At 44.1% G+C, this 72089-nt stretch overlaps 2 protein-coding genes across 2 annotated transcripts; both read left to right on the forward strand.

Moving 5' to 3' along the window:
• Positions 1-22523: 22523 nt before the first annotated feature.
• On the forward strand, positions 22524-23480 carry LOC143997974 (olfactory receptor 6C4-like). Its single transcript, XM_077493775.1, has one exon. The coding sequence runs from the start codon at positions 22524-22526 to the stop codon at positions 23478-23480; it is 957 nt and encodes a 318-aa protein (XP_077349901.1).
• Positions 23481-44670: 21190 nt separating this feature from the next.
• LOC143998179 (olfactory receptor 6C4-like) lies at positions 44671-48152 on the forward strand. The gene has a single exon (XM_077493909.1). The coding sequence runs from the start codon at positions 44671-44673 to the stop codon at positions 45622-45624; it is 954 nt and encodes a 317-aa protein (XP_077350035.1). The 3' UTR covers positions 45625-48152.
• The last annotated feature ends 23937 nt before the right edge of the window (positions 48153-72089 follow it).

Here is a 72089-nt window from a genome sequence, read left to right on the forward strand (position 1 = left end):
TAATTTTTTTTTCCCTCAGTTTAGGCCGATACGTATTCTTCTACATATTTTTGGTACAAAAAATAAATAAATCGCAATAAGCGTTTATTGATTGATTCGCGCAAAAGTTATAGCGTCTACAGCAGTGTTTCTCAACTCCAGTCCTCAAGGCGCACCAACAGGTCATGGTTTCAGGCTTTCTATTATTTAGCAGAGGCGATTTGATCAGTTTCACTGCCTTGGTAATTACCACAGCCATTTCACCTGAGAGAAATCCTGAAAACATGACCTGTTGGGGCGCCTTGAGGACTGGAGTTGAGAAACCCTGGTCTATAAAATAGGGGATAGTTTTATGGCATTTTTATTATTCATTTTATTTTTACTAGTAATGGCGGCGATGAGCGATTTTTATTGGGACTGCGACATTATCGCGGACACATCGGACACTTTTGGTGCGATTTTGGGACCATTCACATTAATACAGGGATCAGTGCAATTAAAAATGCATTGATTACTGTGTATATGTGACTGGCAGTAAAGGGGTTAACCACTAGGTGGAGCTGTAGAGGTTAAGTTTGTCCTAGGGAGTGATTATAACTGTGGGGGGGCTGTGCGTGACACGTCACTGATCTCTGTTCCCGATCACAGGGAGAGCTGATCAGTGACAGTGTCATTAGGCAGAACAGGGAGGCGCTTGTTTACGTCAGCATTTCCCCATTCTTCCTCTCCGTGAGACGATCGCTGGTTATCCCCACGGACATCAAGTCCATGGGACCCGCGGTCACGCTCACAGAGATCCTGGCAAGCTGCCTCTTAAAGGGCAATGTACAGGTACGCTAATCTGCCTGCACGTGCCCTTCTGCCGCGGTATATCTGCGTGAGGCGGTCGGGAAGCGGTTAATAAATGAAACCATCATTTAAAAACTGCATTTTGTATTATCTTTGTTGTAATAATAAAAATAGTTTTATGATCATGAGTCATTTAAGGGGACATGATATCACTTCTGGTTTACCTGGCGGTCATCGGTGGCGTTTTTCAAAAATTGAGAAAGTATTCAAAAATTCAGATCTTGGCGCTTTCAATGCTTTTGGATTTAGGGTCTTTTTGGCCCCAGATCCCTCCATAAAGAGTCACATGCCTATTACTGTCACAAGGATGTTAAAAAAATAAAATAAAATTAAAGCAACAGCGTAAAAATAAATCAAATCAAATAAATTATTAATTAAAAAAAAAATAAGGACAGGTGTTATCGGACAGTTTCCAGAAACAGATAAAATGTCTCCAAATCCCTGAATAGGGATGAGCTTTGAGTTCGAGTCGAACTCATGTTCTACTCGAACATTGCCTGTTCGCCTGTTCAGCGAACAGTGAACAATTTGGGCTGTTCGCAGCAAATTCGAAAAGCCGGAACACCCTATACAAGTCTATGGGAGAAATCTAAAGTGCTCATTTTAAAGGGTAATATGCAGGTTACTGTCCTAAAAAGGGTTTGGGGACCCGGGTCCTGCCCCAGGGGACATGGATCAATGCAAAAAAAAGTTTTAAAAACGGCCGTTTTTTCAGGAGCAGTGATTTTAATAATGATTAAAGTGAAACAATAAAAGTGTAATATTCCTTTAAATTTCGTAGCTGGGGGTATCTATAGTATGCCTGTGAAGGGGCGCATGTTTCTGGTGCTTAGAACTGTCCCTGCACAAAGTGTCATTTGCGCAGGACAAAAAGTCTTTTAAAATCACTTGCGGCTAAATTGTCGGCTCCCCGTAATACAGAGAACACTCAATGAGTGTTCTCTCTATTAGCCGACAATTCATTCATTCATTGATAAAAAAAAAAAGCGTGGGGGTTCCCCTAAATTCAATTACCAGGCCCTTCAGGTCTGACATGGATATTAAGGGGAACCCCGTCTCAAATTAAAAAAAAAAATTACGTAGGGGTCCCCCTAAATATCCATACCAGACCCTTCAGGTCTGATATGGATATTAAGGGGAACCCCGCATCAAATTAAAAAAAAAAATTGACGTGTGGGTCCCCCTAAAAATCCATACCAGACCCTTTATCCGAGCACGCAACCTGGCAGGCCGCAGGAAAAGAGGGGGGGACGAGAGAGCTGCCCCGTCTCCCTCCTGAACCGTACCAGGCCACATACCCTCAACATTGGGAGGATGCTTTGGGGGTCTGTGACCCCCTCAAAGCACCTTGTCCCCATGTTGATGAGGACAAGGGCCTCATCCTCACAACCCTGGGCGTTGGTTGTGAGGGTCTGCGGGCGGGGGGCTTATCAGAATCTGGAAGCCCCCTTTATTATTTCAACCGCATTTGAAATGATTTCAACATGATTCGATATTATTTCAACCGCATTCGAATTGATTTCAACATGATTCGAAATTATTTCAACCGCATTCGAAAATATTTTGTGACCCGACTTTAGGGCCATGTATCTCGGGGTCACTTGGTGCTAGAAACTCCAAATTTACCAAGGTAAACACGCAGATAGTAAAGTTACGTTTAAGAAAGTATTACATTTATTATCGCATAATAGCATAAAACATTAGGCTTGTGCAATTCGTTTCGTAACGAATTGAAATTCGCCCGAATTTTGCATCTTTCAGACATTTGGATGCATCCGAATGTCAGAATAAAAAAATAACGAATAACAACAAATACGAAAGAAATATAACGAATGAATTTGAATGAATTCGGTAATTCTTTAAAGATCTAATGAAACAAAAGGTCAGCTCAAAGTAAATCTTATGCCGCATACACACGACCAGACTTAGGTCCGACAGACTTTCGACGGAGTTCTGACGGAGTTCTGACAGAGTTCTGACAGAGTTCTGACGGACTTTCCGAATGAACGGACTTGGCCACACACAATCACACCAAAGTCCGACGGATTCGAATGTGATGACGTACGACCGGACTAGAACAAGGAAGTTCATAGCCAGTAGCCAATAGCTGCCCTCGCATCGGTTTTTGTCCGTCGGACTAGCACACACACGACCGGATTTCTCGGTAGGAACTGGGTCCGGCGGAGTTCTGGTGGAAAAATTTGAAACATGTTCCATTTCTAAAGTCTGTCAGACTTTTGCAAATCAAAAGTCCGCTGCAGCCCACACACGATCGAATAGTCTGCCGGAATCATTCCGTCAGACTTTTGATGTTGAAAAGTCCGGTCGTGTGTACGCGGCATTATAGTCCAATAGATATAGGCAATATGTCAAGTACTTTTCTGCAGCAGAGAATGACATTTTGCGACCTGACTTTGGGGCCACATATCTCAGGGTCACTTATAGCTAGAAACCCCAAATTTAGTATACAAACACAATAGTACTAGCACTACAACATATCCACATTTGGAGTTTCTAGCACCAAGTGATCCCGAGATATGTGGCCCCAAATTCGGGTCACAAAATGTCAAGCACTTTTCTGCAGCAGAGAATGACATTTTGCGACCCGAATTTGGGGCCACATATCTGGGGGTCACTTATAGCTAGAAACCCCACATTTGGTATGCAAACACAATAGCACTACAACATATCAAAATTTGGAGTTTCTAGCACCAAGTGACCCCGAGATACATGGCCCTAAAGTCGACTCACAAAATATTTTCGAATGCGGTTGAAATAATTTCGAATCATGTTGAAATCATTTCGAATGCGGTTGAAATAATATCGAATCATGTTGAAATAATTTTGAATGTGGTTGAAATAATATCGAATCATGTTGAAATCATTATGAATGAGGTTGAAATAATATCGAATCATGTTGAAATCATTTTGAATGTGGTTGAAATAATATCGAATCATGTTGAAATCATTATGAATGAGGTTGAAATAATATCGAATCATGTTGAAATCATTTTGAATGTGGTTGAAATAATATCGAATCATGTTGAAATCATTATGAATGAGGTTGAAATAATATCGAATCATGTTGAAATCATTTCGAATGCGGTTGAAATCATTTCGAATGCGGTTGAAATAATATCGAATCATGTTGAAATCATTATGAATGAGGTTGAAATAATATCGAATCATGTTGAAATCATTATGAATGTGGTTGAAATAATATCGAATCATGTTGAAATCATTTTGAATGTGGTTGAAATAATATCGAATCATGTTGAAATCATTATGAATGAGGTTGAAATAATATCGAATCATGTTGAAATCATTATGAATGTGGTTGAAATAATATCGAATCATGTTGAAATCATTTCGAATGCGGTTGAAATCATTTCGAATGCGGTTGAAATAATATCGAATCATGTTGAAATCATTATGAATGCGGTTGAAATAATATCGAATCATGTTGAAATCATTTCGAATGCGGTTGAAATCATTTTGAATGCGGTTGAAATAATATCGAATCATGTTGAAATCATTTTGAATGCGTTTGAAATAATTTCGAATCATGTTGAAATCATTTCGAATGCGGTTGAAATAATATCGAATCATGTTGAAATAATTTTGAATGCGGTTGAAATAATATCGAATCATGTTGAAATCATTTCGAATGCGGTTGAAATCATTTTGAATGCGGTTGAAATAATATCGAATCATGTTGAAATCATTTTGAATGCGTTTGAAATAATTTCGAATCATGTTGAAATCATTTCGAATGCGGTTGAAATAATATCGAATCATGTTGAAATAATTTTGAATGCGGTTGAAATAATTTTGAATCATGTTGAAATCATTTCAAATGCGGTTGAAATAATATCGAATCCGGTTAAAATCATTTCGAATGCGGTTGAAATAATTTCGAATTGCGTTGAAATAATTTCGAATGCGGTTGAAATAATTTCGAATCATGTTGAAATAATTTCGAATGCGGTTGAAATAATTTCGAATCATGTTGAAATCATTTCGTAATGCGGTTGAAATCATTTTGAATCATGTTGAAATCATTTCGAATCCGGTAGAAATATTTTCGAATTTGGTTGAAATATTTTCGAATGGGGCCGATTTTTCGAATTCGGTAGAAAACTAAAAGAAATCCAAAAACGAATTTAAGGAAGTTAATGAATATAACGAAATGAAATTAATGAATTAACGAATTAAAACGAAACGAAACTAAACAAATTTTTTCCTTTTGCACATGTCTATAAAACATCACCTAATCATCATTGTATGTAGACCATAAGTGATACTTGATACAAGAAACAACGACAAGATGCTTAGATATGCAGAAGGGCCGACGTGTTTTCGCAGATTCCTGCTTCTTCATGCGGTGCCTTTGACAGACGTTAATGTCTCTGTTAAAGATTCCATTTTCTTAGAGGAAGCATGGTCTCCCTCCTATTCTTGTTTAATTGAAAAAAAAAAATGTACTCGTCCCCCCGTGCTAGTGCAAACGCGTGCGTCGGTTCCACTCGCATGTAAACAGCGATCGTCCCAAACATGTGGGGTGTCACCACGAATGTCGGGTCATGGGCAGTAATTCTAGCACTAGACCTCCTCTGTAGATATAAAGAGCTAACCTGTAACGGCTTTTAAAGCATCGCCTACGGATAGTAAAATCGAACTTGTTTGTTGCGGTTGCGTGGGCGCGCGCAATTTTGAAGCGTGACGTGTTAGGTATGTATTTACTTAGCGTGACACCATCTTTTATATTTTACAAATAATCGGTTATGTATTGTGGATAGGAAAAGTTTTGTATTGCAGCAAAAAATACAAAAGTAAATTTAGGAAAATATAGATTTATTAGAAAAATTCATAACATATAAAAACATTGATTATGTTAAAACATGATAGGTGGGTTATGTTTTGTGGTTTTTTTTTTGCATTAAATTTTTTAAAAAAGTGTATTTTTTTTAAAAAAAATTACTTTTGAAAAACCGCTGCGCAAATACTGTGTGAAATAAAAAAATTGAAAAAAATCTGACAATTTATTCTCTAGTGCCTCTGCTTTAAAACAAATATATCGTGTTTGGGGGTTCTAAGTAATTTCATAGCAAAAAAAAAAAGAAGAGGCTCACACATAGGTAGCACAGTGGTGTAGTGGTTAGCACTCTCACTTGGCAGTAAAAAGGGTCGCTGGTTCAAATCCCAACCATGACACTACCTGCCTGGAGTTTGCATGTTCTTCCTGTGCCTGTGTGGGTTTCCTTCGGGTACTCTGGTTTCCTCCCACACTCCAAAGACAAGCTTGTAGGTTAATTGTTTTCTGTCCAAAAATGGCCCTGGTATATGAATGGGGACCTTGGATTGTAGGCTCCTTGAGGGACCGATGTGAGTGTGCAATGTACAGGGATAGGGACAATTGTAGACACTCACTCAGGTTGAACTGGAGGGACTGGTGTCTTTATGTAACTATGTATACAAAAATTGTCTGAAAATGCCTGGTCTTCAAGGGGTTAAATACATCTAAAGGGATGCAGACCCTGCAGCTTTTCTCATCAGAAGACAGAGAGTGCACCAGGTGATTATAATGACCCACAGCTACATGCTGTTTACCTTACAGCAGTAAAGTAATCATTTATTTCAGCCACGGGTGTCAGTGACACTAAGTGCTCATGCACACGGACGTTTTAAAAAACTGGCTGCAAAGCTAGCTCCGACGCTTGGAAAAATCAGCGTTAAAAACGCGATTTTTACCGCGTTTTGCATTGGCGTTTTTGCGCGTTTTTTAGCGTTAAGTAGCGTTTTTAAAGAAACACATCTCTTGGCTATAGCACTCAGAAAACAAAGAAAATATGTTGCGCGTTTGTGCGCGTTTGTGCGCGTTTTCCCGCGATTTGCGTTTTTACAGCTCTAGCTCCACGCCAGGGAACGCACTGGTCCTGGGTTTTTTTTACAGCTTAAAAACGCCTATGCCATTTGCAGCTCAAAAACGCCTAGGTGGGCATGAAGCCATAGACTAACATGGACAGGCCTTTTTAAGCTGCAAAAAACGCTCAAAAAAGCGGCTGTAAAAACGTCCGTGTGCATGAGGCCTTAAGATTCATATCTTAGCACTTAAAGGCACAGTAACACTGAATGTCAGTATAGCAGCACACAGTGTTCCTGTGAAACACTTCCACATCTGCACTACTGTTGCACACTGGACCAAGAAATATACATCCAATATTGCACTAAGAGACTTGATACACTCAGTTTGCTAAAAGAATTTTATTTGTTTATTTATATTTTTTCTGTGTATATACATATATATTTTCCTGACAGACTCCATGGCAGCAACGTGTGGGTTAAGTCCCGCCTCCACTACCCTATAGGACACTACTCCCATAAATCTTTGCTTCCTGCCCATGGCCATGTTCTTTTTTTGTCCTCCTCCGTAGTACCCATTACGGTCTTTCTACCTGAAGATTGCTCCCACACGGTTCCATCGTTGGTTTGGCCGAATAGCGACTGTGGATGGAATTGTCGCATGACTCCGCTAAGCCCTAGCTATTAGTAGGGTATGGAGTGGGCATTGGATATGAGCGCTGGAGGAAGCCAGCAACCTAGCCATTGGCAGGCAGGCTGCGCATTTGGTCGGATAGCCCAGCTAAATAGCAGGTGACCTATTGCCCCGAGAAGTCCGGGGTGTATTATTCTTACCTTCGGCCTGGAGACGATCGTGTGGGAGCGGTAAGATTGTTCCTCTTTTTCATGGCAGCAGTTTGTGTTTGTTCATTGCTTTACCTTTCTTTCTGTTCGTTTTTCTGTGTCTATGTATGTGGTTACAGGCATGGCGGCCGGGTTAGCCTGCGTTCCAGCCGCCGCTTACTTCCTGGTTTTTCATTCGTGCGTTCGTTCTGCGCATGCGCGAGTGCGGCACAGGAACGAGGCCTGGTTCGCGCATGCGCAATAGCGGCAAAATGATGCTATTCGCACATGCGCAGTAGCGACGCGGTGATGAGGTCACTAAGGCACCCTATTTAAACATGGGAAATAGCCTGCAGGCTTTGGGAATGCTTGCAGGCTATTACGTGACTTCCCCTTGTCCAGGATTTCTTCTGTGGAGGTAGGTGGCCTTCTGGGAAGAGGGGGGTGGACGTGTGTGTGTGTGTATGCTGCTCTCAGCCTTACTTATATATCTTTGCAGCAATTATAGAAACCCCTAGAGATATGGACTCTCCTCCGCCTGTATGTGGCCAGCCCTCTCATAATAGGTACTGTCTGGGGGGGGGGGAAGTGGGGGGGGTCCGGTACTAGTCAGTCTGTTATCTTTCCTTATCTGTATGTCTCTTCTATCTCTGTCTTAGCCCATCTAGATCAGAACAGTAACGCAGCTCAACGCATAGAGGAAGCGATTCTTCTAAGTCTTACCACCGGCATTCGTATTCTAAATCTAAACATCATGGCTCACCCTCAAGATCTGGGCGCCGTAGCGAGGATCGATCTTGCTCCTCCAAGGCTCATTCCAGCCATTCAGTTATCAGTACCTGCTGGGGATGCAGGTCGCAAGTTCCTACTGGGAATTCCCTGTGTGACCTCTGCTTTTCCAAACCCTGAGAGTGGGTACGGACCAGCAACTAAGATCCCTTGTGGAAAAGGTGGTGAAAGAATCCCTCAGAGGGATCGGGGCCAATCAGGCTCCTGTGCCTCAGTCAGAGTCACCTCAATCACCAGTCAGGGAGTCGCATGCTCAAGAGATCTGGGAGTCCTCTCTAACAAGCCACCCTTCAGCTGCTGCATCAGACAGTGAATCTGAGGAAGATAGTCCCTGTGTGGGGTTTGACTTTGCCTTACTCTCCCCCTTGGTGAAGGCTATCAGAGAGGCTTTGAACTGGGAAGATGAGGTGGCTAATCCTTCCAAACAAAGTAAGTATTTTAAGCAACTTAAAAGGGAGCGTCTTAACTTTCCATTCCTGTCTGAACTTGGTGAGGTCATTACGGATGAATGGAGTAAAGTTGAGAAAAAGAATAGTATGCTTTCAAAAGTCCTAAAGTTATATCCCTTTAAGGAGCATGAGGTCAAGTATCTAGAATCAGCTCCACTAGTGGATGCAGCGGTGATGAGACTAGTAAAACATGTGACCCTTCCATTGGAAGATACAGTTTCATTCAAGGATGCCTTAGATAGGCGGATTGATTCAGATTTAAAGAGAGTCTACCTCACTGCTGGTATGGCATGCAAGCCAGCGTTGGCTTTAGCGGCAATGTCCAAGGCCATGGAAGTTTGGACGGACGGTGTGGATGATACCCTCAGAAACATTTCGGATGAAGTCGCAAAAAACTCTCCTATCCAGGAGTTATGGCTTGCATCGGCTTTTCTGGGGGAGGCTTCGATTGACATCATCCGCTTAGTGTCTCGGGTTATGCTTTCAGCTGTCACCACCAAACGGGCTCTTTGGCTCCGTCCCTGGCTGGCTGATCCAGCGTCAAAACAGGTGTGGTGCCGTATCCCTTTTGAGGGTTCTTCCCTTTTTGGGAATAAATTGGATAATGCCATAACCCGGGCCACTGGCGGGAAGTCGGGGTTTCTTCCTCAGGATAGACGTTTAAAAAGCCAGAGGAGATTTTTTCCTAAAAAGCAATATGAAGAGCAGGCCAGGGAGGCCCGTAGCTATAGACCTGTTCAGGAATATACCAGGTCATGGAAGTCAAGGCAGTCTTCCTTTAAGAAATCCGCCAAGAGCAGTGCGACAGGAGATAGGGAACCAGCTAAATCTTTTTGAGATTGGGCCCGCTAAGATAGGCCAGGTGGGGGCTCGTCTTCTACGTTTTCGGCATGTCTGGGCGGCCTCAATCCAGGACTTCTGGACCGTCAGAACGGTCTCTTCAGGCCATTCTTGGACCTTCAGCAGGTCCTCAAAACTAAAGTATGTTCCCACCTCCCTTCCGGCCTCAGGAGAAAAAAGGCAGATCCTGTTGGCCTACGTGAAATCTTTATTGGCTCAAGGCGCTGCTGTTCCCGTGCCAGACGATCAACGAGGGAGAGGAATTTATTCTCCTCTTTTTATGGTCCAAAAGAAAAACGGATCTTGGAGGCCAGTCATAGACCTTACACATCTGAATCGTTTTATCAAAAAGGAAAGGTTCAAGATGGAAACCTTGTCAACAATACAACAGTCAGTCCAGTCAGGCGATTGGATGATTTCAATAGATCTAAAGGATGCTTACTTTCATGTCCCTGTGGCAGAAGATTTTCAGCAGTTTCTGCGATTTTCAGTAGGAAAACTACATCTTCAGTTCGTATGTCTCCCGTTCGGGCTTTCAACGCCCCCCCCCCCCCGAGTTTTCTCAAAGGTGTTGTTAGCCGTAGTGGCTCTATTGAGAACCAAAGGAATTCGTCTTTACCACTATTTGGACGATCTTCTGCTGCTAGCCCATGACAGAGACCGTCTGTTATTACACAAGGGTCAGGTTATCTCCACTCTTCAAGAATTCGGTTGGATCCTGAATCTAGAAAAGAGTCAGTTAATCCCTTCTCAGTCTCTTGTATTCTTAGGAGCACTCTTCAACACAGTGAAGGGTACCATCTCATTACCCGAAGAGAAGGTAGCGGTAATTCGGGACAGAATTAGTCTGGCCCTCTCAGCCAGGCTCTTCAGTGTCTGAGAATTATCGGCACTATGGTGGCCACGATTCCAATGGTGAAGTGGGCCCAATGGAAGATGAGACCGTTCCAAAAAGGGTTTCTTTACCAATGGCTAGGCGACAAAACTCAGCTTATCCGGATCACATCCTCAATGAGAATCTCTCTGCCCTGGTGGCTTCAGAAGGAGAATCTGTTCAATTGTCATTCCATTCTCCCCATCTCATGGATAACAATAACTTCGGATGCCAGCAACAGGGGCTGGGGTGCCCATTGTCTGACGGAAGTAGCACAAGGCACCTGGGACTTTCCTTCCAGGAGGATGGTGTCGAAAATTCTAGAATTAAGGGCAGCCTTCCGGGCACTCCTAGCTTTTCGTCATCTGATCTCAGGAACCTTGGTTCTACTCAGACTAGACAACACAACGGCAGTGGCATATATGAGACAAGGAGGTACTCTGAGTCTGTCCCTTCTTCAGGAGGTAGAGCCAATCATGTCTTGGGCTCAGAAGAACCTGGTCAACATTACAACAACTTATGTTCCAGGGACGCAGAACGTTCAAGCGGACTTCCTGTCTCGAGTCAGGCTGGACAACAACGAATGGTCCCTTCACAAGGAAGTTTTCAGTTGGATTCTAACGTTGTGGTTCTCCCCAGAGGTCGACCTATTTGCCTCCCCTTGCAACAAGAAACTGGCAAGATATTATTCGGTTTCGGGATCCTCAGGCTTACGGAGTGGATGCACTGACGGATCGATGGTGGTCCAACAAAGCTTACGCCTTTCCTCCGACTCCTATTATTCTACAGTTCCTGCGGAGACTTAAATCAGAAGCAGTAGAGGTGATAGCTGTAATACCTTATTGGCCCAACAGGCCATGGTTTCCACTACTAATGCTCCTCAGTGTCAGAGACCCGATTCCCTTACCTCTCAGACCCGATCTTCTATCCCAGGGCTCGAAACTACATCCCTGTCCGGCCCATCTATGTCTGAGGGTCTGGTTTTTGAGAGGGGAAGGCTAGAGGCTCTGGGTTGCCCCAAGGAGGCCATTCCTACTCTGAGTGCAAGGAGGAAAAGTACCAACCAGGTGTATGAGAGGATTTGGTCTAGATTCACAAGTCACTTGTCCTCCAGGTCTTGCTCTGATGGTAATCTGACGGTTCAGGATGTTTTGGGTTTCTTACAGTCCGGATTAGACATTTCCCTATCTGTCAGCGCTCTTCGTGTACAAGTCTCGGCAATTTCGACCTTTTCCTGAGTATCTTGGGCTAAACATCCCTTGGTTCAACAATTCTTTAAAGGAGCAATTAGACTTAGACCACAGAGGAAACCTAGATTCCCCAAGTGGGATTTACCGCTGGTTCTTGACTTCTTCTCACAACTGGACAGACCACTTTCAATCAAAGAATTGTCCCTAATGACATCTTTTTTGGTAGCCATATCTTCGGCAAAGAGAGTCTCTGAGATACAGTCTTTAGGGTCAAAGGAACCTTTCCACACATTTTTCCCTGACAGAGTGGTCCTAGTGCCAATGCTGGGGTCGAATCCAAAGGTTACCTCAGTCTTCTACGAAAATCAGGATATTACTCTTCCTACCTTTAATTCTGCTGGGTGTCAGGATCTTCATCCTCTCGACATGGGAGTTATTCTGAAACGATACTTGGAGGCGATAGGTTCTTTCCGGCAATCGGATTATCTTTGTGTTCTTTTTCACGGTAAAAGCAAAGGCCTTAGGGCTTCGATTAGATCCATCTCCACGTGGGTGGTTCAGGCGATCCAGTGGGCTTATAAAGAGAAGGGCTCGGCTCCTCCTGAGGCGGTTACGGCACATTCCACGAGAAGTCTCTCTACTCCTGAGGTTATCTGCAAAGCTGCTTCTTGGTCATCCATTCATACATTTATGGCTCATTATTGTGTTGAGCCTGCCAGTTTATCTTCCGTTGATTTTGGTTTAAAGGTGCTGTCGGTTGACAGTGTTAAATACATTTTTGTTCAGCATTTCTGCCCACCCGAGTGTGTTTGGCAAGTTATTTCCCACACGTTGCTGCCATGGAGTCTGTCAGGAAAACTGAAAATTCCTATCAAAATACTTACCGTAATTTTCCTTTCCTGATGGACTCCATGGCAGCAGGAGTTCCCTCCCAAAATGGCTGGAGTAGGCTAGTTACCGAACATGGCCATGGGCAGGGAGCAAAGATTTATGGGAGTAGTGTCCTATAGGGTAGTGGAGGCGGGACTTAACCCACACGTTGCTGCCATGGAGTCCATCAGGAAAGGAAAATTACAGTAAGTATTTTGATAGGAATTTTCCGTTTTTTTTTCGTGTTTCTCCTTGATGAAATAAGTCACTTTATGAATTATTCACTTTTTACGTATGTTGCACAATTTTGAAATCACACACTACTTATCTTTTTATGCAATTTTGCACATGTCGGATATATGTTTTACATCTATTTTTTAAAATTTTGCACAGTAGAAATTTTTATGATGAACATTTATGTCCCTTTTTAACGTATATATTTATGAATTTATGATATTATTTTAGTATATTATATTTACATACTTGCACTTTATTTTGCTAAATATACCGATGAATGTTTTCTAGCTATAATCACAAGTTGATAATTCTAACAAATTACTATATATAGAAAAATATATGATCTTGTACAAGGAGCGCAACACCACCCCCTACTTTTTTATAATGACCCATACCTCCCCACCATTTTAGAATCAGCTTACAAAAGTCATGGTGAAACAACCAGCAACAACAAAATGTAGGGATCTGCTACAAAATGTGTTACAATCACTTCAATGTACATTGATCACCCAGAGGGGAATATTTTTGTTCAATAAAAGAGTTACAACTTTATTAGTAAAAAAGTCTACCCTTGGTTTTGCTGTTCGCTATAATTTGGTCCTAAAAAAAGTTGTAGATACTATACAAGTACAAAATGTCTACTCTCAGATTTGAAGTATTGACATAATACGGTGGACAGTTTGTGTATTTACAATCTAACGATTGTCTCTAATGTTTATGGGCAGTTTTTTTCTCCAAAAAACATGGCATGGTGGATCCCGTTCTCAAGAGGAGTATGTCCGCCATATTAGCTTCCCTTGCCCAGTAGTAGCATGGTCCAAGATCCCTCAGCTCACACAGTCACTTGCCGAAACAGCAGTGTAGGGTGAACAAAAGCATAAGAATTTATTGAACAGACACAAGCAGTGGTGGCCCATCCATTAGGGGCGCCCGGGCTCCGCCCCCTCCCTCCAGGCCACTCCCTATATGCAATGGATAGATTCATGCTTAGCATGAATCTATCCACGGCCATCGCCTATTCATGCGTCCGGCCCCTATTAGGGCACCAGATGCATGAATTACATTGGCCAGGGTTTTGTTTTAAGCACCTGATTAGAGCCAGAAGCTCTAATAGACTTCAAAATAGGGTGGGGTTGGGGTCTCAGACAATGCGACCAGAGCCCACCCAGGTGTGTTACAACAGCGAATTAATATCCTCAGTCCGGCCAATCAGAAGCGGGTGTGAGACCTGTTTTCCGATTGGCCGAAAAGGGAAGACTCCCGATTGGACGTTGAGAAGGAGGGAGGAAACAGAAGTCGCCGCCGCCGCGATGACCCATAGAGAGCAGGAGAACAAGTGGCCGTGGCCGCCCATCAGAGGAATGGGGTAATGGGGTAAGTGTTACCGACCGGGGGGGTGTCACACTGTTTGCCACACCCGCAAAAAAGTATATATCCCTGGAGACAACCCCCTTCTTGTTGGAATAGAGACACAGGGTGGGGTAAACTAAACTATACATCCAATAACATGAGGCACAGGTACATTCGAACATTTCAACACGTCTACAAACAAAAACTGTGCATGCAGCCAACTAGTGGTAAGGATACTTGAGGAAACTTATGTCCAATGTCAGTGTTCTAACATAGACAACCTGGCTGGTTCAGGGGTAAAAGACAATGCTTAGTCCAGTGTGGTTGTAGTGAGTCTGGTTAGATCCGACCAGGCTTCTCTGTCATCCTGTGCCCCTAATAGACACAGGGTTACTTACACATTAAAGGGGCTTGCATGCACTGACCCAACTCTGTCATTCTACATGGTCTACCACTTTGTGGCTGAGTTGCTGTGGTTACCAGTTGCTTACACTTTGTTATAACACCACTTATGCCGCGTACACATGACCGGATTTTCCGGCAGACTAGATCTTCCGAACAAATGAACTTGACGACACATGAACTGACTAAGTCCGTTCGAAAGTCTGTTCATTTTGAACATGATGATGTAAGACGTGACTAAAAAAGGAATTTCAATAGCCAGGAGCCAATAGCTTCCCTTGCGTTGGACCAGCCTACAGATAAACGGTTTTCCCGATAGGAATTGAGTCCGTCGGACAGATTTGAAACATGTTCTATTTCTAGGCCTGTCGGATTTTTATAACAAAAAACGATTGGATTAGCCCACGCACGATCGGATTGTCTGACGGACTGATCCCGTTGGACCTAGTCTGCCAGAAAGTCCGGTCATATGTAAGCAGCCTAACAGTTGACCATGGAATATTTAGTAGCAAGGAAATTTCACAGATGGACTTATCACTGTACCACACTTGAATTCACTGAGCTCCTGAGAGGGACCCTTTCTTTCACAAATGTTTATAGAAGCAGTCTGCATGACTAGATATGCGATTTTATAAACCTGTAGCCATGGAGGTGATTGGAACACCAGAATCCAATGATTTAGAGGGGCATCCCAATACTTTAGGAAATATAGTGTGTGTGTGTATATACTATATATATATATATATATATATATATATATATATATATATATATTGTAGACATGTCACTGGAGAAGTGATCGAGGGGGTGTACATCTCACCTAGGTTGCTACACAGTGTGAGATGGTAAATCCAGGATGGATCAGTTTCTCAGCAGCGATATGCTGCTGAGTTGTTATTTAATTTTGCCGGGCCTGGGTTTATATGGAATGGCAGGTAGGTTTGGTAGAGGGACCTGTCATTCCACATCCCCCGATCCAGTTCTGGGTTTGGGATCAGGTGAGCTTGGATCCTAATTAGCCTGGGAAGCTAAAGGCTCTGTAGGGTCTGCAGGTGATTGCTTCTCAGCCAGGGAATGAACAATCTGTGTGTTGAAGGAAGCTGCAAGCACAGCCACTGCTGGAGCTAAAACTCACCCTGCGATATCCAGGCGAAAGACGCTGTGTTTGTAAGTGTCAGATAGGTGAGCAGAACCTGTTAGTAAGCGCCCAGCCGGGCTAGGACTTTTATTTTTGTTGTACTTAGAAAGCACGGTGTTGCTGTATATTTTGTTTGCTGGACTGTTTGTACCACGAATAAACGCCAAGATCTGCTTTATCAAATTCCAAGTCTGCTGTGAACTGTGTCCAAACACACCCTACCCCGGGAAGATCCCTTACAATTGGTGGAGGTAGCGGGCAACGCGGTTGCTAGGGGCAACGGTGTGGACAGACTTGGCTACAGCTGCTGATGTCCTGGGTGAAAGCTGCAACTACACTCCAAAAACAGTCCAGCAACATGGAGGAGATGCTGAAGCAGTTTATGCAAGTGAGTTTGCAACAACAGCAGGCTCAGACAGAGGCCAATAGACGACATGAACAGTCCATGGCTGAACAACAGCAGATGATGGCTGCACAACAGCAGGCGCAGACAGAGGCCAATAGACGACATGAACAGTCCATGGCTGCACAACAACAGATGATGGCTGCACAACAGCGGATGCATAAGGAAGAGTTGCAAGCTTTGCGCCAAAGCCAACAACAACTTATCGAGCACCTGATAGTAAATCGAGAGGCGCCTGTGGTTGCTAATCCACCCACAATGGAGGGAGCCGCTCCAGAGATTTTTTCTGGGAGAAGGACTGTGCAGAAAGCGCTGCAAAAGATGACTGCTGAGGACGATGTTGAGGCCTATCTAACAGTATTTGAGCGCGTGGCTGAGCGAGAGAAGTTACCAGCCGCTGAGTGGGCAGAGGTAATTGCGCCCTATTTAACAGGTGAACCTCAAAAGGCCTACTATGACCTCAGTGAGCAAGAGGTTAAGGACTATACTCGGCTAAAAGAGGAGATGCTTGCCCGACTAGGAGTTACTACTGCAGTCCGTGCCCGGAGGGTACGCAACTGGAGCTACAGTCTGGACAAATCAGCGAGGTCCCAGATGTATGACCTAATCCATTTGGCAAGAAAGTGGTTGGAGCCAGACACTTCTACTCCTGCACAAATCCTAGAGAAGGTCGTGATGGATCGCTACCTCCGAGCCCTTCCTACTGACTTGCAACGCTGGGTGGGACAAGGTGATCCTAAGAATGCAAACGAACTTGTCAACCTTGTGGAGAGGTTCCAGGCGACTGAGGACTACCTCCGTGATGTTCCTGCAGCATCTTCACCTCCCCGGAGCGCCAGATCTGTGCCGTCAGCTGGTAAGAGACTTCCATCTATTGGGGGAGTGTGGAGGGGTGCTGATGGGGGGAAAAGGGCTCAAGTGGTGTCTCAGGGACAAAAGACTGGTGATGGTCCCGGGTGGCTAAGGGGCTCTGAAAAGGACTCCTTGCCAAAGAGACCAGGCCCTATCCAGTGTTGGAGATGCCATGAGGCGGGACACGTGTCGGCCCATTGCCCTCTTACCTCTGAACCCATGGAATGTGACGCTAGCAGGCGTCAGTCGCTATTTGCGGAACCATCTTGTGCTGCAGTTCCTGGACTAGAGACTGAACCGCAAATCTGCAACATCACAATCAATGACTTTCCTGTTAAAGCGTTAATGGACTCAGGAAGCCTTGTAACCTTGGTGCATGCTAGCCTGGTGACTGGGGACTTAGAGTCTAAAAAGCATATGAGTGTTGTGTGCATACATGGTGATACAAAAGTGTACCCTATAGTGCTGGCTAAAGTCGGGACTGAACAAGGCACCGTACAATATGAAGTGGGTGTGGTTAAAAACCTCATGCATAATGTAATATTGGGGCGCGATTTTCCATTATTCTGGGCTCTTTGGGAAAAAAGAAAAATCCCCAAAAGGAGTGAGGATACCTCTAAGGGGGTTGCCTTGTCCACTGTGAATGATAAAAATGTGCAGGATGAAAATGATTGTTTTCCTTTGCAGGTCCTGGCTGGGGAGGAGGAGGCTCCTCCCACTGAGCAAAATATACTAGACTTAGAGGTGTCTAGCGATAATTTTGGGACTGCACAATTACAGGACCCCACTCTCAAAAATGCGAGAGAGCAGGTTGCTGTTATGAACGGGGTACCTCAGGAACCAGATGCTGAAAAAAGATTTCCACATTTTTCGGTGACTAATGATCTTTTCTATAGAGTCAATAAGGTTAAAGATGAGATTGTGGAACAGCTTCTGGTACCTAAGCCGTACCGGCGTCAGGTGCTTGACATGGCACATAACCATGTTCTTGGGGGACACTTGGGGACTGACAAAACGCGAGAGAGGGTTCTCCAGAGGTTTTTTTGGCCGGCCATATATGATGACATTAAAAAATACTGTGAGTCGTGCCCCACATGTCAGGTTAGTGCCCCAGTGTCACATTTTCGCAGTCCTTTGGTTTCGCTCCCTATTATAGAGGTGCCTTTTGAGCGTATTGCCATGGATTTAGTGGGTCCCATTGTAAAGTCAGCTAGAGGACACCAGTATATTTTGGTAGTCCTGGATTATGCGACCCGCTATCCTGAGGCTGTACCCTTAAGAAACACTGCATCTAAAACAATTGCACGTGAGTTGTTTTATATGTTCTCTAGGACTGGGATCCCCAAAGAAATCCTAACTGACCAAGGTACGCCATTTATGTCGAAAGTAATGAAGGAATTATGCAGACTATTTAAAATCTCACACATCCGTACCTCTGTGTACCACCCCCAGACGGACGGATTGGTGGAGAGATTTAATAAAACTTTGAAACATATGTTGAAGAAAGTGGTGGCAAAAGATGGTCGTGACTGGGATCATTTATTACCCTACCTCATGTTTGCTATTAGGGAGGTGCCCCAAGCGTCCACAGGGTTCTCACCATTCGAGTTGGTCTATGGTCATCACCCTAGGGGTCTACTAGACATTGCAAAAGAGACATGGGAGAATGAGTCCACCCCATACAAGAGTGTTATTGAGCATGTAGCACAAATGCAGGACCGTATAGCCACTGTAATGCCCCTGGTAAGGGAACACCTCCAGAGAGCTCAAGAGGCCCAAAGTAGAATTTACAACCGGTCCGCAAGAATCAGGACATTCAACCCAGGCGATAGGGTCCTTATACTAGTCCCCACTGTTGAGAGTAAATTCTTAGCGAAGTGGCAAGGTCCTTATGAAATTGTTGAAAAGATCAGTGAGGTGAACTACAAGGTGCACCAACCAGGTAGAAGGAAGCCTTTCCAAGTTTATCACATAAACTTGATCAAGCCCTGGAAAGACAGGGAATCCTTGGGGGCGACAAATACTGTTAATAATTTGTCACAACCAATCCCTCCAGTCAAGGTAGGTGATACTCTATCAGTGTCACAGAAACAGGAGGCTCAGGAATTTTTACAGAAAAACAAAAACAAGTTCTCTGACCTCCCAGGGCGTACACACCTCATCCATCATCACATTGAAACTGAGCCTAGAAGCAGAGTAAACCTTAAGCCCTATAGGATACCCGAGGCACGTAGGGAAGCCGTATCTGCCGAGGTAAAACGTATGCTTGCTCTGGGGGTAATTGAGGTGTCACAGAGTGAATGGTCCAGCCCAATTGTGCTAATCCCAAAGCCCAATGGAACTTGGAGGTTCTGTAACGATTTCAGAAAGTTGAATGAGATCTCCAAGTTCGATGCGTATCCTATGCCCAGGGTAGATGAGTTGATTGAGAAGTTGGGTAACGCCAGGTACATAACCACCCTCGATCTCACAAAGGGCTATTGGCAGATTCCACTTTCTGACGAGGCTAAAGAGAAAACTGCTTTCTCCACCCCTGATGGGCTATTCCAGTATGTAGTGATGCCGTTCGGGTTACATGGAGCGCCTGCAACTTTCCAGAGGTTGATGGACTTGATTCTGCGACCACATCGTGATTACTCAGCCGCCTACCTCGATGATGTGGTCATTTTTAGCCCTGATTGGGAAAGTCACCTCTGTAAGGTACAGGCCGTGTTGGATGCCATAAGTGATGCAGGGTTGACCATAAATGCCGAGAAGTGTGCTCTAGCCCTAGAAGAGGCCAAATATCTGGGCTACATTGTTGGAAGAGGATTGGTTAGGCCACAGCTAAATAAAATTGAGGCAATACAGAATTGGCCTAGACCCCTGACAAGGAAACAGGTTAGAGCTTTCCTGGGTATTACGGGTTATTACCGTAGATTTGTGCCGAACTTTGCCTCAGTTGCTGCTCCGCTAACTGACTTGACAAAGGGCGGAAAGACAGCAATGGTCACGTGGACCCCAGAGGCCGAGGAGGCTTTCCAAAGCCTTAAGTCTGCCTTGTGCCAACCACCTGTGTTAGTCACCCCCGATTTCAGGCGAGAATTTCTGGTCCAGACAGATGCCTCTAGCACAGGCTTAGGTGCAGTACTCTCACAAGTAGTGAATGGTGAGGAGCATCCGGTGACATACTTGAGTAGAAAACTAACCCCGGCCGAGAAAAATTATGCCATTGTGGAGCGAGAATGTTTGGCAGTGAAGTGGGCCCTAGAATCTTTAAAGTATTACTTGCTAGGCAGGAAATTCAAGTTGGTGACAGACCATGCCCCCCTAACATGGATGAAGTTAAACAAGGAGAGAAATGCAAGAGTGACTAGATGGTTTCTCTCCCTACAAAACTTTAATTTCACTGTGGAACACAGGCCAGGGAAATTACAGGCAAATGCTGACGCATTGTCAAGGGTAAGTTGTCTGTGGGGACAAAAGGCTCAGCCCTCCGGTCTGAAAAAGAGGGGGGGGATATGTAGACATGTCACTGGAGAAGTGATCGAGGGGGTGTACATCTCACCTAGGTTGCTACACAGTGTGAGATGGTAAATCCAGGATGGATCAGTTTCTCAGCAGCGATATGCTGCTGAGTTGTTATTTAATTTTGCCGGGCCTGGGTTTATATGGAATGGCAGGTAGGTTTGGTAGAGGGACCTGTCATTCCACATCCCCCGATCCAGTTCTGGGTTTGGGATCAGGTGAGCTTGGATCCTAATTAGCCTGGGAAGCTAAAGGCTCTGTAGGGTCTGCAGGTGATTGCTTCTCAGCCAGGGAATGAACAATCTGTGTGTTGAAGGAAGCTGCAAGCACAGCCACTGCTGGAGCTAAAACTCACCCTGCGATATCCAGGCGAAAGACGCTGTGTTTGTAAGTGTCAGATAGGTGAGCAGAACCTGTTAGTAAGCGCCCAGCCGGGCTAGGACTTTTATTTTTGTTGTACTTAGAAAGCACAGTGTTGCTGTATATTTTGTTTGCTGGACTGTTTGTACCACGAATAAACGCCAAGATCTGCTTTATCAAATTCCAAGTCTGCTGTGAACTGTGTCCAAACACACCCTACCCCGGGAAGATCCCTTACAATATATATATATATATATAATGTAGTACTGACCCCCGAGGGAGCTTCTGAATTTTTTTGGGCCTGCACTCTGCTAGTGAACCCCCACTGACTTGGCTCAGTCCCCTTGACACAGCTGTGGTGCAATGTTGGTGTGGTGCTAATGGTGAAGGATAACCCCACAATATACAATATAATGACAATATACCTTTGTTGTCACCTGGGTATCCAATGGCTCCACCTGCTGGAAAAAGAACAATACTCCACACCAAAATGCTTAACCAAAAGTGTATTTTACTATGCTTATGAAAAGGTGGTAATTACAGTAGTTGTGCTGTCACGTCAACGTAACCAAACAGTACAGTAAGTGTAGACAACAGATAAATATAGCACAACTACAAGGCAGCTCCCCCTACATTAATTTGATGGTGCAAGACCTTGCAGTAATAATTACAGTCTTTGATCTTCTTTCTTCTGCTAGCTATAAAGGTCTGTAATCATTTGTAATCCAAGAAGTGAGAGAGTAAGGGTTAACTTAAAAGAGATTCTGGATCTGTTCCTGTGAGATACTCCAATTGTTATTGCCTCTGGTATGACACAGTGCTAAAATACAATGAGGAATAGGCTTTAGGCCTGCCTAAAGTCAGTCTTTGTTAGATCCTCCTCCGTGGGACTACAGGTCCCAGTACCACTGTGTAGAAGTCTAACTGTATGCAAATGCATAATAAACTGTGGGCCGCAGCCCGCTCACCAACTGGATCTGAAGAAATGCAACAGCTCTGCTCCGGTGCACTGTGTCTTGCTCCTAGCCAGCTGGCTCGGTCACACTGCCCCATTCTGCAAGGTGCACTGAGTCCCTCTGATGCTCCGACAGGCGTCTCTGGATCCCTCCCGATCCGGTCACTCAGTCTCTCCAGCAATCCGTTGAATGGCAGAGTCTTTATTCGCTGCGCTCCGCAGTGGCTGTAGGCTAGGCTCTCTGGAGACCTCTTTACAGGTCCTCACATGCAGGCCATGCGTCCATAAGAGACCTAAAATGGCCACGCGGGGTCCTTTTATAGCCTACGCAGCATGCAGTTCAGTACAGGGTGATCATGGGTAGGTCACCTAGGATTCTGGGTAGACGGGTCACAGCCAAAAAATGTAAACAACAGTCTCTTCCTGATATCTTTCCAACACTACTCAGCAAAGAAAATAGCTAAAGTCCATTTCCAGTTTTGGTCACTAGATGGCGCTAAATACTAAAGAATAACACTGTCCATAGGCTTACATTGTATTCACATTAACATTGCATTAGTAGGTAAAAATGCCTATATCTATCTATCTATCTATCTATCTATCTATCTATCTATCTATCTATCTATCTATCTATATATATATATATATATATATATATATATGTTATCTTAAGTGATTGCAATATTAGAAATAGGACCAATACAGAAATTTGTGAAAACTGTTCTGGTATATGAGGGATGTACGGGTGTGATCCCGGTAATAAAATAACACTCTTTCCAATACTCTTGTTCACAGATGACCCATCCAAAGAATCAAACACTTATGATTGAGATTTGGATCGTTGGATTTGAAAACCTCTCTGCCTACAAATTTCCACTTTTCCTCTTCTTATTGGCTATCTACATCTTTACCTGCTTTGAGAACCTCCTGATAATATTTTTGGTGAATAAAAGCCCTCATCTCCATTCTCCTATGTACTTCCTGATCAGTAATTTTACCTTCTGTCAGTTTTTTTACACTACAAATCTGGTTCCGCGGATGCTGCATGACTTGCTCTCGGGAATTGGGGTCATCTCCTATCTTGGCTGTATTGTCCAATTGAGCATATTGGGCGGTGTGTCGATTGTGGAGTCCTTTTTGTATGTGATGATGTCCTATGACAGGTATTTTGCTGTCTGTCAGCCTCTGAGATATTCCGCTCTCATACATAATAGGCTGTGTCTGTATTTAGTGATTGGCTTTTGGTTGATTTCCTCTGTGATTGAGGTGGCAGTATATTATTTCTTAATTAATGTTGAATTTTGTGGCCCTGTTAGAGTCAACCACTTCCATTGTGACTTCACCACCCTGATGGTCTTTGCATGCTCAGACATAGCACCTCTTATGTTTCTTATCGTAGTCATTAGCAGTGTACTGTCTGCTGCGCCTCTTGTAGCTGCTGTTCTATCGTACACCTTTATTATAATCGCCGTCCTCAGGATAAAGTCATCCACGGGAAGAAAGAAAGCCTTCTCCACCTGCAGCTCCCACCTGCTGGTCTTGGGTATATATTTTGCCATGATGTTTACGTTATACGTCGTGCCGAGGAATAATAAATACCTCCAGGTCTATAAAGGGATGTCCTTCATCTACTTATCAGTGACTCCACTCATAAACCCCATCATTTATACCCTAAGGAACCAGGATTTTCATAAAGCCCTACAGGCCGCAATAAGTGAAATGAAACAGTATGTCATTGTTAGAGAACAATAAAAAATAAAAAATGTTTACATAAAAAATAAACAGGTTTTCATACTAAAAGTTAGTCAACATGATCTATTATTATATTATTGTTTTGAAAACAGTAAAAAAAACATTTTGCATATACTGTACAAGTTGGATTGCTACAATTTAATAATGTTAAAGGGCCATTATAGTCACCAGAGTTGCCTGTAGTGTTTCTACAGTGGATTTTTTTCCCCATTCTGGACTTACCATCCTTGACTGGCAGAAGATGTGGAGAGCTACACGCCGATAACCAGCTCAGTCGAAATCTACGAAGAAACGGCTTCAGCTTGTCTATTCTAGAAGCCACGCTCCTCTAACATATTCCACCTGCCTATGCCAAACTGCCATAGAGACCTCTATGACCAAGTCTGTTTTTTTTTACACCCACGTAAAAATATTTTTGATTTTCTTTCAGCATTTTCCAAAACCGAGAGCAAAACAGCCTTTCAAAATTACGTTGGGGTGTTTACTATTCAAAATGTTGTGATTTTGTGAATGTTTCTACTATTTTAGTGTTTTAGGGCATTCAAAAATATGATAGGTAGTCAGGAAATTGGAATGTGTAATGTATGCCCCTAGAATGCCTGAAAGCGCTCCTTGGATTTTGTGCCTATATTGCTAGGCTGTGAAAAAGTCTCACACATGTGGTATTCCCATACTCAGGCAAAAGCTTTTTTGGCTATACTTCTCCTGGGATCACAGGAATTCAGTTTGTTTTGCACCACTGTGACCCACTTTCCGCCGACAGGTGGAATCCACCCATATGCCTGGACCACCAGTTGGGAGAATGAGCCAGATGCTCCCAACCCCTTCACAGCTCAGCACTCCAGTGTGCACTGAAGGTGCAAAGAGAGCTGGTGACTGACAATCATTGACTCTCTGCTCAATGAAGACTGAGAACTTAGCAATCAGCGGTCTTTGATCGCTCAGTTCTGAGACTTAGAACCTGCGGAATACAAATGCAGCACCGAACCAATGCTGCATCCATCTAGGTGAGTATGTAGGTTTGCTTTTTTTAAAATCCATACTTCTCTTTTAGACCCCTTTCACACTGGAGCATATTGCAGGTGCTATAGCGTTAAAAATAGCGCCTGCAAACCGCCCTAAAACAGCTGCTCCATTCACTCCAGTGTGAAAGCCCTTGGGCTTTCACATTGGAGCGGTGCGCTGGCAGGGCTTCAGAAAAAGTCCTGCCAGCAGCTTCTTTGGAGCGGGGAATTCACCGCTCCTCCCTATTGAAATCAATGGGGCAGTTCTGCGATACAGCCGGCAAAATGCCGATCCGGTGGCTGTTTGCGGGGGGGTTTTAACCCCTTTTTGGTCACTAGCTGGGGTTAAAACTGCCCTGCTAGCGGGCGAATAGCGCCGCTAAAATGACGGTAAAGCTGTGCTAAATATACTGCCGCTTTACCACTGACGCTCCGGGCGGCTCGGTGTGAAAGGGGTCTTCATGTCAGGTTTTTATGGTAGTAATCCCTTGTAGAAATCCAACTCAGGGTTAGACATGTGCAAAAGGAAAAAATTTGTTTAGTTTAGTTTCATTTTAATTCGTTAATTCATTAATTTCGTTTAGTTATATTCGTTAACTTCCTTAAATTCGTTTTCGGATTTTGTTTAGTTTTCTACCGAATTCGAAAAATCGGCCACATTCGAAAATATTTCAACCAAATTCGAAAATATTTCTACCGGATTCGAAATGATTTCAACATGATTGGACATTATTTCAACCACATTCGAAAATATTTGGTGATATTTTAGGGCCATGTATCTCGGGGTCACTTAGTGCTAGAAACTCCAAATTTGGATATGTTGTAGTGTTAGTACTATTGTGTTTTCATACCAAATTTGAGGTTTCTAGCTATAAGTGACCCCGAGATATGTGGCCCCAAAATCAGGTCGCAAAATGTTATTCTCTGCTCTAATAACTAATAACATTTTGCGACCCGATTTTGGGGCCACATATCTCGGGGTCACTTATAGCTACAAACCCCAAATTTTGTATGCAAACACAATAATACATTCGAAAATATTTTGTGACCCGACTTTAGGGCCATGTATCTCGGGGTCACTTGGTGCTAGAAACTCCAAATTTGGATATGTTGTAGTGTCACAAAATATTTTCGAATGTGGTTGAAATAATGTCGAATGCAGTTGAAATAATTTAGAATGCAGTTGAAATAGTTTCGAATGCGATTGAAATAATTTCGAATCATGTCGAATTCATTCGAATTCATTCATTATATTTCTTTCGTATTCGTTGTAATTTGTTATTTTTTTATTCGGATGCATCCGAATGTCCGAAAGATGCAAAATTCGGCCGAATTTCGATTCGTTACGAAACGAATTGCACAAGCCTACTCAGGGTTCCCCAGGGCTTATGAGTCTAATCCCATAAGCCCAACCCTGCTTTTTTTCACTAGGGTGATGGTGGGGATGGACTTGCAGTGAACTGGAAATAGGTCACAGCCCCCCAGGTACAAATGTAAGGGAAAGCCCTTCCGTCAGCTCGGCCTCAACCCAGGTACGTGACAGAGCCGAAGCAGCACATGTGAATGGGAGAAAGAATTCCACAAGCAGAAAACTGCAGGCTGGACTGTGACACTTAAAATTACACCCTAAAACAAATTATACTACACCAGCTAAGATGTGTGTAAAGCTCCATACAAAACAGATTTTCTGTTGATTTTTTCCTCCAGATTTACCAAAACCATATAATATGAGGTCAAACGTTAGGAGTTTCAATTTGTATGCAATCAGGCAGGCCCTTGCACTACGTATATGGTTTTGGTAAATCTGAAGACAAAAATCAGCAGAAAATCTGATAGTGTTTATAGGGCTTTAGAAATAGCTTTAGAAATAGCTTATTAATATTAAAAAAAAAAAAAAATCATTTTCTTTCTGCATTTTTTCCGAAAACTTCTGGCAAAAATTAAATCTTCAAAGGATTCACCATGCCTCTTAGAAAATATATTGGTGTGTTTGCTTTCTAAAATGTGGCAATTTTATGGGTGTTTTCATTGTCTTGGTGTTCCAGGGCCTCTACACATGTAACAGGTAGTCTGGAAATTAGATGTGTAATGCCCCTAGAAAGCCTGAAGGTGCTTCTTGGATTTTGGGTCTCTATAATGCCAGGCTGTGAAAAAGTCTCAGGCCGCGTACACACGGGCGGACTGTTCGCCCAACTTTGTCCGCTGAACAGTGTTTGGGCGGACAGTCCGCTCGTGTGTGGGCTTTCAGCGGACAGTTTCAGCGGACAGTTGGACGGACAAGGTTTTTCGGAATTTCCGAAAAACTGTCCGCTGAAACCTTGTTTCAGCGAACAGCCCGCTCGTGTGTAGGCTTGTTCGTCAAACAAAGTTGCGCGCATGCTCAGAAAGGATTTTCACGCCGAAAGCTATAATGCAGTGTATAGGACGTCGTATTTTTCGTCCCGTCGTACGTGCTGTTCACGTCATCGCGCACGTTTTCAGCAAACTGTTCGTTCGTCGTGTGTGGGCATGTCCGTCCATGCTAATTTTGAGCGGACTGTTTGCTGAAACTGTTGGACGGACAAAGTTGGGCGAACAGTCCGCGCGTGTGTACGCGGCCTCACACGTGTGGTATCCCCATGTTCAGAAGGAATAGCAGAATGTGTTTGGAATGTAATTTTAAGTAGGCCCATGCTGTGTATAAGAAATAACTTGGTAAAATGATAACTTTGGAAAATGATGAAAATAAATAAAAAGATTTTTTTTTTCTTTTCTTTTTTACAAAGAACTGTGGCAAAAAATGACAACCTAAGTCATAATGTTTCTTACTAAATACATTGGACTGTCTACTTTCCATAAATGGGTCATTTGTTTGGTATTTGTACTGTCCTGCCATTTTAGGGCCTCCAGAAATGAGGCAGTCAGAACATCGGGACTGATCGGTTTTTAAATACAGTATATACATGGTTAACCATATAACTTTCACACAGACTAAATAATATACACTGAGTATTAGCTTTCTTTTTACACCAAAGAAATGTAGCAGAATACATCTCAGCCTGAATTTATGAAGAAAGATTATTTATTTGCAAAGTTTTATAATAAAAACTAAGGAAAACATTTTTTTTTTCCAAATCTGTGAACCTTTTTTCCTTTATATAGTAAAAAACAAAAACCGTTGAGATTAAATTCTACCTAAAAATGCTCTATTTCTGCCCTCAAAATTTCCACTCACCTACTCGCATTTTGCAAGTGGAAAATGATGGCTTGCGAGCTGGGCTGCCTAGAAGTGGGGGGGGGGGGGGCAAGCACCGCATTATGGTGAGGCTGTAATGTTGGCACAATAAGGCTGCAAGGGGCAAAGTGAGGCTGCAATGGGGGCACGGTGAGGCTGCAATGAGGGCATGGTGAGGCTGCAATGAGGGCACGGTGAGGCTGCAATGTTGGACACGGTGAGGCTGCAATGTTGGGCATGGAGAGGCTGTAATGTTGGCACAATGAGGCTGCAATGGGGGCACGGTGAGGCTGCAATGTTGGGCATGGTGAGACTGCAATGGGAGCACAGTGAGGCTGCAATGGGGGCACGGTGAGGCTGCAATGAGGGCACGGTGAGGCTGCAATGGTGGGAACGGTGAGGCTGCAATGGGGGCACGGCGAGGCTGCAATGGGGGCACGGTGAGGCTGCAATGGGAGCATGGTGAGGCTGCAATGTTGGGCAGGGGGAGGCTGCAATGGGGGCAGGGGGAGGCTGCAATGGGGGCAGGGGAAGGCTGCAATGGGGGCACGGTGAGGCTGCAATGAGGGCACGGTGAGGCTGCAATGAGGGCACGGTGAGGCTGAAATGAGGGCACAGTGAGGCTGCAATGTTGGACACGGTGAGGCTGCAATGTTGGGCATGGAGAGGCTGCAATGTTGGGCATGGAAAGGCTGTAATGTTGGCACAATGAGGCTGCAACGGGGGCACGGTGAGGCTGCAATGTTGGGCACAGTGAGGCTGCAATGGGGGCAGGGGGGGGCTGCAATGGGGGCAGGGGAAGGCTGCAATGGGGGCAGGGGAAGGCTGCAATGGGGGCACGGTGAGGCTGCAATGAGGGCACGGTGAGGCTGCAATGAGGGCACGGTGAGGCTGCAATGTTGGGCACGGTGAGGCTGCAATGAGGGCACAGTGAGGCTGCAATGTTGGACACGGTGAGGCTGCAATGTTGGGCATGGAGAGGCTGTAATGTTGGCACAATGAGGCTGCAATGGGGGCACGGTGAGGCTGCAATGTTGGGCACAGTGAGGCTGCAATGTTGGGCATGGTGAGACTGCAATGGGGGCACAGTGAGGCTGCAATGGGGGCCCGGTGAGGCTGCAATGGGGGCACGGTGAGGCTGCAATGAGGGCACGGTGAGGCTGCAATGGTGGGCATGGTGAGGCTGCAATGGTGGGCACAGGTCACGCTGCATTGATGGGCACAGATCACGCTGTATTGATGAGCACTGGTGAGGCTGTACTGAGGGGAACTGATAAAGTTGTTGTTAATATTTTTACTTTTGTAACTTCATTCTGTATAAAATATTTAAGGGTCATTTCATGAGATAATTTATGAGGTTGTGATTAGGGGCAGAATTAGGGCGGCTAGGTAGGGGTTGGGCGGGGCAACTGATGGCGAGTAACTCTTGAGGCCTGGCTAGTAGCTCAGGACTTGAAAATTCAAAATCTGTCTAAAAAAATGATATAAAATATATTTGGGTACAGTATTGCATGACCAAGTAATTGTCTTTTAAAGTGTGACAGCGCTGAACACTGAAAAAGTTTGTAAATCTATAGAAGCCGATTCTCCTAATTTTTCTCTTGTCTTTTTTTTTCAAAAAACAGGAGAGCAGGAATTCAGCTTAAAGGGAAACATTATTATTTAAAGGAATTGTGTATTATAAATGTTTGGACTTGCATGTGAATTGGAGCATCTGTACTCCAGCAAAAGTGTCATTTAGAAAGAAAAAAAAGGCTATTGTCACTCAATGACATTTCCAGACTGCCGCCATTCTTTGTGCATTGATTTTAAGGGGGGCCCCCACACAAAAACACAAAACAAATCTATGCCTGCCTCCTGGTATGCACGCCAGCTAGCCAGGTGTCAGGGCTGGGCTCCTGCTATTTACTAGCAGCTCTTTCTTTCAGTGCACAGAGGCTGCTCAGCTGTCTGTTAATTACCAGCCACTCATTGTTTCTACAGTGACTCACCTGGTTACCATTAGTAGCCTCATTAATCCAATCTACAGCCAGCCCCTTTTGGCTATCCAAACAGCTTTGCTTATCCCCTCCATGCCCTCCCATGGTCAACATCTCCAGTGTGTTCCTGTTGTGTTCCTGTGTATGACTTGGCCTGGCTGACCTCTCTTCTGATTCCTGCTCCTTATTTTTGGCTCCTGACAACGCTAACTTCTGGTACACTGATCCTGGCTCTCCTGATTACCTGCTCTGGCTTCTAAACTTTGGCTTTGGTTAGCTGTGTTGTTTTTTTTTACATTAAAGGTGTGATTTTTAAACTGCTTGCCGGTCAGCCGCCACAGTTATACTGCAACAGGTTGGCTCAGCTGCACGAATCTCTGTACCGGTATGGACGTCCCTTTAAAAGCTTTAACAGGTGCAAGTGCGCCGCCGGAGCCAATGCGTCTCACCAGCGACCGCGGTATTTGTCGGCCACTCGCAATCACTCCACGGAGAGCCAGAACAGGGATCTGTCAATGTAAACAAACAGATCCCCGTTCTGTCAGGGGAGTAGAGAGAGATCGTCTGTTCCTAGTGATCAGAAACAACGATCTCTCACTATTCCCAGTCAAGTTAGTCCACTCCCCCCCCCCCCCACAGTTAGAAACACCTCCCTAGGGAACACTTAACCCCTTGATCGCCCCCTAGTGTTAACCCCTTTCCTGCCAGTGACATTTATACAGTGATCAGTGGCTATTTACATCTCGAATCACTGTAATAATGTCACTGGTCCAATAAAAGTGTCATAAATGTCCGATCTGTCCTCCGCAATGTCACAGTCCCGCTACAAAATCGCTGAACATCACCTTGACTAGTGAAAAAAAAAAAAATTAATAAAAATGCCATAAATATATTCCTTATTTTGTAGATGCTATAAATTTTGTGCAAACTAATCAATATACGCTTATTGCAATTTTTTTTTACCAAAAATATGTAGAAGAATACATATTGGCCTAAACTGATGAAGAAATTTGTTTGTTTGTTTTTTTTGGGGATATTTATTATAGCAAAAAAAATAAAAAATTTCCCCCAAAATGGTCGGTCTTTTTTTGTTTATATTGCAAAAAATAAAAACAACAGAGGTGATCAAATACCTATATATACTCTATTTGTGGGAAATAGCCTGGACAGGAAGGGGGTTTAACATGCCGGTCTTCAAGTGAGTAAAAAAAGTCCCCAAGGGAAGTACCCTGCTACTCATGCCCTCTTTTGAGCATAGCTTCCCTATTAGCATTGAAAATGGGCAGAATTAAGTATCACAATTGCCCCTCCCCCATCCCTTTAGACTTCAATGAGGTTTGATGCTACGTTTTGCAAAAAATTGTGAATTTCACCATGTCAGAAAAGTGTGTTGTTATATGTGTTGTCAATAGAGCCTTTTTTGGAGTAAGAGTTGGAGAAAAAGAGCATAAAATCGCGGCATACGCGGATGATATTCTAATGTATGTAACTAACCCGAGAGTGAGCCCTTGTACACACGGTCGGACATTCTGACAACCAAATCCGTTGGATTTTGTCCGATGGATTTTGTCCGATGGATTTTGTCCGAAACTGTTGCATACACACGGTCGGACAAAGTTGTCGGAAAATCCGATTGTACATAACGTGATGACCTTATTTCGTTACGACGGGACTACGTTCAGGCTAGTAGCCAATAGCTTTGGTCTAGGAATTTGATCTGAGCATGCGTGGCACTTTGTCCATCGGAGTATCGGAGCATTTTGTCTGAAAATTTTACCGGCAAGTTGGAAAAGTTGGTCCATCAGATATTCCGACTGAAACAGTCCGATGGAGACCACACACAGTCGGAATATCCGACAAAACGGTTCGATGGGACACACTCCGTCGGAATCTCCAACCGTGTGTACAAGGGCTGACTTTGTTAAATATATTGAAGGAGGTAAAAGAGTATGGGGAACTCTCAAACTTCAAAATAAATCCAATAAAAACAGAGATATTAAATATCGGAATAGAGAAAAGCGAAGCTCAGACCCTTCAAAGAGAATTTCCATTCACATGGGTTAAAGGTGTGTTAAAATACCTAGGAATTAAATTAATATCAACAGTAGAAAAAATATACTCAGCAAATTATATTTCGTTAATTAATGAGATTAAGGAAGATATTAAAAAACTCGGAAGAGTAAATATGTTTAAAATGTTGATATTGCCAAAAATAGTGTAGCACTGACCCCCGAAGGAGCGGCTGGTTTTGTTGGGCTTACCGTTACCTTCTTGACCTCGTGTACATCTAGGAGTTTCCCGAGGTAGATGGCACAAAGAACTGCAAAGACTGACACTGGATCCACTTTTCATGTATTTATTGAACAAGTAGACAGAACAGTCTCTCAATGAAGGGTAAAGGGTTAGGTAGGAAATTCAGGTACTCTTGGAACTGTACAAGACAGGAAGTCTCTCACTATAGAAATCCAGAGATTTGCCACTCCCAACTGGATTCTCACAGCTACCGGATAGACCTCCTCTCATTAGGCCTAGCAGCAGATAGAGTGCTCGAATAAAGAGAAGCCTCTGCCACAGATTTGCGTATAGGACACTTGAACAAAGTCTCTGCCAAAGACTTGATGTAGAACACTTGTGAATAAAGTCTCTGCCACAGACTTGATGAAACTGAAGGATGTAGACAAATTTAGAGAGCCATCATACGGTACCAGTATCTCGCAGCCGGTCCGGCGATACCGTATGAGTGTAGATTCACTTGGTGTCTTTAAACTGAGCCTCCAGGCTGTTTCTGAGAAGCCAGCTTTCAGCGTGGCTTTCTCCCAAAGGGTCCTCCCCGGGTTGATTCTCCAGTTGCTGGGCCTCTCCACAGATGAGAGGGCACCGGACCACCTTTGAATCCTCCTTCCAGTTACTTAGCCAGCCCTGAGACTCAGAATTGGATGGATCCGCCCCCCCAGGCCATGAGGGCCATGGGGGCTGGTCAGGAGGACCAAGACCAAACAGACAGAAAGATCTTCTGGACCGGAACCCAGAAGCATATGATGTCAGTACCTTAAGTACCCTCTCCCAGAATGCACAGCAAGATGACACTCCCACTGGGCTGATTCCAAGAAAGAATGGCACTCAATGCGCCTAGCTAAACTGCGTTCTCACACTTGCCAGTGATGACAGCACCACCTGTGGCCAAGCAGAACACAGTGCAATTCAGCTAGACTGGTACTGAGACCATAATTTGGTATAATTGACCCTAAAATCCAACTGTGATTTTAGGAATTTTAAATAGAAAAAACATATAGGAGCCGGCACTACATAATATACAATTTCAGATGGTACCAATTGAGATCCCACAGAGTTTTTTCAAGATAATAAAACAAAAATGTTAATAAAATACATTTGGCAAAATAAAAAAACAAGATTAAAATATGCACAAATCATGAGGAAAAGGGGACAAGGAGGATTGGCAACACCAGACATAAATTGATACTACAAAAGCAGTAGTATTAACATGAATGATTGAATGGACAACCGTAAACAGTGAAAAAAAATGGGTGGATATGGAAAATAAGTAGGACCACGCTGCACACAAATATATGGATACCACGAAAGCTTATGCCGCGTACACACATAGCGGACTATCCTGCCGGACTGTCCGCCGGACTTTCTGAACGAGCTACTTGCCCACACACGGCACTTTTTCAGCGGACTAATACGGCATACTAAGTCCGCCGGACTATCCGCCGTACTTTTGAAATGAACGGACTCGCCCACACACGCGGAGGAAAGTCCGCTCATTTTGAGCGCGTCTCTAGGTAGCCGGGGCCAGCGAAGGAGGAGTCACTGGCCCCGCCACCTGGTATGGACTTAAAGGGGAACACCAACGCCGAAAAAATCGGCGTGCGGGTCCCCCCCCAGGTCCACATCAGACCCTTGTCCGAGCACGCTACCGGGCCGGCCAGGAAAGGGGGGGACGAGCGAGGGCCCCCCCTCCCCCCCTCCTGAGCCGTACCAGGCCGCGTGCCCTCAACATGGGGGGTGCCTTGGGGAAGGGGGGGCCACGCGGCCCCCCACCCCAAATCACCTTGTCCCCATGTTGATGAGGACAAGGGCCTCTTCCAGACAACCCTGGCCATTGGTTGTCGGGGTCTGCGGGCGGGGGGCTTATCAGAATACAGGAGCCCCCTTTAATAAGGGGGCCCCCGGATACCGGCCCCCACCCTATGTGAATGAGTATGGGGTACAATTTACCCCTACCCATTCACCTTTGAAAAAAAGTTAAAAAAAACACACAACACACAAGGGTTAAAATAGTTTATTGCACAGCTCCGGGGGTCTTCCGTCTTCGGGGGTCTTCTCGCCGGACTCCTCTGCTATCTTCTGCTAGCTCTTTTGCTAGTGGAAGAGCACGGCTTTCTTCTTCGCTGCCACCGCCCTCTTCTTCCGACTTCGGGGGTCTTGTCCTCCTCTTCGGTTCTTCTTGCCGGGCCACTTGTCGGATCTTCTGTCGCCGCTGTCGCCATCTTCTGTTCTTCTCTTCTTTTCTTCTCTTCAGACGTTGCCTCGTCGCGCTCTCTGCTCACAATGACGGGGACAAGGCGCGCGGCGACTTATATAGGGACATCACCGGATGATGTCCCCGCCCAGTATGATGTCACAGTCCCAGAGGATGTGCTTAAATAAAATTGGATTTAAAATTAGAAGAACACCAAGTGGAAAGGATGATAGAAATGGGATATAGTAATGCTTGGGATATGAAAACTATCGAAATGAATTATAAATTCTTAACAAGATGGTATTTGACCCCAGTAAGAACTCATAGATTTCAACCAGAGAAATCACCACTGTGCTGGAGAAACTGCAATCAAAGGGCAACGATGGTTCATATATGGTGGGAGTGTCCAAAAATAAAGGGGTTTTGTCAAGAAATAGTGAGTGACATAAAAGAGATAACTGGGGAGAAAATAGAAAAAAAATATGGACTTGTTTATTTCACGATTCTAAAACCCCAAAGAAACAATATATGAAAACAATAATCCCAAAACTCCTAAATGCCGCAAAGGGTTTGATCCAAAAAGATGGTTAAATAGTGAAAAACCAGATATAAGAGAGTGGTATGAACAAATAGATTATTATAGTAAAATGGATTTATTAAACACTAGGGACATAGGATACCATAAGAAATATATTAGTACCTGGGAGGGATGAAAACATTTCAAAACCTTGGATAAATATTTGGAGAAGATGAAAGAAGGCGAAGGGCTGCGAGCTAGAAACTAATGGGATCTAGAAATAAACAAACCAAAAAAATTTAAGGTGCTATGGAACCCCTGGTTGAGTGATATGGGTTACCCTTTGGGTGAGATCGCGAGGGGTAGGTCTAGAGCTCATCCGTCTGGTCTGTGGCCGGGGGGGGGTTGGGGGGGGGGGTCTCCCTGACACCCCGCTTTGGGGGATTGATCTCTGGATGTGCCCCTCTTTTTCCCCTTCTCCTGTCCCCTGGCGGCGTCCGCCATTCTCCAACCAGCCAACCATAATTGGCTGGGGTCGGCAGCGTGTGTTTGAAGTGGGGGGTTTTGGGTGGGGGGGACATTTGTGTAGGCGGGCCAGCGGCAAAACTTGAATGTTCTGTATGACTCTGCCTCTATGTTATATATGCATTTGATGAAGTGAATTCTAATTGTTGTTGTGATTTGTGTTTATTGGAAATACAAAGGGAAACATTTTTTAATAAAGAGAAATCAGTTTAAAAAAAAAAAAAAAAAGAAATAAACAAACCAAATAAAAGTGGGAAGGGGTCGGGAGGGACAAGGGGAATGAGGGTAGGAGAGATAAGGAACAAATAAAGAAATAGGAATAGTTTATTTTTTGTATGCATATTAAATTAAATATATAAAAAACTAAAATAAGATATTTTCTTTTGAAAAAAATAAAATAAAAATCTCAGAAAAGTGTGTTGTCGCCACATCCCTGTTATATAGCAAAAAAAGAGGATCCCCGTTCGTTGGGACTTTATAGGCAACAACCACACATAAATAGATTGACGAATATATTTATTGTTTGTACATAAAACAAACAATAAATTGATTATCATTTAAACATGAAAGGATCATTGAAAAGACATATCAAAAGACACATATTTAAAGAAGAAAAGACAAAAAACATGACAGGTTACATAGTTTGCATGACATATTATAAAGAATTACTCTCCGGTACAAAGTAGTGTCTCCGGTACCCGACTCATTTCTGGTTAAAGCACCTTCGTCAGGCGTATTGGTAAGAGCACATGTAGTCAAAAAATTTGTCTTACATGCAAAATGTTCTGTAATGCTTGACAGAATGAAGCACTACCAACGACGGTGTCGACAGATGCCCATCGAGAACACCAATGTCGTAAGATGTTTGCCCGAAAAAGAAAGCTTGTTCATTTCATTTGCCTGATGATCACAAGGAGTCGTATATAGCAAAAAAAATTGCAGACTACAATGTCTGTAGATTGAAGAGTGAAGCAATCCGAAGCCTCAAATATGTCTTTATAGCACACTCTGAGTCGTTCGGCAATGGCTCTTCCGTGTTGACAGAGGAACCTATCTATATGGCGTCCTCCCCGCTCTGCAGTGCTATGTTTTGGCTTTGCAGATTTAAAGAAGTTCAGAAGTCATTCCCGGGATTAATAGCCATACCATGCACCATCTAAGCTAGAAACCTTGCCTGTGGTTTCCAATTTTTTTGGACAGGTAACAAATATTACAAAACTTCTGTTTTAACCTGAGTAATCCAACAGGTTGAATGCTAAGGACCCCTTTTGTACTGTCGGGACACTCAAGTTCCTCCAAGCCAAACTCATCAAACCGTGTCTTTACGGAGTTGGTTTTGTACACAGGGAGGATAATCTGAAGTAGTGAATGGAAAACACCATCAAGAGTGAACCACACCAGTGGTTAATATTAACCGGTTCCCGACCAGTGCACGCCGATGTACGTTGGCAAAATGGCACGGGCAGGCATATTGGCGTACAGGTACGTCCAATCTTCAATCTTCAATGCTCGCGTGCCGGTCGGGACCCCCGTGAGTCCGGTCGCGGGTCCCGCGGACTCGATCGCCGCGGGCATACCCGCGATCGTCTCACGGGACGGCTGAATGGAGGAAATGCTGTGTAAATAGCATTTCCCCTATTCTGCCTAGCAACTAGTGATGCTGATCTCTGCTCCATGTAATTGGAGCAGAGATCAGTGTTCACTAAATTTAAAGCCCAACCCCCCCACAGTTAGTAACACACCCCTAGGAACGCTTAACCCCTACACTGCCAACCACTGGTTAACCCCTTCACTGCCAGTGTCATTTACACAGGAATCACTGCATTTATATAGCGGCGATTGCTGTATAAATGACAATGGTCCCAAAAATGTGTCAAAAATGTCCGATGTGTCCGCCACAATGTCGGAGTCACAATAAAAATCACTGATCGCTGCCATTACTAGTAAAAAAAAATAATAAAAAATTATTAATAAAAATGCCATAAAACTATCCCTATTTTGTAAACGCTATAACTTTTGCGCAAACCAATCAATAATCGCTTATTGCGGTTTTTTTACCAAAAATATGTAGAAGAATACGTATCGGCCTAAACTGAGGGAAAAAAATGTTTTTTTATATATTTTTGCTGAATATTTATTATAACAAAAAGTAAAAAATAATGCGTTTTTTTCACAATTGTTGCTCTATTTTTGTTTATAGCGCAAAAAATAAAAACCGCAGGGGTGAACAAATACCACCAAAAGAAAGCTCTATTTGTGGGAAAAAAAGGACGTCAATTTTGTTTGGGAGCCACGTCGCACCACCGCGCAATTGTCAGTTTTTTGACCAGCAAAATGGTCCGGTCTGAAAGTGGCTAATTTGTATTGTAATTTTGTCTCCCCCTTTTTTCCCCCCACTTTTTCTTTCACTAGAGTCATTGATTATTTTTTTGTATGTATTTAATTGTGATATATATTTTTTTTAGATGTATTTCCTGAAGAAGCTGAAAAGCAAAACTAGTCAAAATACTTCACTAGCCCTTGATTGTTTGTACTGTTAAATGTTTTGATGGCTAAATAAATTGATATAAGAATTTTATATTTGCTTTATAAATCGATTGTGTACTCTCTGATGCGCACCGTAATAGTCCTGTAGCTCCTATTTCTTTGGTACATCTGGTTGGGGACCAGACTGTCCAAATGTCCATTTCATAGTTAAATAGTAGGTGAGGTTGAAAAAAGACACAAGTCCATCAAGTCCAACATATGTTGTAACATTGACTGTACCCTACGCTGGGCACCTGGTCTCAGTTGGAGGGGGGGGGGGGGTCCATGTAGATTTGGCCACATAGGTTGGATTAGTGGTCAAGTGTCCACAATCTATTAATCGTATAGGTAGGTGTGATGGTCAGGTGTCCATAAAGTTTGGGCTTTGCAGTAGGCTTGTGCAATTCGTTTCGTAACAAATCGAAATTCGGCCGAATTTTGCATCTTTCGGACATTCGGATGCATCCGAATGTCCGAATAAACAAATAACGAATTACAACGAATACGAAAGAAATATAACGAATGAATTCAAATGAATTCAAATGAATTCGGTAATTCTTTAAAGATGAAATGAAATTAAACAAAAGGTCAGCTCAAAGTAAATCTTATAGTCCAATCAGCTAATTAATTTTGTGCCGGAGGTTGGATTACTGGCAAAGTGCATTCCTGAGAACTGAGTGAGAAGGGTGTTGTATTGTATTTGAGCCGAGGAGAAGAGACGTTGTCATTGTGTGTGTTAAAAGATTCAATAAACAAACGACTTTCCAAACTACGAATCATTATCACGAATGTCTATACATACATAAATAACGAATTTCAACGAATACGAACGAATGAATTAGAAACTCTACGAATAATAACGAATTATCCGAAAACGTATTAACGTAACATAACAAAAAGATGTATTTTATGAATGACAACGAACCGAAACTAAACAAAATTATCCGTTGTGCACAAGTCTACTTTGCAGATTTAAATAAGGATTCAGCTCTCATATATGCAATCTGTGTATATATTTAGTTGTTTTCGAGTTCTTCTTTAAATTGTTTTGAATGACCGCATTACATCTGTGTATGTTCTTTACCTTGTATCAAGTTTGGATTTGTAAATTAATAACTGTGATTAGCTAATAAAACATTTAATTGGCATAAACATAATCATTCAGGTTAATTGGTCCCATGGGACTAATTAGAAAATGTACAGTGAGGAATACCGTATATATAAGACCCACTCGGCGCTTTATTACACAGACACCATCTGTCTCAGATATACACAGTTACAGGTACGTCAACTCCAGACTTAATTATTTACATCTAATATGGTCATGTAGTCTTGAAACATGTTAGTCGTTAGCTGAAGCAGGAAAATGTAGAGATATTCATTGTCAAAAGCAGAGAATGTTGAGTTACAGCATTTCAACTAAATATCTTTTTACTGTTTGTAGCTGAAAAATTGTAAATGGTTTGTCAGGTAGAACTTAGAATTCACACCAGTGGCCACTCTGCATAGCTAGGTAGGGTACACAGCCTTCACCTATTACAAATCTTGCAGCATATCTACGTGATATGGCCAAACGTTTATACAGGTACACCAGGAATTTCTCAGAAAGGAAGCAATGCTAAAAGAACAGGAGACGTTTTTATACAAGTACATGGTACAGCAGCCACATATTAGGGGTATGAAATGTTGGGTTTTGTGACAACCCACATCAAATGTAGAATTTTAACGAGTCAACCACCCACTTTATTATTCTTTTTAAGGGCTTTTCTTGCCCAATTTTATGAAAAGAAAGAAAACACCAGAAGACACAAAACATGGGGGTTTCAGCAATTATCTTCCATCAAAACAAACGATTGCTCAACCTCCAGGCTTGTACATGCGGCACTCCTGCTCTGGCCTTACCCTTTTGGCCTTTGTCTCCCACAGACCATCTTCCTACACAACTCTGTGCACACAACTAGCAGCACCTTTGCTGCTCTGGCTCCCACCTCTCTCGTAGGTGGGGTCCTCCTGACTCCTGGGCCAGACCTCATGTCTGCTAGGGTGGAGCCCAGAACCATGGTCAGTTCACTACTAATATAGCCTAGCACACACCTGACCAATTATTGTGCTGGTGGTTCTGAAACTCCGGATTTGGATATTTCATTCCAGCCAGATCACTTTGAAATCTCCAGGCTCCAGGTCCAAAAACTGACTTTACCAAGCACTGAGGAAACTGAAAAGCCAGTTTCCTCCTCTCTAGGACACAAGCTCCCTGGAGCCCCTCAACCTGGCTGGATGAGAAAACTGGGTCATAACCTCTTTCTAGAAGCTGGCAGCTTACATAATCTTTAAATACATCTTAGCCCTTGTACACACGGTCGGAGATTCCGACGGAATGTGTCCTATCGGACCGGTTTGTCGGATAATCCGACTGTGTGTGGTATGCATCGGACTGTTTCTGTCGGAATATCCGTCGGACTCAATTTTCCAACTTGTTGGAAATATTTGCAGACAATCTGGTCTGATAGGACATACTCCGATCATGTGTAGAGAATTTTGATCGAACAAAGTGCCACGCATGCTCAGATCAAATTCCTACATCAAAGCTATTGGCTACTAGCCTGAATGTAGTCCCATCGTAACAAAATTACGTCATCACGTTCTGAATGATCCGATTTTTCGACAACTTTGTCCGACCGTGTGTATGCAACAGTTTCGGGAAAGATCCGACGGACAAAATTTGTCGGAGTTGGTTGTCGAAATCTCTGACCGTGTGTACAGAGGCTAAAGGGATGCAGACTCAGCAGCTTTTCTCATCAGAACACTGAAAATGCACCAGGTGATTATAATGAATAAGACTGCAAAGGACATGGTGAAACAAACAGTAACAACAAAAGGTAGGGATCTGCTACAAATGTTGTTAAAATTACTTTTATGTACATTGATCACCCAGAGGGGAGTGTTTTTCTTTTTCAATAAGAGTGGAGCCGCACTTTAAACTTTAATAGCATCTTAAAAGTCCCCCCAAATGGTTTTTGCTGTTTGCTATAAATTGGTCCTAAAAATAGTGTCAGATAAAATGCAAATGTGAGGATTGTCTCCAATGTTCATGGACAGTTTTTTTTCTCCAAACATCTTACAGAACTTCTCCCCATATAAGGGAACTACAAGACACCTCTGAGGAGTGAAGGTATCTTGAGTAGGTTTGGTTCTGTGGAACCAAAGAAGATGGATGAGATGGATGAACGATCACATAATGAAGGAGTTTAATAATGAAGTAACTCCATTAGAAAGAGAGCCCAAAGGTGAGTCATATTAAGTTGAATGGCGGTTAGCAGTACATGTCAAATATTAAAAAAAAATATGAAAAAATGTAGAAACCAAAGTTTGTATCTCAAGTTGTTTATCATCCCTTCTGTATCATATTGAATTTACCAGACAAATTCTTACAGACATTGTACACCTATAAATGTTTTCCTTGTTAGAACTAGTGTGACAGTGCGAGGCCCTGTGTCATGAATCTGCAGTAATGTTCATGTCTGTCTGTTTGCCTACCTCTCTGTTGTGTTCAGCTTAGAGACCGATCGCTGTTCCCCTGTGTGCTTAAGTAATCTTCCCTCAAGCATGGCTCCACCCCAGACTCTAACAGGAAACACCACATTAACCTGTGCACTGCAAGCCAAGCCTTGCCAATCATCATGTGTGTTACGCCGCTTACACACGACCGGACTTTCCGGCAGACTAGGTTCCGACGGCCTCCCCGACGGACTTTCGGCAGATTTCCGACTGACTTTCCGAACGAACGGACTTGGCCACACACACGAATGGACTAAGTCCGTTCGTAAGTCTGTTAATTTGGAATGTGATGACGTAAGACGGGACTAAACAAGGAAGTTCAATGGCCAGTAGCCAATAGCTTCCCTTTGCGTCGTATTTGGTCCGTCGGACCAGCACACAGACGAACAGTTTTCCGGATTTTAGTCCGGCGGAATTGAGTCCGTTGAATAGATTGGAAACATGTTCTATTTCTAGGTCCGTCAGATTTTTTGTCTTTCAAAAAACTATCGCACTAGCCCACACACGATTGGATTGTCCGGACTAATCCCTACGGACCTAGTCTGCCGGAAAGTCCGGTCGAGTGTGCGCAGCATTAGGCATTCCTGTGTCATTGGTGCCATGTGCTCTTTGTTTGTTCTGTGTACCAACTTGGCTTTTTCCTGACCATCCCTGCCTGCCTGTTACCCCAAACCTTTGGCTTGTCCTGACCATCCCTGTCTGCTTGTCACCCTGACCTTGGCCTGCCTACCAACCATTCCTTGTTGCCCTGTGCTGCTGCTTCCTTTCCATCCTCCATAGCCAGCCGTGAATGTGAGCTGGGAGACCCTAGGGGCCGTGACTTTTTTTTTTTTCTTTTTTTTTCTTTAATAAAAAAAAAATTTGACTTCTCCACCTTGGACCGTGAGTACATGATGTTGCTTCGGTCTTCCTAAGCCATAGAGGTGGTCAAAGATGATCTAGTCTTTAATCACCTCTGGGACCAGTCGGCCACAAAGTGGGACTGTTTATCTGGGGAGCCGGTGGAAACGGTAAGCCCAAGAAAAAATGGTGAGTGGCGCGCGCGGGGGGGGGGGGGGGGGGTCCCTTCCTGACGCTTCTGAGCTTCAAGCGTTCAATGCCATTTATTTTCTTTGGGGATGGGATTTATTCATGTTTCTTTACTTTGGATCTGTGACGATTACTTATTGCACCGGGCACTTTATAGGATTCAAATTTTTATGAACTGATATTGTTTTTATATATTATTTAGGAAGCACAAGACTTTTTTCCAAATTTATTATGATTTGATTTGTATTTGTTTTTTGTCATGTAATTTGAGGAGCAAAATACTTTTTTCATCATTTTTTTATTTTTAGTTTTTTTTAATTGATTATTTGCTATGAGTTGGTAATAGTGATGTTTGCACATATTTACAGTGCCTTGAAAAATTAGTCATACCCCTTGCAATTTTCCACATTTTATCATGTTACAACCAGCATTGCACATCTAGAGAGGGACATTTTCTGCCCGTTCTTCTTTGCAAAATATCTAAAGCTCTGTCAGATTGGATGGAGAGCATCTGTGAACAGCAATTTTCAAGTCTTGCCACAGATTCTCAATTGGATTTAGGTCTGGACTTTGACTGGGCCATTCTAACACATGAATATACTTTGATCTAAACCATTCCATTGTAGCTCTGGCTGTATGTTTAGGGTCGTTGTCCTGCTGGAAGGTGAACCTCCGCCCCGGTCTCAAGTCTTTTGCAGACCCTAACAGGTTTTCTTCTAAAATTGCCCTGTATTTGGCTCCATCCATCTTCCCATCAACTCTGAGCTTCCCTGTCCCTGCTGAAGAAAAGCATCCCCCCAACATGATGCTGCCACCACCATGTTTCACGGTGGGGATGGTGTGTTCAGGGTGATGTGCAGTGTTAGTTTTCCCCCACACATAGCGCTTTGCTTTTAGGCCAAAAAGTTAAATTTTGGTCTCATCTGACCAGAGCACCTTCTTCCACATGTTTGCTGTGTCCCCCACATGGCTTCTCACAAACAGCAAATGGGACTTCTTATAGCTTTCTTTCAACAATGTCTTTCTTCATGTCACTCTTCCATAAAGACCAGAACTGTGGAGAGACGACTACTAGTTGTCCTGTGGACAGATTCTCCCACCTGAGCTGTGGATCTCTGCAGCTCCTCCAGAGTTACCATGGACCTCTTGGCTGCTTCTCTGATGAATGCTCTCCTTGCCCGGCCGGTCAGTTTAGGTGGACGGCCATGTCTTGGTAGGTTTGCAGTTGTGCCCATACTCTTTGCATTTTTAGATGATGGATTGAACAGAGCTCTGTGAGATGTTCAAAGCTTGGGATATTTTTTTTCATAATCTAACCCTGCTTTATACTTCTCCACAACTTTATCCCTGACCTGTCTGGTGTGTTCCTTGGCCTTCATGATCTGTTTGTTCACTAAGGTTCTCTAACAAACCTCTGAGGGCTTCACAGAACAGTTGTATTTATACTGAGATTAAATTACACACAGGTGGACTCTATTTACTAATTAGGTGACTTCTGAAGGCAATTGGTTCCACTAGATTTTAGTTAGGGGTATTAGAGTAAAGGGTGCTGAATACAAATGCACCCCACAATTTTCAGATATTTATTTGTAAAAAATTTTGAACAAACATTTATAATTTTCCCTCCACTTCACAATTACGTGCCACTTTGTGTTGGTTTATCACGTACAATCCCAATAAAATACATTTACGTTTTTGGTTGTAACATGACAAAATTTCAAGGGGTATGAATATGTTTTCAAGGCACTGTATTAGAATTGATGGTATACACACCATAAATATAGCCGCTGTACCTGGATTCACTGGTTTCATATATAAAAATCTCTCCATGGTGCAAGTTTTTTTTTTTCCCATTATTATAAATAGGGCCATCTGGACACCTCCTCAGAGGTCCTCACAGGCAGGCCATGCGTCCATAAGAGACCTAAGATGGCCACGCGTGGGTCCTTTTATAGCCTACGCAGCATGCAGTTCAGTACAGGGTGATCATGGGTAGGTCACCTAGGATTCTGGGTAGACAGGTCACAGCCAAAAAATGTAAACAACAGTCTCTTTCTGTTATCTTTCCAACACTACTCAGCAAAGAAAGCTAAAGTCCATTTAAAGTTTTGGTCACTAGATGGCGCTAAATACTAAAGAATAACACTGTCCATAGGCTTACATTGTATTCACATTAGCATTGCATTAGTAGGTAAAATGCCTATATATATATATATATATATATGTTATCTTAAGTGATTGCAATATTAGAAATAGGACCAATACAGAAATTTGTGAAAATCTTTCTGGTATATGAGGGATGTACGGGTGTGATCCCGGTAATAACACTCTTTCCGATACTCTTGTTCACAGATGACCCATCTAAAGAATCAAACACTTACGATTGAGATTTGGATTGTTGGATTTGAAAACCTCTCTGCCTACAAAATTCCACTTTTCCTCGTCTTATTGGCTATCTACATATTTACCTGCTTTGAGAACCTCCTGATAATCTTTTTGGTGAATAAAAGCCCTCATCTCCATTCCCCTATGTACTTCTTGATCAGTAATTTTATCTTCTGTCAATTTTTTTACACTACGAATCTGGTTCCGCGGATGCTGCATGACTTGCTCTCGGGAATTGGGGTCATCTCCTATCTTGGCTGTATTGTCCAATTGAGCATATTGGGCGGTGTGTCGGATGTGGAGTCTTTTTTGTATGTGATGATGTCCTTTGACAGGTATTTGGCCATTTGTCATCCTCTGAGATATTCCGCTCTCATGCATAATAGACTGTGCCTATATATAGTGATTGCCTTTTGGTTGATCTCCTCTGTGGCTGTGGCGGTGGTTTGGTATTTCCTCATTAATGTTGAATTTTGTGGCCCTGTTAGAGTCGACCACTTTCATTGTGACTTCACCACCCTGATGGTCTTTGCATGCTCAGACATAGCACCTCTTATGTTTCTTATCGTAGTCATTAGCAGTGTACTGTCTGCTGCACCTCTTGTAGCTGCTGTTCTATCGTACACCTTTATTATAATCGCCGTCCTCAGGATAAAGTCATCCACGGGAAGAAAGAAAGCCTTCTCCACCTGCAGTTCCCATCTGCTGGTCTTGGGTATATATTTTGCCATGATATTTACGTTATACGTCGTGCCGAGGAATAATAAATACTTCCAGGTCTATAAAGGGATGTCCTTCATCTACTTATCAGTGACTCCACTCATAAACCCCATCATTTATACCCTAAGGAATAAAGATTTTCATAAAGCACTACAGGCCGCAATAAGTGAAATGAAACAGTATGTCATTGTTAGTATGTGATCAACGTTTCTTTTTATTGTACTCTTAGCCCTTGTACACACGGTCGGACATTTCAACAACCAAATCCGACTGATTTTGTCCGTCAGATTTTGTCCGTCGGATCTTGTCCGAAACTGTTGCATACACACGGTCGGACAAAGTTGTCGAAAAATCCGATCTTTCAGAACGTGATGACGTAATTTCGTTACAATGGGACTACGTTCAGGCTAGTAGCCAATAGCTCTGATGTAGGAATTTGATCTGAGCATGCGTAGCACTTTGTCCGATCGGAATTCTCTACACATGATCGGAGTATGTCCGATCGGACCAGTTGGTCGGAAAATATTTCCAACATGTTGGAAAATTTGGTCCGACGGATATTCCGACGGAATCAGTCCGATGCATACCACACACAGTCGGATTATCCGACGACACGGTCCGATAGGACACATTCCGACGGATTCTCCGACCGTGTGTACAAGGGCTAAGGGTTAGTCAGAGTTGCCTATGACCTCCTATAATAAAGTTTTGAAAACAAAGTAAAAGCATTTTGCATATATAAGTTGGATTGTAGCAATTTATTCATGTTAAAGGAGAAGTACAGCCAAAGGTCTCTGAAGCCCACTGTCAGCTGACGTCACAGAGCCGGTTTAGGCTTGGAAAAGAATGCGACCATATGGTCAGGATCCACCCACATGCCTGGACCGGTACCTGGTTCAGCCTCTCTGCGAGCACCTGAGAGCTGCTCCCACTCCCCTCCACAGCCGGAGAGATCAGTGGCGTTTGATTGCTTGGTTTTCAGCCTTAGCCCTTGTATACACGGTCGGACATTCCGACAACAAAATCCGTCGGATTTTGTCTGACGGATTTTGTCCGAAACTTGTGTTGCATACACACGGTCGGACAAAGTTGTCGGAAAATCCGATCGTTCAGAATGTGATGACGTTATTTCGTTACGACGGGACTACGTTCAGGCTAGTAGCCAATAGCTTTGGTCTAGGAACTTGATCTGAGCATGCGTGCCACTTTGTCCGATCGGAATTCTCTAAACATGATCGGACAAAGTCCGATCGGATCATGTTGTCGGAAAGTTTTATAGCCAAGCTCTCAAACTTGGTCCGTTGGATATTCCGACGGAAACAGTCCGATGGAGCCCACACACTGTCGGATTATCCGACAACACGGTCCGATCGGACATTTTCCATCGGAATGTCCAACCATGTGTACAAGGGCTTAGAGCCAGCGGGGGACAGATGCAGAATTGGACCGATAGTGCGTCCACTTAGGTAAGTAGGATTTAAGAAAAAAAAAAACAATTCCCAAACTGAGGGGGACCTTGCTTTGGACCTCTCGGTAGAGGATTGTGAACACAATTACACACATATCCATAAAGGCTCAACGAACATATCAGTGCAAGAAAACGGGTTTAAAATCTACTCGAGATAGTACAGAACCCCTTATAAACTGCACAAATATTACCTCACTGTTTCACCCTTGTGCTGGAGGTGCAACACAGCACCAGGCATACCACTTCATATCCGGTGGGACTGCCCTCTGGTTCAACCCCTCTGGAAGGAAGTATACCGCCTTACAACAAGCATTGCGTCCTATTCCCCTGACTACACACCTGCACAATATCTCTTCCATCGCGCTTCCCTATCCCAATCGGCCCACAAAAGGGTCTCTGGTCCTCCACTTAATTAAACGTGGCTAAAATGTGCATCCCCATACATTGGAGAGACAAATCCCCCCCTACACCGTAGCTGAATGGCTCCAGGGCATTAGGAAAACTGCTGAAATTGAATATTTGATTAACCAAGCTAGAGCGACCCCTGGCAAAATTGCAAAAATCTAGCCCACAGGCCCATATTCTCCAGGTTACTAAATGGCCAAACTGATACTGGACAATGAAAGTTTGACCCTGGGAAAAAAAAAAGGTGGAGAAAGAGGAAAGTAAAAAGTGAAAAACATATGAGAAAAAGGGAATAAGAACCGGTATTGAAAAAGGGGAAAGTAGAAAGAGATATCCCTCCTTCATCCCAGTTCTTGATCCAACAGAAGTCATTTCCCCCTCACCCCAAGTACTAGCTTTAAAGTGACCACCATTATATGACATACACTTTATCCTGCAACTTGTGAGGCTCTGAAAGCCACTCATTGGGCCCTAGTATCACCCCCCCCCCAAAGTCTCCCTCCCATACCGATCCTCCCTCCCCCAAACCAATCTTTCATAAACGTATGATAACATTTAATGCAGCAAACTTATGCCAACCTATATCCGTGCTTTGTTTTGTCTGCCTACTCATTAAACTGTGTTAAAGGGGTTGTAAAGGTTCCATTTTTTATTTTCTAAATATGTTCCTTTAAGCTAGTGCATTGTTGGTTCACTTACCCTTTTCCTTCGATTTCCCTTCTAAATGTTTTTTTTCTTTCTTTTTTTTGTCACTTCCTGTTCCTCCTCAGTAAGCTGTTCAGTAAGCTGTTCTGGCTGACTAACCACCACTCGGATGATGGTGTGAAGTTTACTGAGGAGAAACAGGAAGTGAGAAATTCAGACAAAGAAAAAAAACATTTAGAAGGGAAATCGAAGGAAAAGGTAAGTGAACCAACAATGCACTAGCTTAAAGGAACCTATTTAGAAAATAAAAAACAAAGCTTTACAACCCCTTTAAGGTGCAACATTTTATGGGCTTGAAGACACATATTTTGAAACATCCTTGTTTCGCTTATTTGCTTAATTTGTCTGATATTACTATATTATATGTTATGACCAAGTTGATCTACAATTTGTTGGTATTGACTGGTGGGAATTTGATTATTGCGTTGTCTCACCTTTATGATTGTTATACTCAAACCTTAATAAAAATTCTTGGAAATAATAAAAACACAATTCCCATACTTCTCTTTTAACCACTTGAACCCTTTTCCCTTCCTGCCCAGACCAATTTTCAGTTTTCAGCTCTATAACACTTTTTCCCCCACAAATAGAGATTTCTTTTGGTGGTATTTCATCACCTCTGCGGTTTTTATTTATTTTTTATGAAAAAAACAAAAAAAGACCAAAAATTTTGAAAAAAACAAAAACAAAACAGTTTTCTATTTTGTTATAAAATTTTGTAAACCGGTAATTTTCTCCTTCATTGCTGTGCGCTGATGGGGCTACACTGATGGGCGCTGATAAGGTGCACTGATGGACAATGATAGACGGCACTGGTGGACACTGATGAGGCAGCACTCGTGGGCACTGAGAGGTGACACTGATTGGTGGCACTAAAAGCCATTGAAGGTGGCACTGAAGGGCACTGATAGGTGGCACTGATAGATGCCACTGATGGACGCTGATGAGGCGGCACTAGTGGGCACTCATAGGTGGCACTGAGAGGTGACACTGATTGCGGGACTGATGGGCATTGAAGGTGGCACTGAAGGGCACTGATAGGTGGCACTGATGGGTGGCAGCGATGGGCACTGATGGGTGGCGGTGATGGGCACTGGTAGGTGACACTGATAGGCAGCGCTGCTAGGTGGCACCGATGGGCACCAATTGGCACCACTGGTGGGCATTGATAGGTGGTACTGATATGCACTGGTGGGCACTGGCAGGCGGAACTAGTGGGCACAGATGATGTGGTTGTGACTCTTCCTCTTCGGGACCTATGTCCCTTTCACAGAAGCCGGTGATCAGCTATTTTTTCTGTTTACATCACGTGATCAGCTGTCATTGGCTGACAGCTGATCACTTGGTTAGGGGGCGGGATTGGCCCCTTACTCTGATCTGCGATCAGCCGAGTCTCATTGACTCGGTGATCACAGAGACCCACAGGGGGCGCGCGGGGAGCGTGCAAAGGGCTGACGTCATATGACGACATCCCGTCAAAGTAGATCTGTGCTGCAGCCATCATTCGGCTATAGAGCAGACATGAAGGAGTCAAAGAGCAAGTATAGGAAAGGACTAGCCACCAGTGTTGCCTGTGGTCTCCCTGCAGTGCATCTTTTCCTCATTCTTGACTTACCACTCCTTATTCTGCATCGTAACAGGGGCAGGGCTTTGCTTTCTCAACAAAGAGAACAGTGAGCAGAAGAGTGGTCAACAAATCTCACTAGCAGTCAGAGGCTGTAGTGCCTTAAACCACACACTGCAGATAAACAGTTATGAGGCTGTAGGCACAGGAGTGCCTGGGTACCCATCACATAGCAGGAAGTATATTGCAGTAGGCACTACAAACCAAACAATGTTCAGTTTGTTGGACATTCGCCAAAACCAGCAGGAAATCCATGAACCTCAGACATAGCTCTTGAGCCCCATTAAGCACATCCTGACCAGCCATCGCATAAAAGGATTTGTAAAGTTACATCTTAAAAAAGTGTTCAAAAAGATTTCCCTTTTGGGCTCACATGCTCACGCCCCCTTTATTTAGATCAGAACACATCTAACATTTTAATCAAAGTCATTGCAATTTAAACATTTTCCCAAAAAAGTCACATATGGAATCAATCTATGGTTCATTGCTCATTAGTACAATTATATTCCTTAAAGCGGGGAGTAAACCCAGTTTCAAAAAACACTTACATTCCCGGCATGCCGGAAATGCTAACTTTCACATTGGTTGTCCTCTCAACCAAACTTTCAAACCATCCAATGGCTGGTGTCATAACTGATCACATGTGCAGCATTATGGCAGTTGAAGAATCATTAGAGGCCAAGATGGCAGCTTCCTTGAATGAAAATTATAGAAGGGTTTACTTACACTTTCATTCGTTGGTCATTTCACACCACTGATACACAAATGGTTAACCATGCAGAAGTTCATCTCATTATTCACTCAGGAAGCATCATATTGTTATTCTGTTGAAAAAATATATACCGTATATATAAAAACATCGTAATCCAAATAGCAGAGGATACACCTAATTGTATATGAAAACCTATATATAGTGTACAATAAATCATATAAACAAAGAAAGATCCAGATCTGTAATTAATAATTTTGGAGTAATAGTATTAAGAAAATGTATCCAATGAGCCTCACGTTTTCTTATGCCGCGTACACAAGACCGGACTTTTTCGAGGGACTAGGTCCGACGGACTTTCAGCGGAGTTCTGACGGAGTTCTGACGGACTTTCCGAATGAACAGACTTGGCCACACACAATCACACCAAAGTTCGACGGATTCGAACGTGATGACGTACGACCGGACTAGAATAAGGAAGTTCATAGTCAGTAGCCAATAGCTGCCCTCGCGTCGTTTTTTGTCCGTCCGTCCGGTGGAAAAATTTAAAACATGTTCTATTTCTAAAGTCCGCCAGATTTTTGCCAAGCAAAGGTTCCGATGGAGCCCACACAAGATCGAATTGTCTGACAGACTCGTTCCATCGGACCTTTGCTGTCAAAAAGTCCAGTCGTGTGTACGCGGCATTAGAATTGATTTGCGATCACCTCCTCTCTTGTTTTTATTAATGCCTTCCAACACCATGTATTTTAACTGGGAAGTTGTGTGTCCCTTCTCTATAAAACGTTTAGCCATTGGTAGTTGTATTCATTTATCTCCAATTGAATATTTATGTTTAGCTATGCGTTCTTTGACTTTTTGGGTTGTTTCTCCAATATATAATAATCCACATGGACATTCTATGGCATAGATCACGCATGATGATTGGCAGGTGTAGTGGCCCTTAATTGGAATATTAAAAGCTTTATGCGAGTAAGGCCGTGTACACACGGGCGGACTGTATGGCCTACTTAGTCCGTCGAAACACATTTCAGCGGACAGTCCGCTCGTGTGTGGGCTTCAGCGGACTTTTTCAGCGTGCAGTCTGGCGTACTAAGTATTTCGGATTTTTCGAAATTCTGTCCGTCATACTTTGGTTTCAGCGGACAATCCGCTCGTCAGTAGGCTAGTTCGACGGACTAAGAATGGCGCATGCTCAGAAAGGATTTACACGGCGAAAGGTTGCATTGCTGTGTATTGGACTTCCTATTTCTAGTCCCGTCGTACGTGCTGTACACATCATCGCGCAAGCTTTCGACGGACTGTTTGTGCATCCGTGTGTGGTCAAGTCCGTTCATTCGAAAGTATGACGGACTGTCCGTCGGATTGTATGACGGACTAAGTAGGCCATACAGTCCGCCCGTGTGTACGCGGCCTTTGATGTACTTTTTCCTTTTATCATAGAATTGCATTGGATACATGATGGACATGGAAATCATCCCATATTTTTCGGTCCCCAAAAAAGTTATTTTGGAAATAGAAGGGGAGAATTGATCGCATCTTACTAATCAATCTCTCACCCTTTCTATATGAAGGCAATGGTAATGTAGCACTGACTAGTGATGGACGAACGTTTCGCCCGGCGGTCGTTTCGCGGCGAATTTCCGACATTCGCGGTCCGCACGTTCGAACGCCTTTTTCCGTCGTTCGCCGCGGCGGACTTACGTGTTTAATGTATACAAGAACTTTAACCTTTGGTGACACGTTTATCATGTGATACAGGACAGCCAATTGAGACATGACAGCACATGGACACTTGGACATTCCCCCTAACCTATAAATACACCCGATCCGGTGGCCATTTTACATTCTTTCTTCTGTTACGATAGGGACAGGTTCCTGTGTGGAGTAGGGAGAGATAAACCACTAGCTATTTGGTACACAAAAGTTCTTTTCAGGACTGGTATAGGTGTTAGGTGTTGATAGGTTTGCTGTGCTGCTGATTCTTGCAGCAGCCTGAGTGTCTTTTGTTAGTTTAGAGAAAGGGAAAGGACGGTGTATGCTACAGGGACAGCCAGATTAGTCTTTCATCATCATCATCATCATCATCATCATTAGCTGTTACTATCAAGGTCCACAAAAGAGCTGTTCCAGTAACCACTAATCGTTCTCTTTTTTTGCCAATTTGTATAGGGACAGGAAGGAAGCAGTGTTGTCAGGCAGTGAGGGTAATTTTAAAGACTTGCTGTTATTATTAGTTCCACAAAGGTTCTTTTCAGGACTGGTATCAGTGGTACAGTAATAGGCTTGTACATGTATAATATTCTTTCTTCCAAATATAGAAAGGATATTATACTTGACTGCTGCCCTTCTGCTGCAGTCTGCTAAACATTCACAACTCACTTGTTCCACAAAAGTTCTTATAAGGACTGGTAACTTGGTATAGGGTGCTACGGTACATAGGCTTGAGTGCGGTACAGTCTGCTGTTCTGTAAGGACCGCTATCGGTCCACAATAGATAGGGTTGACGTGCACCACTGCTGACCGCTGCCCTATACTGCAGCAGTCCTTCAGCGGTATAGGGACTGACGTACAGTCTGCTAATCACTAACACACAACCTGCTTGTTCCACAAAAGTTCTTATAAGGACTGGTAACTTGGTATAGGGTGCTACGGTACATAGGCTTGAGTGCGGTACAGTCTGCTGTTCTGTAAGGACCGCTATCGGTCCACAATAGATAGGGTTGACGTGCACCACTGCTGACCGCTGCCCTATACTGCAGCAGTCCTTCAGCGGTATAGGGACTGACGTACAGTCTGCTAAACACTAATACACAACCTGCTTGGTCCACAAAAGTTCTTATAAGGACTGGTAACTTGGTATAGGGTGCTACGGTACATAGGCTTGAGTGCGGTACAGTCTGCTGTTCTGTAAGGACCGCTATCGGTCCACAATAGATAGGGTTGACGTGCACCACTGCTGACCGCTGCCCTATACTGCAGCAGTCCTTCAGCGGTATAGGGACTGACGTACAGTCTGCTAAACACTAATACACAACCTGCTTGGTCCACAAAAGTTCTTATAAGGACTGGTAACTTGGTATAGGGTGCTACGGTACATAGGCTTGAGTGCGGTACAGTCTGCTGTTCTGTAAGGACCGCTATAGGTCCACAATAGATAGGGTTGACGTGCACCACTGCTGACCGCTGCCCTATACTGCAGCAGTCCTTCAGCGGTATAGGGACTGACGTACAGTCTGCTAAACACTAATACACAACCTGCTTGGTCCACAAAAGTTCTTATAAGGACTGGTAACTTGGTATAGGGTGCTACGGTACATAGGCTTGAGTGCGGTACAGTCTGCTGTTCTGTAAGGACCGCTATAGGTCCACAATAGATAGGGTTGACGTGCACCACTGCTGACCGCTCACCTATACTGCAGCAGTCCTTCAGCGGTATAGGGACTGACGTACAGTCTGCTAATCACTAACACACAACCTGCTTGTTCCACAAAAGTTCTTATAAGGACTGGTAACTTGGTATAGGGTGCTACGGTACATAGGCTTGAGTGCGGTACAGTCTGCTGTTCTGTAAGGACCGCTATCGGTCCACAATAGATAGGGTTGACGTGCACCACTGCTGACCGCTGCCCTATACTGCAGCAGTCCTTCAGCGGTATAGGGACTGACGTACAGTCTGCTAAACACTAATACACAACCTGCTTGGTCCACAAAAGTTCTTATAAGGACTGGTAACTTGGTATAGGGTGCTACGGTACATAGGCTTGAGTGCGGTACAGTCTGCTGTTCTGTAAGGACCGCTATCGGTCCACAATAGATAGGGTTGACGTGCACCACTGCTGACTGCTGCCCTATACTGCAGCAGTCCTTCATCGGTATAGGGACTAAGAGTTTTGTCACAGGGTCATTTAAAAAATGACAGGCAGAGGAAGAGGCAGGCCCTTCCGCAGGGGTGGTAGGGGTAGGGCAGGAGCAACAGGCTTGAGCCAAAGTGGGAAGTTGCAGAAGGTGCGTTCAATTACTTTAAAGGATGCACCAGACTTGGTTGAGTGGCTCGCTCAGCCTTACTCTTCTGCACCCTCCTCATCCTCTCGATCTGCACCCTCTTCTTCACTCTCTGCTATGTGCACCCCCAAAGACACTACCACCAACAACACGACCACCACCACCACCACCACATACCTTCCGCTTGAGTCACTGGAATTATTTTCCGATCCATATCAAGAGGACATTTCTGATGCGCAGCCACTCTTGGTATTGGATCAGGAAGAGGAGGTAGCAACAAGCGCTACTCAGCAGTCTGACGACAGTACCCAGATCAGCCCAAGGAGGAGGTTGGTCCCCGGTGTTGCTGCCTACTCCGAGATCTCTACTTATAGCGGTGGGGAAGGTGACGTTGATGATGACGTGTCTAGTGATGTCACGTGGGTGCCCACAAGAGAGGAAGAGGAGGGGAGTTCAGAGGGAGATATGGACCAGCAGATAGGGAGGAGAAGCAGCAATGACTTACATTGCACAGCAGGGACAAAGCAGACTGCAAATGTATCAGGAGCGAGTCATCGACCATGTACGGTCACATCTGGCGCTCCCAGGACACCGGCACATGGCTCCGCAGTGTGGGCTTTTTTTAACGTGTCCGCTGCTGACAATAGCGTTGCCATCTGCAATCTTTGCAGTCAACGTGTTAGTCGCGGTAAGCCCAATACTCACCTAGGGACGACCGCCTTAAGAAGGCACATGAGCAGCCATCACCGAGCCCAGTGGGAGCAACGGAACACACAAAGCCACACTGCAGGCTCTCACCGTCCAGCCTCGTCTTCTACTTCTCCTTCTCCTCTCTCCTCACAATTGTCCTCCACTCCACCTTCCATCACGCCAAGCTCACATTTTTCTGCAAAAAGGCAGGCTTCCGTGGGCCTAATGTTTGAGCGTAAAAAAATGATGACGCCGGATAACCCTCTTGCCCAACGGTTGGCGGCTGGCTTGTCAGAACTCATAGCCCGCCAACTACTGCCATATAAACTGGTGGACTCGGAGGCCTTTCGCAAATTTGTGGCCATTGGAACACCACAATGGAAGGTCCCAGGAAGGAAGTATTTCTCAGAGAAGGGCATCCCAGAGCTATATGGCCATGTTCAGCGGCAAGTGAATGTATCTCTGGCACACAGTGTCGGTGCCAAGATACATCTGACCACAGACACGTGGTCTAGCAAACACGGGCAGGGAAGGTATATCAGTTTTACTGCCCACTGGGTGAACCTTCTGACGGCCGTCAAGCATGTAACCCGTGGCACCCATGTAGATTTGGTTTTACCGCCACGGATTGCATGCAGGCCTGACTCTTCTTCTCCTCCTCCTACTCCATCCTCCTCCCTCTCCTCCTCAGCTGCCTCCTCCTTTTCCGCTGCTAGCGTCTCTTCCACTGCACCGCCCAAGCTCCCCAGAACCTATTCCACATGCCAGGTGAGACGTTGCCATGCCGTGCTGCGTCTGTTGTGCCTGGAAGCAAAGAGCCACACTGGCCCGGCACTCCTTTCAGCTTTGCGTTCACAGGCAGATGAGTGGCTAACACCGCTCAATTTGACAGTTGGTAAAGTGGTGTGTGACAACGGTGCCAATCTGCTTAGCGCATTGAAACAGGGCAAAATCACGCACGTGCCGTGCATGGCACACGTCTTAAACTTGGTCGTGCAGCGATTCCTTGTCAAATACCCTGGGGTCCAGGACATCTTGCGGCAGGCAAGGAAAATCTCGGCCCATTTCAGAAGATCTTACACGGCCATGGCTCGCCTTGCTGACATTCAGCGGCGACACCATCTGCCGGTCAGACGTCTTATTTGCGATTGCCCGACGCGATGGAACTCAACCTTCTATATGCTTGATAGGCTGCTCCAGCAGAAACGTGCAGTTAACGTCTACCTGTATGAACTCTGCGAAAGAAACGGTTCTGGGGAGCTGGGTTTTTTTTCACCGCGCCAGTGGCTGCTCATGCGCGACACATGCAGACTTCTGCGGCCATTTGAGGAGATCACCAAACTGGTCAGTCGCAGCCATGGCGCCATCAGTGACATGGTACCTTATGCCTTCTTTCTGGAGCGTGCATTGCGTCGTGTCATTGATCAGGCTGTGGAGGAGCAGGAGCGGGAAGATGAGGAAGTCGCAATGCTGGATGAATTCCCAGGGGGGGCTACTCTATCTGAGACAAGTCAACAACAGGAGTCTGATGAGGAGTCAGAGGAGGATGGTGCCGGGGCGGATGAGCAGGAGCAAGAAGAGCATGCTTTAAACCTTTCTGGGATCCCTGTTGTGCGAGGATGGGGAGAGGAGAATGAAGAGGACGACATTATCCTGGATGATGAGCAGGAGCCAGGCCACCACACCGCTTCCACTTTAGTGCAAATGGGGGCCTTCATGCTCCAGTGTTTTAATAGGGACCCCCGTATAAAAAGCATGAGGGTCAAGGATCAGTACTGGGTGGCAACGTACTTAGACCCCCGGTACAAACACAAAATGGCGGAAATGTTACCGCCGTCGCAGAGGGCTGTCAGAATGCAGCACTTCCAGGCCTTGCTTCGAGAAATGCTGCATTCTGCTTTTGCGTGCGCTGGCAGAGGAGCAATTCCCACTCCCAGAGAAGGATTTGCGGGTACCAATCCAACAGCGCCTGCAAGAAGAGGCCGGTTTGAAGATGTGTTGGTGACTTCGGATATGAGGTCATTCTTTCAGCCGACCCATCGACAGGTGTCATCCGGATCCAGCATCAGGGAACGCCTAGACCGTCAGGTGTCCGACTACATTGGGTTAACGGCCGATGTGGACGCTCTGAGGAGTGATGAACCCCTAGACTACTGGGTGGGCAGGCTTGACCTCTGGCCAGAGCTTGCCCAATTTGCAATCGAACTGTTGGCTTGCCCCTCATCCAGTGTCCTGTCCGAAAGGACGTTCAGCGCAGCAGGGGGGATTGTGACCGATAAGCGTACTCGCCTAGCTCACGACAGTGTTAACTACCTCACATTTCTAAAAATGAATGAGGCATGGATCTCGGAGGAATTCAACACATGTGACCAGTAGACCATGTATATGTCTATAAACTATTTTTTTAATCAAGCACACAGACCTTCTTAATTCATTTGGCTCACTTCCTTGACCCAAAAAAGCACACCGTACTATATGCCCCTACCCTCCTCTTTGAAGAGGTTGAGCGGTGTCATATTTCTACTGGGGCTGCTTATGATATCCCTGTGCTGTGCTGACTTCCTCCTGGGGGTTCTTATTATGAAGGGATCACACTATCCCTGTGCTGTGCTGACTTCCTCCTGGGGGTTCTTATTATGAGGGGATCACACCATCCCTGTGCTGTGCTGACTTCCTCCTGGGGCTGCTTACGGTGCTGCTGTCAGTGCTGTATGTCACGGTGCTGCTGTCAGCGCTGTATGTCACGGTGCTGCTGTCAGCGCTGTATGTCACGGTGCTGCTGTCAGCGCTGTATGTCACGGTGCTGCTGTCAGCGCTGTATGTCACGGTGCTGCTGTCAGCGCTGTATGTCACGGTGCTGCTGTCAGCGCTGTATGTCACGGTGCTGCTGTCAGCGCTGTATGTCACGGTGCTGCTGTCAGCGCTGTATGTCACGGTGCTGCTGTCAGCGCTGTATGTCACGGTGCTGCTGTCAGCGCTGTATGTCACGGTGCTGCTGTCAGTGCTCTGTATTACGGTGCTGCTGTCAGATGCCTCTATCACGGTGCATGTGTCATTCCGGTATGTCACGCTGCTGGTGATCATCTCCTGCACCCTCTTCTTTGCCTACCCTGGTCCCTGACCTTCCCTCTCCTCCATTGCCTTCATTAGCTCCATAGTCCTGAATTGTTAGAACAATTTCCCAAATAAAATAAAAATGCTTGTAGTTATCGATCCCAAATTCACCTCATACATGTATTATGTCATTGTCCAGATGGTGGGACTACGTTTTACCCCCTAATAATTACCACGTGGCCGCAAATTCGACATGAAGGTTTGCAAAGTTCGCCTCCCATTGAAGTCAATGGGGCCCGCGGCGAACGTTCGGTTTCGCGAACGTTTGGGTCCGTTCGCATTTCGCTTTCGCGAAACGTCCCGTCGGAAGTTCATCCATCACTAGCACTGACTCCCGAAGGAGCGGCCGATTTGATTTGGGCCTGCCCTCTAGTAACAACACCCCACTAAAATGGCTCAGTCCCCTTGACACAGCTGTGGTGCAATACAATACAGTACAATATAATACAATGCAAGGTACCTGTATTGTAACCTCAGGATCCACTGGCTCCACCTGCTGGGAGAAAACAAAAAATCTTTGAACAAATACACAAAGTTTTTAAGTGCAGCAATCCTTCAGACTATTTTCTCATATATATGGTCGGTGGGAAGGCCAGATTGCTTTGCACTAATTGCAGACTTACCTCAACTACATTTAAGATGTGCTTTGGACACAGCGATCACAGATTTGGGTACAGGGCCAATAAAATTGGCTGTGTACCGTGTGATCGCTGTGGCCAATCATAGTGATTACACTTGTAAGCAAAAGGTGCATGTTGCAGGCTTTGAGCAGTTTTCTCTCACATTGATCAGCACTGTAGTAAAAACAAAACAAACAAAAAAGGATCAGTCACCAGATCAATGCAGTATTACTATGGGGTCATTGTACTGCTGTGGCTAGTCATCAGAGGCACTCGCTGGCTTCTCTGATGGCAGTGTGTTCCAGTGCAGCCAGCCAGTGTCTCCAATCACTAGCCACAATAGTACAATGCCATTATAGTGATACCGCACTGCTCTGTTGACACATGGTGCCTCATCCCCATTGGAATATAAAATACTAAAAGAGGGGAACAGGGTGGAACTTTAGATGTACCAAATGACCATGAAAGAAAATAAAAAAAAAATGTTCACTTTATTAACAAAGTTTAAACATTACCATACATCAAGAATACATAAAAAAACAATGCATCAGAGGTCATCTGCATCATATATATATCTTTAGATGGCAACTTGAAAACCTCAACACGTTTCAACCCATAAAGAGTCTTCTTCAGGAGTAACGTGGTATATTCTAGAATGTAAATACATAAAAGTACCAACATCCTGGTCACTAATAAAATGTGGAGCGAGCTGCAATATAAACTCTTTCTCAATAAAAGACAATTCTAGCTCTGCAACTTGCCCCCTGTGAGGCATACCCAGACCTTCACTGGTACATTACTTCTGGTCCTGCCAATACATCTCAGCCTTCTGGGACAAAGTTGCTGAATTCATAACCAGGACCACTCATTGCCCTATTCCTAAAGATCCTTTACTACTGCTATTCTGCTCTGGCTGCCCAACAGCGACACCCACTTTAGTTTTTATAAAGAATGTTGCAAGTTGCATACAGCGGTGCTATGTACAGTATGCTTGTTAGTAGCTCGCAGAGCCATATTGAAAAAAATGGATCTCTTCCTCTGCGCCTACTGTTATTGATGTCATATGTGAGCTGCAAACCCTCCTCTACAGAGAGAAACTTGACACGGAACATCTTCACTCGGTCTCTTCTCATCGCTTTACAAGCAAATTGCGAGCATTTATGGATTCGGCACTGCCTCCTATGGAAAGAGACATTTTGCAAGCCTCATTTCAATACCTGGATAAGCCCCCACTTCGACCTGACCTCAGTAATTAGTAGTCTTTTAGCTGCACAAGGACTTTGGCCTATACTTTTTTGTTGGTGCAAGTTAAGTTTATGTGCTCTCCTCTCCCCCCGCCCCTTTTTTCTTTCCTGTTTTTATGTACTAAACCCTGTCACGTGTTTAGTAGCATATCCGCCTTCCTGGAGCTGCTTCACCCACCCACTCTTTTTGGGATGAGGGGGCCCTTTGAAAGATCCACCTCCATTCATGCCTCTTAGTTAGTCCAGTGATACAACTTGCTTGTATCTGCAATGTTTGTTTATAAGAGTGTCGCCTCTGTACGTTACCATATTTCAATTGTTTAATCTGTGGCTATCTCATATATTGTCACTTTGTAACCCTTTCTCTTTGAAGATAAAAATATCAATAAATAGTATTAAAAAAAAAAAGTCTCACACATCTAAAAATCCCCATAGTCAGGAAGAGTAGCAGAATGTGTTTTGAGATGTAATTCTAAGTATGCCCATGCTGTGTTTGAAAATATCTTATTAAATGGACAAATTTGTGTAAAAATTATTTTAATTTTCTTTCCACATTTTCCAAAACTTCAAAAGGCTCACCATGCCTCTTAAAATATATTGGATATTTTCAAAAATGTGGTCCTTGTGTGGTTGTTTCTACTATTCTTGTGCTCCGGGACCTCCAAAATGTCATATGTAGTCAATAAATGAGGTGCTCCTTGGATGTTGGGCCTCTCTATGTGGCTAGGATGTGATAAAGTCTCACATGTGTGGTATCCCCTTACTCAGGAGGAGTAGTAGAATATGTTTTATTGTGTAATTCAAGTACTCCATGGCTGTGTGTTAGAAATAGCTTATTCTTTCCATATGTTCTAAAAAATAACACTTCTCGCATTTTCAAAAGTCTCATTATACCGCATAGAAAACACCTTGGGGTATTTGCTTTCCAAAATGTGGTCATTATGTGGGTGCTCTTTGAACTTTGGGCCCCTCTGTGTGCCTAGGCTATGAAAAAAAAGTTTCCTATACACAAAAGGTGTTTTGGAGCGTGATTGTAAGTAGGTCAATGCTGTTTGTAAGAAATAACTTGTTAAAATTACAACTTTAAAAGCTAACTTGGTACCAATACTCATAAAAGGGCTGAGATATATACTTGGAAACTACAGTCCAGTCAGCCTAACATCAATAGTATGTAAACTGTTGGAAGGGATGATAAGGGGCCATATCCAAGAATTTGCTGTTGAAAATGGTATTATTAGGAGTAATAAAAATGGATTCATGACCTGTTAACATTCTATAAGGAAATTAGCCATACTCTGGAGAGAGGAATACCTGTAGACCTGATTTATCTGGATTTTACCAAATCATTTGATACAGTTTCCTGTACATGCTTAATTTACAAATTAAGGTCTGTTGGCACTGATGATAGTGTATGTACCTAGATATAAAACTGGTTACAGAAACACTTCCAGAAGGTGGTGATAAATAGTGTATCTTTTAATGATCTGTAGTTGCAAATGGGGCTACCCCAAGGATCTCTCCTGGGACCAATTCTGTTTATTTTGTTTTTACACAATATAGGAGGTTGATATAAATAAGCCAATCTCGGCGTTTGATGATACAAATCTATGCAGGGTAATAAGATCTTCTTGTAAAGTTTCTATATGCTGCTGTGAAGTTAATAAAATAAAGGGATGGGCAAGTACATGGCAAATAAGGTTTAATATTGAAAAATGTATTGCATTTGTAATGCATTTGGGGGCTAAAAATCTGAATGCAAGTTACTTGCTGGGGGGGGGGGGACCTCTGGGGGGATCAAAGATGGAAAAGGATCTGGAAGTCCGAGTAGATCATAACCTCAGCAATAGCATGCAATGCAAAGCTGCAGCAAGGCAGGCCAGTGGACTATTAGCATGCATTAAAAAAGGCATTTACTCAAGAGACAAGACTATAATTCTACCACTTCTCAAACCTCTTGTTCAGCAACTTCAAGAGTATCCATCCAGTTCTGATCAGCAGACCTCAGGAAGGATGTGCTTGTCAGGTCACCTTGAGGCGAGGTGACAGGTGCACACCGTAGGGATCAGGAGTGCACCGCAAGGTTGTGGACCCTACGGCAGACTGCTGCAGACGGGGGGACAGATCCCACTGGGGTTAGAGCGTAAGATTCCCTGGGGCGCGGAGTCTAAGAGCCAGTAGGTGTTCACCAGAGCCTCCAGTGATGAGGATGGACTTGGCTGCAACTGGCTCCAGGTCGCGACCCCCAGGGTCCCCCAGCTCACACCCACAGTAGGCAACAGAAGGATAGGGATGAGGGACAAAGCCAAGGTCGGGGCCACAAGCAGACAAGAATAGTCGGGTACACGCCAAAAGGTCAGGATCACAGGCAAACAAGGATAGTCAAGACACGCCAAAGTCGGTAACGGAAAACAGTAGCAGAGCACACGGCAGGAAACAGGAAGCTAACACACAAAGAATACACAATGGTTGATCAGCACTGTTGGCTTGCAGTGCACAGGTTAATATAGGGCTCCCTGATAGGGCCTGGGGTGGAGCCATGCTTAGAGGAGAGGTTATAAAAACCACCAGGTGGAAGTGGCTGACCTCTTAGTCTGAAGACATGAGGGGTAGGTAAGCAAACACAGGAAGATCACTGCATAACCATGACAGTGCTGGAACTAGAGGCAGTCCAGACAAGGGATGACAAAGCTAATAAAAAGACTGGAGGATCTCAGTTATGAGGAGCAACTACAAACATTAAACTTATTTTCCCTGAAGAAGAGACGCTTAATGCCCCGTACACACGAGCGGAAATTCCGCCAGCAAAAGTCCGATATGAGCTTTTGGTCTGAAATTCCGACCATGTGTACGCTCCGTCTGACTTTTGCTGGCGGAATTTCTGCCAGCAAAAGATTGTGAGCAGGTTCTCTATTTTTCCGTTGGAATTGCATACAGACGAACAGAATTTCCAATAGGAACTTTTTCCGACGCACAAAAAAACACGTATGCTCGGAAACAATTCCACGCATGCTCGGAAGCATTGAACTTCATTTTCTCGGCTCATCATAGTGTTGTACGTCACTGCATTCTTGACGGTCGAAAGTTCAGAGAACTTGTATGACCGTGTGTATGCAAGCCAAGCTTGAGCAGAATTCCATCGGAAAAAACATTAAAGATTTTTCCGACGGAAATTCCGCTTGTGTGTACGGGGCATAAGAGGAGACATGATCACAGTATCCAAATATCAAAATGGTCACCCTTGGTTCGGGAGAAAATGATTCATCCTCAGGTCGCTTAAAAGGACATGTGGCCATTCAGTGAAGTTGATCAAGCAGTTTAATCTCAAACAACATAGGGGGTTCTTTACCGTTACAGTTGGCGATGTCATTGAGGGAAGGCCAATATTTTCAATAAACATTTAGCTGGGCATTGTAGAGAATGCAAAATCCAGAAATTTGGGAAATGGTTGTGAGTTAAATGCACACACACACACACACACACACACACACACACACACACACACACACACACACACACCACATTTTAAACTAGGCAGACTGGTGTCTTTATTCAACCACACCAAATTTTTAACTTTGTAAATGATAATTGTATTTATTTTAGTGTAGGGTCAGTTTCCTATGGAGTAGGGACAGGGTAGGGACTGCCACTGTGTCTGGAGCAGTGGCGGCTCATGCTGTATATTTTGTGGGGGGGCAGCAAACAATACATCCCATCGCCACTCCTGAACCCCCCCGTGGGTCGGTCAGTTGCTCAGTCAAACCCCCCAACCCCCATCGCTAGCTCATCCCCCCACCAGCCCCGCACTTACCCCATCTAGGTCGCAGGCAGCTTTGGCTCCTTCCTGCGGCTTCCTCCTCAGTGGCTTCACTCTGTGTCTCCGGCTTAACGGCGGCTTCCTCCTTGACGTCTTCGCTCCTCCTTCCTCTCGGCTGCCAATTCAATCACTTCTCCTATTGGCCAATTGGGTCTTAAGACACGCTTCCTGATTGGCCTGGAGGAAAATCAAGAAGACTATAGTGAATATTAATTTGCTATTTTCCCACAACTGGGTGGGCTCGGGGCACAGTGCTCTGCGCCCGGAGCCCACCCTTCTTTGAAAATAAATTAGAGCCTCAGGTTCAAATCACGTGCTTCACAAAAAAAAAATTCCATTGAAATTCATGCGTCCATCACCCTGCATGTAGATTAGGAGTCGGACGCATGGATTAGGGGGTTGGCCCCTGCGCCCCTTGTGGATGAGATGCCACTTGTCTGGAGATGTAGCCTTCCTCCTTCAAGTGCCTCGATGCTGGCCTGCCTTTCAGCCACCTCCGCTGTCAAATGCCGCTCCGGCATCTGAAGTAGGCATGTGCACTGTTGAAAAATGTTTGTTTTCGTTTCATTCTGGGGGTTTTTTTCCTCATTTTTTGGGTCATCCGTTATGATCGCTATTCGTAAATTTGTAAATTTGAAAAGGCAAAAAAAAAAAAAGAAAGAAAATCCAAAAATTTCTAAGAATAACCAACTAATAATAACTAATTATTAAATAATAGGTATTGTAATTTCCAGCCAAATTTGAAAGGAAATTCTAATACCTATAATTTAATAGTTAGTAATAGTTATTATTATTACAGATTTTTTGAATTTTTGGGGTTTTGAATTTTCAGATTTTCGTTCTTTTGAATTTTCATTCTTATTTTCGAAATTTCGAATTTCTGAATTTTTCAATTCCCGAACTTCCAGATTTTCGAATTTCCGAATCTTTGAATTTATGGATTTTCGAATATTCGAATTTACAAATTTACGAATGTAGCACTGACCCCCGAAGGAGCTGCTGGTTTTGATTGGGCTTACCCTTACCTTCTTCTCCTCGTGTTGCGTCTAGGGGTTTCCCATGGTAGATGGCCCAGTAACTTTAGAGACTGACGACAGATCCGCATAGAGGGTTAGGAAGGAAGTCCAGGTACTCTTAGGCCGCGTACACACGTGGGGACTGTTCGCCGAAACTGTCCGCTGAAACCAAGTTTCAGCGGACAGTCCGCTCGTGTGTGGGCTTTCAGCGGACAGTTTCAGCGAACAGTCCGCTGAACAAGGTTTTTCGGAAATTCCGAAAAACTGTCCGCTGAAACCTTGTTTCAGCGGACAGTCCCCGCAAACAAAGTTGCGCGCATGCTCAGAAAGGATTTTCACGCCGAAAGTTATAATGCAGTGTATAGGACGTCGTATTTTTCGTCCCGTCGTACGTGCCGTTCACGTCATCGCGCACGGTTTCAGCAAACTGTTCGTCCGTCGTGTGTGGCCATGTCCGTCCATGCTAATTTTGAGCGGACTGTTTGCCGAAACTGTTTGACGGACAAAGTTGGGCGAACAGTCCCCGCGTGTGTACGCGGCCTTAGTGTCAAAGTCAATAATGAAGGACTTGCTTACTTTGACTAAATCCAGAGAATAGCCATTCACAACTGGATATTCACTCAAGTTGGACAGTCCCTCTCTCACAAGGCCTAGCAGCCAACAAGGTGCTTTACTCAGGAACAAGTCTCTGCCACAGACGTTTTTGTAGAACATACAGGAATACGTCTCTGTCACAGACGTTGTTGTAGAACTTCAGGAAACTAAAACTTGTGGAACACTCGTGTGATACCTGAATCTTTCAGCCAGCTTGGCGATATCTACGAGACTGGATTCACTTAGGTACTTTAGCCCCACCAGGCTCCTGCTAAGAATCCAACCCATACGTGGCCATCTTCTGAAGAGTCCTCCCCTGGATAGCTACGAAGTTACTGGGTCTCTCCAACTACCGGAGACGGCATCGGGCCACCTCGGAATACTTCTTTAGTTTCCTTGCCTCAGGCTAGCCAGCCCCGAGACAGTAAGTTGGGTGGATCCGCACCCCAGGCCATAGCCTTCCTGGGGGCTGGTCAGGAGGATTATTTCCAAATTAACAAATTTGCTGGAATTAGTTAAAAAACGAACTTGGAACTAAATGAATTGCACATGTCTAATCTGAAGTAGGCCCAGATATCTTTTGCCTGGTTTGTTGGAAGTGTTCCAATCCAGTGTGGCAATGACTCCAGAGTTTTTTTGTACATTCTCTGCATTATCACATTAATATACATTACGGGAATCAACCAGTCTCCATGTGGGTTCTATTCCCCCCACGGGCAACGAATTTGAGCCTCACCTACATGTCTTTGTTGCTGTTGGAACACAACATGCCACAATGGTGCCACGTGGCATGTTACCTGCATGTTAGAAAAATGGCCACGGACAAACAGTGGGGGGTGTTTTATAATGCTGCTACTGATCCCAAACGGGATAGTTACATATTTCTCCCATTAACTACCAGTGTGAGAGAGGAGATAGCTGTTAAATAATACTGCCACTAACCACCAATAAGGAGGGGATTGTATAATACTGCCACTGATCATCAAAGCAGGGGGGTTATATAGCACTGCCACCGACCACCAATGCAATGGGAATAATAGCACTGCCACTGATCACTAATGCAAGGGTGATAACACCACTTCCGCTGACCACCTGTGTTGGGGGGTTTTAGTATTAGTGGTACCAATGAAGGGGTTATTATTGTGGTTATTGACACCAATGCTGGGAATTTTTAGCAGCCACTGACACCAGTGCTAGGGGATATACTGTAATTTCAGCCACTGACATCAACGCGCAGGGTTATTATTGCTGCCATCGACACCAATGACTGGGGTGATAATTGCAGCCACTGACACCAAAGCTGGGGGTTATTAATACTGACACCAAATATGGGTTTTAGCCATTTTTTGCATCCTCATACCTTTAATGTATTAACATAAACATTTTCCTTTTTTCCACTAACACCATTGCAGGGGTGATTATTGAGGCCACTGGCTCCAATGGGGTTATTATTGAGGCCACTGGTTTCAATGCTGGGGGTTATTATTGTGGCCATTGGCTCCAATGCCGGGGTTATTAAGACCACTGGCTTCAGTGCTGGGGGTTATTATTGAGGTCACTGGCTCCAGTGCCATGGGTTATTATTTAGGCCACTGGCTACAATGCCAGGGGTTATTATTGAGGCCACTGGCTACAATGCTGGGGGCTATCATTGAGGCCACTGGCTCCAATGCCAGGAGTTATTATTGAGGCCACTGGCTCCAATGCTTGTGGTCATTATTGATAAATACAAGTAAAAAGGCACAACACATTAGTACCTCAAAGGTGACCATATAATAAAATCCATAAAAGTCCAGTAATGGGTATATGATAATGATGGATAATGGGTCTGCGAGTCAGGGCTGCCACCAAAATAGACCAGAAGCCAGGAATCCAGTATAGCTGAGAAAAACAAGGAGAGAGGCACCTCCTAATACATAGTAAACACTTTAATTAAAAAAAAAAGGCAATATCAACTCACATGAGAGAAAACAATGTTGCACATAGGTGAGCTGGATCCCGTCCAGGAGCAGGGTCAAAGTGGATGATCAGATCACGGTGAAGTCCACTTCTCACTAGTATAGTGGAGTCCTGCTGGGACATCAAATATCCAGGTGTCAGATCTCATCCAGAGCGAGGCGTGGAAGGCATGTGGCGGCGCGGTGCAGGGCTGTGATGTCACTAGTATTGAGGCCACTGACTCCAATGCTGAGGGTTATTATTAAGGTCACTGACTCTAATGCTGGGAGCTATTATTGAGGCCACTGACTCCAATTCTGCAGGTTATTATTGAGGCCACTGACTCCAATACTGGGGGTTATCATTAATCACTTAAGCCCTGGACCAATTTGCAGCCAAAGGACCAAGACCCTTTTTGCGATTCGGCACTGCGTCGTTTTAACTGACAATTAGGCGGTCGTGCAACATGGCTCCCAAACAAAATTAACGTTCTTTTTTTTCCCCACAAATAGAGCTTTCTTTTGGTGGTATTTGATCACCCCTGCGGTTTTTATTTTTTGTGCTATAAACAAAAATAGAGCGACAATTTTGAAAAAAAATTCAATATTTTTTACCTTTTCCTATAATAAATACCCCCCAAAAATATATAAAAAAACATTTTTTTCCTCAGTTTAGGCCGATACGTATTCTTCTACATATTTTTGGTAAAAAAAATAAAAATAAATAGCGAATATTGATTGGTTTGCGCAAAAGTTATAGTGTTTACAAAATAGGGGATAGTTTTATAGCATTTTTATTAATATTTTTTTTTTTACTAGTAATGGAAGCGATCAGTGATTTTTATTGTGACTGCGACATTATGGTGGACACATCGGACATTTTTGACACATTTTTGGAACCATTGTCATTTATACAGTAATCAGTGCTATTTAAATGCACTGATTCCTGTGAAAATTACACTGGCAGTGAAGGAGTTAACCACTAGGGGGCAGTGTAGGTGTTATGTATGACGTTATGTGTTGTTTTTTTTTATTGTAGGGGGGCGTGGCCTGGCATGTGACGTCACTGATCGTCTTTCCCTATAACAGGGAACAGACCATCGGTGACAGCCACAGTAGGAAGCACGGGGAGAGGTTTGTTTACACAGACCTCTCCTCGTTCTTCAGCTCTGTGATCCGATCGCGGGACACCAGCGGCAATCGGGTCCGCTGGTCCTGCGGCCACGGTCACGGAGCTCAGGACCGGGTTGGGAGTGCACCTCCGGTGGCACGCTCCCGACCCACGGCTGGGCACTTAAAAAGCAACGTACCGGTACGTGCTTGTGCCCAGCCGTGACATTCTGCCGACATATATGTGCAGGAGGCGGTCCTTAAAGAGGAGCTGCACCTAAAAAAAAAATATTAAAAGCCAGCAGCTACTAATATTGCAGCTGCTGACTTTTAATAAAATCACACTTACCTATCCCAGGTTCCAGCGATGTCGGTGGCAGATGATGAGCGATCGCTCGTCTCGCTGCTGCCACCGCCGCCATCCTCTGTCAGGGAATCGGGAAGTGAAGCATGACGGCTTCACTGCCCGGTTCCCTACTGCGCATGCGCGTCTCTTATGGTCCCCCGCTGTGTCTCTGGGAACTGTGTGTTTCCCAGAACACAACGGGGGGGGGGGGGGGGGGGCGGGACATCTGCGGGGGTTCTGCGGCGGTCTGGCCGGAAGTGTGTGCAGTTACCTGGAGGGATCAGAATAGCGGAACTTCTCCTTTAGGGTGAAGAACTGCTTTAAGTGGTTAAGGTCACTGACTCCAATGCTGGCGGCTATTATTGAGGCCACTGGCTCCAATGATGGTGTTATTAGTGAGGCCACTGGCTCCAATGATGGTGTTATTAGTGAGGCCACTGACTCCAATGCTGGGGTTATTAGTGAGGCCACTGACTCCAATGCTGGGGTTATTAGTGAGGCCACTGACTCCAATGCTGGGGTTATTAGTGAGGCCACTGGCTCCAATGATGGGGTTATTAGTGAGGCCACTGACTCCAATGCTGGGGTTATTAGTGAGGCCACTGGCTCCAATGATGGGGTTATTAGTGAGGCCACTGGCTCCAATGATGGGGTTGTTAGTGAGGCCACTGGCTCCAATGATGGGGTTATTAGTGAGGCCACTGACTCAAATGCTGGGGGTTATCATTGAGGCCACTGACTCCAGTGCTGGGGGTTATTATTGAGGCCACTGGCTCCAATGCTGGGGGTTATTTTGTTGCCACTGACACTTGTGCTGGAGGTTATTCACTAGCACCAAAAGATGGGTTTTATTTGTATTCCAAGCTTCTGTTTTGTGTGTGTAATACATATTTTTAAACATTTGTTTTCATTCCCTTACTTTCAATGTATGAGTGGAAATTATTTTCTTTACTGTTGGGGCATGGAAGGTTTTGAAAGAATCTCTCAAGCCTTGGTCTCTCTAGAATTCCTGCCTTAGAGACACACAAATAGGTAAGATGGTTTTAATTAGTTTATCAGACATTCAATAGACATGGACACAAGCGTCCTGGTTAATGAGTCCTGTGAGACTAATCAGTATTCCTAGAAAATGTACACCAGGAAATATATATAAGACCCGCATGACACCTACATGTACAGAGCCTCCATCACACCTTGGAATTACAGGTATGTTATTTTACGCACAATGTCACTAATTGCATTGTGTGGAAGATAATTGATGTACAGTGTGAGCCATCCAAAGGGAAGACTGGAAAACTTTGACACCTTTTGTTCACTCCATGCACTAAAACTGAGACTGTTGTCTACTGAATTATTGCAAACACACACAAAATAGTCACATCCACAAAAATGCTGCAACACACATGTAATTATACACATGCCCCCTTCATACGCAGCTGCATGCACATGTAGAGCTACACCAGAAAGGGGCTGCTGGAGATTAGACAGGATATTTCCCAAAGAGTATAGAGGCAGCCAGGCACCCCATAATGTTTACTCCAGTTTATTGATCAGTCTAGGCCAGGGGTCTCTGAACTACGGCCCTCCAGTTGTTCAGGAATTACAATTCCCATCATGCCTAATCATGTCTGCGAATGTTAGAGTTTTACAATGCCTCATGGGACGTTTAGTTCCGCAACAGCTGGAGGGCCGTAGTTTGAAGATCCCTGGTCTAGGGGATTTATTGTTTTACTTTATTTTCTAGTATAACTTAGGAGTCAGATATTATTGGCAGTGGACACTTTCCTTGTAGTAGCAATAGCACTATTGTAGGCAGACTAGAACAGTCCCTGGTTCACGGCTGGGGACTATGAAGTAGTTTTAGCACAAGGAAAGGAAAACTGGAAAAGTCCCTGCTTCACTGCTGGTGATCATGAAGTAGCATGAGAAGAAGTAAAGGCAGACTAGAACAGTCCCCAGTTCATGGCTGGGCATCATCAAGTAGTATGAGCACAAGTAAAGGCAAACTGGAACAGTCCTCAGTTTATGGCTGGGGCTCATGAAGTAGTATGAGAACAAGTAAAGGCAGACTGGAACAGTCCTCAGTTCATTGCTGGGGATCATGAAGTAGTATAAGAATAAGTAAAGGCAGACTAGAACATTTCACAAATCATGGCTGGGGACCATGAAGTTGTATGAGCACAAGTAAAGGAAAAAGGAAACAATTTTTTCATATAAATACAATATGACAAATATAAATATACAAAAGCTGGTGCAGGATCCTACAAAACTCCACATGTTACCACATTTGTATATTATTTAAGCTGCATTGTTTCTTTCTACATGTTTCGCTCTTCCGAGCTTCCTCAGGACGTTGCAGCATGCACCGATATATAGAAAAACCCTTAAGTTTGTGAGTTTATATTTGTTTGTCAATACTGTGGAAATCAGTTGTTGATAAGTGAAGAAAATCACAACATACATATGGAATGAAATGAGGAGCCATTGAGGAGCCTTGATATTTCCCCAGAGTCTGGGAAGTATCCAGGAAGTAACTGAGTTTGAACCAGTTTAGGAGTATCAAACAACAAAGTGATCCGTGTGTTGTCAGATATAATAAAAAAATATGCGTTGAGGCAAAAAGTATTTGTCTATACAGATCTGTTTTCAAAATAATGTTTGAACCAATTTGGTTAGATTTCCGTCCACTTTCAAGCGTCCCAGGATCCCTCTCCGTCAATTGCCTGCTCAATGGCGTCCTCATTTCATTCCATATGTATGTTGTGATTTTCTATACTTATCAACAACTGATTTCCACAGTATTGACAAACAAATATAAACTCACAAACTTAAGGGTTTTTCTATATATCGGTGCATGCTGCAATGTCCTGAGGAAGCTCGCAAGAGCGAAACATGTAGAAAGAAACAATGCAGCTTAAATAATATACAAATGTGGTAATATGTGGAGTTTTGTAGGATCCTGCACCAGCTTTTGTATATTTATATTTGTCATATTGTATTTATATGAAAAAATTGTTTCCTTTTTTGGGAAATGTTTCCTGTATACTTAATAAAACTTTATTGATTTTTATCTGTTATCTATACATTTGGTACCGTCATAAAAATCCCAGGAGTTGGTTCCCCTCCAGTCCCCTGCTAGCTTCCCATATCTTTAAATATTTCTTAACTGGGATGTAGTACCTTTTTATCTGTTTATTATTTGACCAATAGCCTTCTCTATATATATCTCTTGTCTATAAGAAAAGGCAGACTAGAACAGTCCCTA

The sequence above is a fragment of the Lithobates pipiens genome, unplaced genomic scaffold (assembly GCF_037356315.1).
Source record: "Lithobates pipiens isolate NorthernLeopardFrog02 unplaced genomic scaffold, aLitPip1_a1.2 Scaffold_19, whole genome shotgun sequence".
NCBI lineage: Eukaryota > Metazoa > Chordata > Amphibia > Anura > Ranidae > Lithobates > Lithobates pipiens.

What these genes read in the sequence shown, in the direction of transcription:
- LOC143998179 (XM_077493909.1), top strand. Translation starts at nt 44,671, where the DNA reads ATGACCCATCTAAAGAATCAAACACTTACGATTGAGATTTGGATTGTT.
- LOC143997974 (XM_077493775.1), top strand. Translation starts at nt 22,524, where the DNA reads ATGACCCATCCAAAGAATCAAACACTTATGATTGAGATTTGGATCGTT.